Raw genomic sequence first — 72089 nt, forward strand, 5'->3', positions numbered from 1 at the left:
AGGCTGCAGAAGATTTGGACTCATGTGGTGGACAATTTGACTTTGTCTCAGGAAAGGGCTCAACGTTTTGCTAACCGCTGTCGGTGTGTTGGTCCCCGGCTTCGTGTAGGGGATTTGGTTTGGTTGTCTTCTCGTCATGTTCCTATGAAGGTTTCATCCCCTAAGTTTAAGTCTCGGTTTATTGGTCTTTATAAAATTTCTGAAATTATCAATCCGGTGTCTTTTCGTTTGGCTCTTCCAGCTACTTTTGCCATTCATAATGTTTTCCATAGATCTTTGTTGCGGAGATATGTGGTGCCCATTGTTCCCTTGGTTGACCCTCCTGCCCCGGTGTTGGTTGAGGGAGAGTTGGAATATGAGGTTGAGAAGATTTTGGATTCTCGGAGGCTTCAGTATCTTGTCAAGTCGAAGGGTTATGGCCAGGAGGATAATTCTTGGGTTGTTGCCTCCGATGTCCATGCCACCGATTTGGTTCGTGCTTTTCACTTGGCTCGTCCTGATCGGCCTGGGGGATCTGGTGAGGGTTTGGTGACCCCTCCTCAAGGGGGGGTACTGTTGTGAATTCCGTTCTTGGGCTCCCTCCGGTAGTTGTAAGTGGCACTTTTGTGAGTTCTGCTCTTGGGCTCCCTCCTGTGGTTTCAAGTGGTATGGCTGCTCCTTGGAGTTAGCTGTCAGCAGCTGCTTCCACTGATCGTCTTTTCTGCTCGGCTATTTATGCCTGGCTCTTTCTTCAGCCAGTGCCACTTGTAAATGGTTCCTGGTTGGATTCACGTCTCTTTGGATTTCCCTGTTTTCCTGACCAGTTCAGCAAAGCTAAGTCTTGCTTGCTTTTTTCTGTTCACTGATTGTGGACTTATCCGTTCTGTGCTTTCTATGTTTGTCAAGCGTTATCAGTATGAATTAATTATGTCTTGCTGGAAGCTCTGGGAAGCAGATTTACCCTCCACACCTTTAGTCAGGTGTGGAGATTTTTAGTAAACTCTGCGTGGATTTTTGTAGTGTTTTATACTGACCGCACAGTATTCCATCCTGTCCTATCTATCAAGCTAGACTGGCCTCCTGTGCTCATCCTGGTTTCATTCTGTGTATGTCTTTTCCCTCTCCACTCACAGTCATTATTTGTGGGGGGCTAATCTATCCTTTGGGGATTTTCTCTGAGGCAAGATAATTTTCCTGCTTCTATCTTTAGGGGTAGTTAGCTCTTAGGCGGTGACGAGGTGCCTAGGGAGGGTTAGGAGCATCCCACGGCTACTTCTAGTGTTGTGTTGAGCTTAGGGACTGCGGTCAGTACAGTTACCACTTCCTTCAGACCTCGCTCCATGTTGCTCCTAAACCACCGCATCATTACACTACAGTACACAAAACAGAACAGAGAAAAGCCTCAAAACATCTGGAACTAGGTAATTTGGAGTGATGAGACCAAAATTGAACTTTATGGCCAGAACCTTAAACGTTACATTTGGAGAGAGGTCAACAAGGCCTATGATGAAAGGAACACCATTCCTACTGTAAAGCACTGAGGTGAATCACTGATGTTTTTGGGATGTGTGAGCTACAAAGGCACAGGAAACTTGGTCAAAGTTGAAGAAAATATGAATACAGCACTTTATCAGCAAGTACTGGAGGCAAATTTGCACTCATCAGCCCGGAATCTGTGCATGAGACGTACTTGACCGTTACATCATGACAATGATACAAACCACAAGGCCAAGTCGACCTGTAATTGGCTACAGCAGAGCAAAATGAAGGTTCTGGAGTGGCCATCTCAGTCTCCTAACCTCAATATCATTGAGCCTCTCTGGAGAGATCTCAAACACGCAGTTGATGCTAAACAGCTCAGGAATTTACAGGAACTGGTGGCTTTTTGTCAAGAAGAGTGGGCAGCTTTGCCATATGAGAAGATAAAGAGCCGTATCCACATCTACCGCAAAAGACTTCAAGCTGTCATTGTTGTTAGAGGGGACAATACACGGTATTAAGAAATGTGGTATGTGAACTTTTGATTATTTGGATGTTTTGGGTTGTCGTTATGATTGAAGAAGAGAAAACACAGTAGTTTGACAATAAATGGCTTCACAAAACTACTAACCATGAGTGGAGAAAATGTTTAGGTGTTATGATTAATATTCTCTGAAAAAGGCCAAGAAAGCAAAAATTCTGCCTGGTATGTAAACATTTTAGCACATCTGTCCCTATCATCTTGTTTCATATAGTTGACAATGTTTGTAAATAACTTTGCAATTTTTTTATTATGAAAAATAATTCACAATTGGTTTTCAAAGATGGGACTGGGGATTCCTGTAAAGGGTAATGACAAAGATATTTTAGACAACTGTTGCTTACAACAAATTAGCAATTTGGGGATGACCCATCACTACTCCAGTATGATTATGTCCCGGTGCACAAAACAAGCTCCATAAATATGTGTTTTCCACAATTTGGAATTCTACTGTAGAAACATAAATTGTGATTTCAAGCCAAGGTCAAAATGGGATTTAAAGTCAGATTTGTAATTTGAGAGCAAATAGTCCACAAACACAGGGACAGGAAGAAGAAAGGATATAGAATGTGAATAAAATATATCTTTTACTATAGGTTTAACCACTTTACCCCCAAGGGTGGTTTCCACATTGATGACCGGAGCAAATTTTAAAATTTTGACCACTGTCCGTTTATGAGGGTATAACTCTGGAATACTTCAACAAATCCTGGTAATTCTGACAATATTATCTCACGACATATTGTACTTCATGATAGTAGTAAAAAAATTTTGGTATTACTTGCGTTTATTTGTGAAAAAATGGAAATTTGGAAAAAGTGTTGAAAATTTCGCAATTTTCCAACTTTGAATTTTTATGCAATTAAATCACAGAGATATGCTACAGAAAATACTTAACAATTACTACATGTCTACTTTATATCAGCACAATTTTGGAACAACTTTTTTTTATTTGTGAGTTATAGGGGTTAAAAGTTGACCAGCGATTTCTAATTTTTACAACACCATTTTTTTTAGGGACCACATCACATTTGAAGTCCCTTTGAGGGGTCTATATGATAGAAAATATCAAAATGTGACACCATTCTAAAGATTGCACCTCTCAAGATGCTAAAAACCACATGTAAGAAGTTTATTAACCCTTCAGGTGCTTCACAGGAATATTTGGAATGTTTAAAAAAAATGAACATTTAACTTTTCTTCACAAAAAATTACTTCAAATCCAATTTGTTTTATTTTACCAAGGGTAACAGGAGAAAATGGACCTCAAAAGTTGTTGTGCAATTTGTCCTGAGTACACCTACACCCCATATGTGGAGGAAAACCACTGTTTGGGCGCATGGGAGAGCTCGGAAGAGAAGGAGCGCCATTTGACTTTTCAATGCAAAATTGGCTGGAATTCAGATAGGACGCCATGTCGCGTTTAGAGAGCCCCTGATGTGCCTAAACAGTGGAAACCCCTACAAGTGACATCATTTTGGAAAGTAGACCCCATAAGGAACTCATCTAGGTGTGTGGTGAGCACTTTGAACCCCCAAGTGCTTCACAGAAGTTTATAATGTTGAGCCATAAAAATAAAAAATCATATTTTTTTATTACAATTATATTTTTGCCCCCAATTTTTTATATTCCCAAAGGTAATATTAGAAATTGGACCACAAATGTTGTTGTGCAATTTGTCCTGAGTACGCTGATACCCCATATATGGGGGTAAATCACTGTTTGGGCACATGGCAGAGGTCGGAAGGGAAGGAGCACCATTTGACTTTTCCAACGCAGAATTGTCTGGAATTGAGATCAGACGCCATGTCACGTTTCCAAAGCTCCTGATGTGCCTAAACAGTGGAAACCCCACAAGTGACTTCATTTTGGAATCTAGACCACCTAAAGAACTTATATACATGTGTGGTGTGCACTGTGAACCCCCAATTGTTTCACTAAAGTTTAGAATTTAGAGCTGTGAAAATTAAAAAAATCATTTTTTTTCCAAAAAAATGATATCTTAGCCCCCAATTTTTAATCTTCCCAAGGGTATAAAGAGAAACTGGACCCCAAAAGTTGTGCAATGTGTCCTGCATACACTGATACCCAATATGTGGGAGAAAACTATTGTTTGGGCGCATTGCAGAACTTGGAAGGGAAGAAGTGGCGTTTTGGAATGCAAACTTTGATGGAATGGTCTGTGGGGGCGTCATGTTGCGTTTGCAAAGTCCCTGATGTGCCTAAACAGTGGAAATCCCCCAATTTTATCTCCAAGCCTAACCCAAACACACCCCTAACCCTATTACCCAACCCCCACACACTCCTAACCCCAACACACCCCTAACCGTAATCCCAACCCCAACAATAACCCTTAAACACACCCCTAAACCTGACACTCCTAACCCATCCGTAAACATTATCCAAACCCTAGCCCCATATCTAGCCCCAACCCTAACTTTAGCCCCAACCCTAACCCTATCTTTAGCCCCAACCCTACCTTTAGCCCCAACCCTAACACTAATGGGAAAATAAAAATAAATTCATTAAATAAAATTTAAATAAATTATTATTTTTTTTATTTTATTATTTTTCCCTAACTAATGGGGTGATAAAGCGGGGTTTGATTTACTATTTATAGCGGGTTTTTATAGTGGGCTTTTGTTTGGCAGCTGTCACACACTAAAAGACGCTTTTTATTGCAAAAAATAGTTTTTGCGTCACCACATTTTGAGAGCTATAATTTTTCCATATTTTGGTCCACAGAGTCATGAGAGGTCTTGTTTTTTGCGGGATGAGTTGACGTTTTTATTGTTACTATTTTTGGGCACATGACGTTTTTTAATCGCTTTTTATTCTGATTTTTGTTAGGCAGAATGAACAAAAACCAGCAATTCATTAACTTCTTTTGAGGGGCATTTATACTGTTCCGTGTTTGGTAAAATGGATAAAGCGGTTTTATTCTTCGGATCAGTACGATTACAGTGATACCTCATTTATATTTTTTTTGTGTTTTTGCACTTTTATACAATAAGAACTATTTTATATAAAAATAATTATTTTTGCATCTCTTTATTCTGAGGGCTACACCTTTTTTATTTTTTGTTGATGACGCTGTGTGGTTGCTCGTTTTTTGCAGGACAAGATGACGTTTTCAGCTATACCATTTTTATTTACATCCATCTTTTTGATCGCGTGTTATTCCACTTTTTGTTTGGCAGTATGATGATAAAGCATTGTTTTTTGCCTCTTTTTTTTTACGGTGTTCACTGAAGGGGTTAACTATTGGTCCAGTTTAATAGGTTGGGCCGTTACGTACGTGGCGATACTACATATGTGTACTTTAATTTTTTTTTTTTTTATTTACATAAAGAAATGTATTTATTGGAACTATATATCTATTTTTTTTATTTCTTTAGGAATATTTTTAAAATATTATTACACAGTGTAATATATATATTTTTATACTTTTTTACATTGTCCAAGGTTGGACATCACTATATAGTGTCAGATCGCTGATCTGACACTTTGCAGAGCACTGTGTCAGATCAGCGATCTGACAGGCAGTGCAGGAGGCTAGCTGGAGCCTGCTCTCAGCAGACACTGACAAACCACCTCCCTGCAGGACCCTGTGGCCATCTTGGATCTGGGGGCCTGCAGGGAGGAGTTTTAATGAGACCCTTGGAACAACGCTATCACATTGCGTTGTTCTGAGGGTCTCAGGGAAGCATGCAGGGAGTCCGCTCCCTGCGCGATGTTTCCCTATGCCACCGGAATGCTGCAATCTTATTTCATGTGCTCACCAATGTCCAATATAAATAATACTGGCACTTCCAATACACTATAAACAACACATGGTTGCCCAAAGGGTAACCATAACGAAGAGATCCAGAATAGTATACAAAAAGGCTTTATTGGAAACAAAATAACATGCATAATAAATAGCCCAAGCACCATAACATAAGGTGGAGGCTATGTGCAGTACATCATATTAAAACTATCCTTAAGCATGGTAGTGGTATCACAGTAACATATTTGGTTCTGTAACTCTTAAGCTGCCTGAGCATGCCCAGAGTATAACATTAATAGTATATATATAAACCATATGTGTGGCCATATCTACCTGCAGACTGCAGCACAGCACAGCGTTCCTGGTGAGGTGGACGTATTATCCCTTCGATGGTCATACTGGCCCAGGTCACCTCAACGGGATCGTACGTCTGATGTCAGAAAGGGTTAAGAACATTTTAAAACTATGAAGTGTGCTTGTATTAATGGGTTTTTGTCATATCCAAGATAATAAATAATCTTTATTTTTATATAGCGATAACATATCCTGCAGCGCTTTACAGACATTATCATCACTGTCTCTAATGGGGCTCACAATCTAAGTTCCCTATTAGTATGTCTTTGGAATGTGGGCAGAAACCCGCGCAAACACGGGGAGAACATACAAACTCTTCGCAGATCTTGTTCTTGGTGGGATTTGAACCCCGGACTCCAGCGCTGCAATGCTAACAACTAAGCCACCGGGCTGCCCGATGTCAATATGTGGCCAATATGACCATGTAATATTTCAGTTTCTGCTTTTTATAAATTTGCTAAAATTTCTACATTTCTGTTTTCTTCAGTCAAGATGGGGCAGAGTGAACATTAATGAGAAAAAAATGAACTTCTTTGAATTTACCAAATGGCTGCAATGAAACAAAGAGTGAAAAATGTAAAGGGGTCTGAATACTTTCCGTACCCACTGTATATATGTGTGAGTCACTGACATCTATATACAGCTCTGGCAAAAATTAATAGACCAGTACAAAATGTTCAGTTTCTCAGATTTTTCTCTTTATAGGTATATTTTTGAGTAAAATGTAAATTGTTCTATTATTCTATAAACTTCTGACATCATGTCTCCGAATTTCCAAGCAAAAGATTTTGTATTTTCTTTCTGAAAATGAGAAATAGTCAAAATAAAATAACTGCTTTCAGACCTCAAATAATGCAAAGAAAACAAGTTCATAATCATTTAGAAACAACAATACTAATGTTTTAACTCAGGAAGAGTTCAGAAATCAATATTTTGTGGAATAACCATGATTGCTAATCACAGCTTTCATGCATCTTGGCAGCTTTCCATCAGTCTTTCACACGGCTTCTGGTACAATAATGTCAGCAGTTCTTTGGTTGATGGCTTGTGACTATACATCATCATCTTGATTACATTCCAGAGGTTTTCAATGGGGTTCAGGTCTGGAGACTGGGCTGCCCATGACAGAGTTTTTATGTGGTGGTCTCTACATTTTTATCAGAGCTGTATACATGTGTGTGTGCCACTGACATCTATATATCTATGTATTCTATGTGTATATATCTATTATATCCATTCTATTCTATCCTGTCAGTGTTATTTTACTCTATGTGTAAGGTGGAAGACTGGTCTCTGGATACCTGCTACAGGCCGAGTCCGGAACTGCTGAGGCTGCACCCCATGTTGTCTTAGGAAGGCAAAAAGACTCAAACAGGTGGGGGCGTGGATAAAATCACACGCAGCATCGGCCAGTTTCCCGCTGTCATTGACAGAGACAAGGTGTATGGGCAGAAGGGCTCCGAGGGGTGCGCGGCCTGGCCGCAAAGATAAGCGGCCGATCCGATGCCGAGATGCTTTCGCCAAGTGGCGAGACCACGGCCCTATGGGGGGAGTCAGCCCATTTAGGGAGGTGTAAACATGTCGTATGCTGGACATACAGCAGCTGCAAATGGAGAAATTGGGACATTCAGTAAGACCAGTTTAAAAGCAAGACCTTTTTATAGGAAAGCTAGATGTCAGCCGGGAAAGGTGGGGCAAAATAATTAGAAATCCATGAGTTGTTCATTTTAATGAAGGTTAGATCATCAAAATTTTGGGTAGCCAGACGAGTCCTTTTTTCGGTCAGTATTGAACCAGCAGCACTGAATACTCTTTCTGATAGCACACTAGCTGCTGGGCAAGCGAGCTCCTGCAATGCATATTCGGACAATTCAGGCCAGGTGTCTATTTTGGATGCCCAGTAATGAAATGGGAATGACGGGTGAGGGAGAACATCGATAGGGGAGGAAAAATAGTTAGTAACCATACTGGACAAATGTTGTCTCCTGTCACTTTGAATTGATGCTGCAGTACCTGTCCTGTCTGCGGTCATTGCGAAATCACTCCACAACCTGGTCAAAAAACCCCTCTGTCTAACGCCACTTCTGATTTGTGCACCCCTAACACCCCTGCCCTGTTTCTCCCTGCAGCTCATGTGAGAACCATCACCGCCGCTGTGTGCTGGGAATGCCTGAATCCAATGGTCTACAAGAGTTGCTTGTTTGGTTGCCAGTATTTGTTCAAAGTTCTCATGTGGCATGATGTTTTGCAGTTTCCCCTTATAGCATGGATCCAGGAGGCAGGCCAACCAGTAATCGTCATCGGTCATCATTTTTATAATGCGGGGGTCCCTTTTTAGGATATGCAAGGCATAATCCACCATGTGGGCCAATGTTCCAGTTGTCAATTCACTGCTTGTGCTGGGTTGAGGAGCACTTTCGGGCAAATCAACGTCACTTGCCTCCCTCAAAAACCCTGAACCTGGCCTTGCAACGCCACCAGTTTCTATTGCCCCCTGAGAAGCTTCCTCATCCAAAAAATACTCATCTCCATCATCCTCCTCATCCTCCTCCTCTTCGCCCGCCACCTCATCCAGTAAACTTCCCTGACCAGACAATGGCTGACTGTCATCATGGCTTCCCTCGTCCTCGGCTGCAGACGCCTGCTCCTTTATGTGCATCAAACTTTGCATCAGCAGACACATTAGGGGGATGCTCATGCTTATTATGGCGTTGTCTGCACTAACCCGCCGTGTGCATTCCTCAAAACACTGAAGGACTTGACACATGTCTTGTAGCTTCAACCACTGCACACCTGACAACTCCATTTCTGCCATCCAACTGCCTGCCCGTGTATGTGTATCCTCCCACAAATACATAACAGCACGCCTCTGTTCGCACAGTCTCTGAAGCATGTGCAGTGTGGAGTTCCACCTTGTTGCAACGTCGATGATTAGGCGATGCTGGGGAAGGTTCAAAGATCGTTGATGGTTCTGCATACGGCTGGAGTGTACGGGCGAACGGCGCAGGTCGGGTAACCCTGGATAACTTTTCAGGAAGCACTGCACCACCAGGTTTAAGGTGTGAGCCAGGCAAGGAATGTGTTTCAGTTGTGAAATTCCTTCCGTTATCACTCACTACCTTGCCTGCCTCAAGATGTACACTGCCCGGCCATGACTGAGTTTCTTGCTGCAAGAACTCGGACAGAACTTCCGCGGTGTGTCTGTTGTCTCCCAAACACTTCATTGCCAATACAGCCTGCTGACGCTTGCCACTAGCTGTTCCAGAATGGGACACTTCGTGTGCAACACTGCCAGCTGCGGATGGAGTGGTCGTGCGACTGCAGTCTGTGGACGAGCTCTTGCTTCTGCTGAAGGATGAGGAGGAGGAGGGGGGCGAACGCCTATAGCCAACTGTTTACTAGACAGTGGGCTAGGCAGAACTGTCCCAATATTGCTGTCCCCTGTGGACCCTGCATCCACCACATTAACCCAGTGTGCCATGATGGACACATAACACCAGTGGCCATGCCTACTGGTCCATGCATCTGTTGTCAGGTGCACCTTTCTACTCACAGATTGCCTGAGTGCATGGACAATGCGGTCTTTTACATGCTGGTGGAGGGCTGGGATGGCTTTTCTCAAAAAGAAGTGTCGACTGGGTAGCTCGTAGCGTGGTAGAGCTTCGCTTTCAAGTAACCGGTAGGGCATCATCTCTAACGAGATTAGTCTAGCAATGTGGGCATTCAAACCCTGTGTACGCGGATGAGAGGATGAGTACTTCCTTTTCCTAATGAGAGTCTCTTGTAGGGTGCGCTGGACTGGAGAGCTGCATATGGTGGAACTAGTGGGGGTGCCGGTGAACATGGCAGACTGAGAGAGGGTTGGTGATTGTATTCTTGCTGTTGGCCTACATACAGTGTTTCCTACCAAGAACCTGGTGATTCCCTGACTGCTTTGGCCTTGCGATGAAACCTCCACATTTGCTGCAGGTGGTGTGGTAAACGGTGCGCTTACAGTGAGGGAAGGGATGTAGCGTTGCTGACTAGCTTCATTGTGAGAGGGTGCAACAACGTTAAGGGACGTTTGGTAGTTAGTCCAGGCTTGCAAGTGCATGGTGGTTAAATGTCTACATATGCAACTTGCATTTAGATTTTTAACATTCTGACCTCTGCTGAAGGTCCTTGAGCATTTCTTACAGATGACTTTGCACTGATCATTTGGATCTTGGTTAAAAAAATGCCAGACTGCACTCTTCCTACTATTGGATACCTTTTCAGGCATTGCACACTGAGCTCCTTTAACCAGATGGCCACGCTCTCCTACAACTGGTTTTGGTTTTCCACACGTTTTTGGCCAGATACGGGCCTGCCAGATGGAACCTGTTGCGATGTTGACGCCTGCTGCGGCTCCTCCTCCGTTTGAGAGCTACTGCCGGCTGCACCCTGTTCCCCCCAATGGCTGCCAATTGGGGTCAACAACTGGGTCATCTATGACCTCTTCTTCTATGTCCTGTGCACCTTCCTCTGTGTCACCGTGTAAGCCGGTGCTATAGCGTTCGTGACGGGGCTCCATAGACTCATCTGGTTCAGATTCTGGATCAGTACACTGTGAGGGCAATGTTGTGATCTGAGTCAAAGGAACAGCATAATAATCTGGCTGTGGCTGTGCATCTGTGCACTCCATGTCCGATTCATCTTGTAATGGGCATGGCCTGTTAACAATTTCCCTTTCTAACCCAGGAACGATATGTGTAAAGAGTAGTGTTGAGCGATACCGTCTGATACTTGAAAGTATCGGTATCGGATAGTATCGGCCGATACCCGAAAAATATCGGATATCGCCGATACCGATATCCGATACCAATACAAGTCAATGGGACATCAAGTATCGGAATGTATCCTCATGGATCCCAGGGTCTGAAGGAGAGGAAACTCTCCTTCAGGCCCTGGGATCCATATTAAAGTGTAAAATAAAGAATTAAAATAAAAAATATTGTTATATTCACCTCTCCGGCGGCCCCTGGACATCAGCGGGAGGATCCAGCGTCCGGCACGGCTTCTTTCTTCAAAATGCGCGCCTTCAGGACCTGTGGAATGACGTCCCGGCTTCTGATTGGTCGCGTGCCGCCCATGTGACCGCCACGCGACCAATCAGAAGCCGCGACGTCATTCCTCAGGTCCTAAAAGGCGCTCATTCTAGGACTTTAGCTGAGGAATGACGTCGCGGCTTCTGATTGGTCGCGTGGCGGTCACATGGGCGGCACGCGACCAATCAGAAGCCGGGACGTCATACCACAGGTCCTGAAGGCGCGCATTTTGAAGAAAGAAGCCGTGCCGGACGCCGGATCCTCCCGCTGATGTCCAGGGGCCGCCGGAGAGGTGAATATAACAATATTTTTTATTTTAATTCTTTATTTTACACTTCCGATACCGATACCCGATATCACAAAAATATCGGATCTCGGTATCGGAATTCCGATACCGCAAGTATCGGCTGATACCCGATACTTGCGGTATCGGAATGCTCAACACTAGTAAAGAGCTCCATGGAGTAACCCGTTGTGTCGCCTGACGCATCCTTCTCTGTTGTTCTGGGTGAAGAACGCAAGGAAGCGACATGTTACTGACTGGGAACATCCACTGACGACGCACTGCATTTACATTTTGCACTTTCCGAAGAGGAGGCAAAAGAGCTAGAGGCTGAGTCAGCAAGGAAAGCCAAAACTTGTTCCTGCTGCTCCGGCTTTAAAAGCGGTTTTCCTACTTCCAGAAATGGGAGCGTTCGAGGCCTTGTGTAGCCAGACGATGACGGTGGCTGAACAACTTGAGACTTAGGTGCTATATTGCTTTTCCCACGACCACTTGATGCTCCACCACCACTACCATCATTACCAGCTGGCAATGACCAACCACGGCCACGACCTCTTCCACCAGACTTCCTCATTCTTGGAAATATGTAACCAAACTAACAAACGGTATTTGGTACTGTAAAACCAGTTACAAGGTGGACGCAAAATTGTTGTGAATTTAAATCTCCCTTTATAGGTGTGTGAGACTGCAGGGAAAATCAGGCCCACTGTATTACAGTACACAGTTTCAGTGGCAGACCGTGGCTGACAGATATGCCACTAACAGGACTGACGCAGATGCACACACTGGTAATAAAAATCTCCCCTTCTTTTTTTATATGGAAGACTAGTGAATAAATTTGGCCCACTGTATTACAGTATATTTTCTGTGGCAGAAAATGACAGACAGATATCACAGACTGGACTGGCAGAGATGCACAGATTTGCCAATATTAATCTCCCCTTCTTTTTTTATATGGAAGACTAGTGAATAAATCTGGCCAACTGTTTTACAGTATAGTTTCTGTGGCAGAAAATGACTGACAGATACAACAGACTGGACTGGCACAGATGCACTGATTGGCCAATATAAATCTCCCTTTTTAGGTGTGGGACAGTGCAGAAAAAATACAGGCCCACTGTTTCACACTACACAGTTTCAGGGGCAGAAAGTGGCTTGAAGATATATAAAAAAAAAGAAAAGAAAGGGACTGTACTACAATTACTATCTCCCTACAGTAATCTCAGAAAAGTATGGCAGGCAGCAATAAAAAGGAGTGGACTGCTGCACACAAAAGTGTGGACAAACAAACAAGATAGCTGTGCAGAAAGGAAGGAGCAACAGGATTTGTGCTTTGAAAAAAGCAGTTGGTTTGCACAGCGGCGTACACACAGCAATGCAGCTATCAGGGAGCCTAATAAGCTACAGATCTGATGCACAGAAATCTAGCCACTGTCCCTGCAAGGAAAAGTTGGTGTTGGACAGTGGAAATCGCTACAGCACAAGCGGTTTGGGGGTTAATTTTCCCTGCCTAACGCTATCCCTGCTTCTGACGAAGCGGCAGCAACCTCTCCCTATGCTTAGATCAGCGGCAGTAAGATGGCGGTCAGCGTGAACGCCCCTTTATAGACCCTGTGACGCCACAGAAAGCAAGCCAATCACTGTAATGCCCTTCTCTAAGATGGTGGGGACCGAGAACTATGTCATCACGCTGCCCACACTCTGCGTCCTCCTTCATTGGCTGAAAAATGGCGCTGAATGCATCATATGAAATGCTACTTTGGCGCGAAGGTCGCGTACCGCATGGCCGATCCCACACTGGGATCGGATCGGGTTTTATGAAACCTGACTTTGCCAAAAGTCGGCGACTTATGAAAATGACCGATCCGTTTCGCTCAACCCTAATAGCTAGGTACAGGGGTGGGTTCCTCTGCTGAGTAGCAGACAGTGGTAGTTGGCGCAAAGTATTAACTGGTCTAAATGGAGGCCAGGGCCCCTGTATATTTTTACTATCATCTATCATTTCAACAAATTTGTATTGGCAGTGCCATTGAAGGATTTAACAGCACAGACTACACAGTGGTGGAGCAGGGAGAGGTAAGTATTGCAAGTGGTAGAGCACTGTTCGAGCTGGGGGGAACACTCTCTCTTGGGCGGCGGCACAGGCACAGGGCCCCTCATATTATGATGGTGTGTCTGATGTTGGTTGTGCACCACCACCATCCGAGACACTTCATTGTACTATGAGGGACCCTGTGCCAGTGCCGTCACCCAAGAGTGGGCACACCCACCGGTCCAGGCAAACGGCGCTCGCATGGGTGCTTGCGCCAAGTGGTGACCACGGCCCTGTGGGGGGAGTCAGCCCAATTAGGGAGGTATAACAATGGCCTATGGTGGACATTCAGCAGCTGCAAATGGAGGAATTGGAGCAGTCAGTAAGAGGAGGCCAAAAGCAAGACATTTTTCAGGCAAGCTACATGTCAGCAGGGGAAGGTGGGGCAAAATAATTAGAAATCCATCATTGGTTTGTGACGGGGTCTACCAATCTGGGGTACCTCTTTCAGTACCACCCCGTGTTTCAGGAGGTCGACTTTACTTTGGCTGGAGTCTGAATGAAGGACGCCGGCTGGAACTGCTTGTTTACATGGGCGCATATAAAATCTCACTGCTGCTCCACATATTTCCAGTCTGACAACACTTTATTCACAGGACACAGAATATATCACACAGATACAGTGGGCAGACCAATAGAAATGCAGCAGGCCAGACATACATTACAATAGCTGCAGGTGACCGGAGCCTGCCAATATTTACTGTGGGAATTACAAAGGTGGAGGGAGCACAGAAGGGGGATATCTTTTCCCCTCTGCCCAGGGGCTCAGCCTGTGGGCTAATGTATCTCACATGGAACCTATTATACATACATATAACTCAACATATTCTGGGTGCTGTGGGGTTCCGTAACAAGTAACACGGCTCCCCTTTCAGCAACACGATTGGCATACACAGTCTGATCCTTAACGGATCGGTTTGGGGATGTCCGAAGTTTATTGGGTTGGTACAAGTTTCGTTTGTCGACTTAGTCCATCGGCGTTACCGTTTTGTTTGCCGGGTCTGTAGTGGATAGTGAAGTCCAGAGGTTGTAGGGCTAAACTCCACCGAAGTAATCTGGCGTTGTCTCTGGAGACCCGATTAAGCCAGACTAGGGGATTATGGTCCGTTAGGAGGGAAAACTGTCATCCATACAAATATGGTTGCAACTTTTTAAGTGCCCATACTACCGCCAGGCACTCCTTCTCGATGGCCGCAAAGCTTACTTCACGGGGCAGTAGTTTCCGACTCAGGTAAACTACCTGGTGTTCTTGGCCGTCCGGCCCAACTTGGCTCATTACTGCCCCCAATCCAAACATAGAAGCGTCGGTGTGAACAATGAAACGTTTAGTTGGATCGGGTGCGGCCAATACAGGGGTATTGACGAGGGCGTCCTTTAGCTGGCAGAAAGCTTCCTCACACTCTAGGGTCCAGGTTACCTGGCGGGGTTGGTTCTTAGGGGTCAGATCAGTGAGGGGCTTGGCTACGCTGCTGTAATTGGGAACGAATTTCCTGTAATACCCCGCTGTCCCTAGAAACGCCATGCCCTGGGTTTTAGTGCGTGGGGTGGGCCATTTGGCTATGGCCTCAATCTTGGCTGGTTCTGGTCTTTGTTTCCCACTTCCGACCCAATGCCCTAAATACTGAACCTCTGTTTTGCCCACGTGACACTTGTTTGGGTTCAGGGTTATTCAGGCCTTGTGGATCCTGTCCAATACTTTCTCTATGTGATTAAGATGCTCTTCCCATGTCGCACTGTAGATGGCGATGTCGTCCAGGTAGGCAAAGCATAGTCCTGGAGACCATCCACAAGCCGGTCAGCCAGCCTCTGGAAGGTCGCCGGGGCATTCTTCATCCCAAATGGCATAACTCAAAACTGGAAAAGCCGAACAGGGTGACAAATGCTGACTTGGGATTAGCGTCAGGACTAAGGTGAATCTGCCAGTAGCCTTTGCATAGATCGATGGTGGTCAAATACTATGCCCCCGCCAGCCGGTCTAACAACTCATCCACACGATGCATGGGATACGCATCCGTCACTGTTTTCTCATTGAGCCTACGATAGTCTACACAAAACCATGTAGTCCCATCCTTCTTGGGCACTAACACTACGGGGGATGCCCAGGGACTATCTGACCCTTCAATGACCCCTAAACGCAACATCTCTTGTATCTCTTGTCACATCCCCTCTCGTACAGACTAAGGGACGCGGAAGGGGTTTTGTCGCAGGGGGGTCTGATCCTGGGTCTCAACCATGTGTTGTGCCAGGCGAGTGTACCCTGGTCTCCCCGAAAACATCCTCTGTCGCTGCCTCAACAACTCCTCCACCTGCTTTCTCTCCCGGGGGCCTAGGTCTTCACCCAAGTGTACCTTGTCCCATGTTTTAGACTGAGTCCTTTCCCCTAAGACATCAGGCAAGGGAAGTCCGGCTAAATCCTCTGCTTCAGGTGCACATGGCCACTACCTCTTCAGGGTGCTCCCGGTATTGCTTCAGCATATTCACGTGGAACATGCGGATAAACCTGGGGTCGTCACAATTGGCGACATTATAGATGGTGTCAGCTATTTTCCCCACTACCTGGTAGGGCCCCTGCCTTGCAGTTTGGAACTTGTTCTGCCTAGTGGGCTCTAACACCAGGACCTTCTGTCCAATTTCCAAGGTGCGCTCTCTGGCCCTCCGATTGTACCATACGCGCTGGCGCTGCTTGGCCACCTGCATGTTCCCACATACAGCCTGGGTCAGCTCCTGTAGGTGGTCCTGAAAATCCAGCACATAGGGTACAATTGGTACCCCTTCTATGATGCCCTCCCCTTCCCAGTGTTCTAGCACTAAGTCTAGGGGTCCCCTTACCCGTCTCCCGTATACCAGTTCGAACGGGGAGAACCCCGTGGATTCTTGGGGCACCTCCCGATAGGCAAACAGGAGATGTGGCAAGAATTTCTCCCAGTCCCTGTAGGTCCTGGTAAAAGTCCCAATGAGTTGTTTTAACGTCCCATTAAAGCTTTCACACAACCCATTGGTTTGGGGGTGGTATGGGGCGCTTCTAATGGACTTTATGCCGCACAACTTCCACAGTTGGTTGGTCACCTCTGCTGTAAACTGTGTACCCTGGTCTGAGATAATCTCCCGGGGAAATCCAACCCATGAGAAAACCTGGAGCAGGGCAGCCGCCACCATCTCTGCCAGTATGTTAGGTAACGCAACCGCCTCTGGATACCCTGTGGCATAATGTACCACTGTCAATATATACCTTTTCCCTGATGGACTGGGTTTGGCTAACGGCCCTATCAGATCGACCGCTACTCGGCTAAATCGTTCCTCCACATTGGGGAGGGGGCGTAATTTGGCCTTCCATCTATCTCCATTCTTGACAATGCACTGACAACTGTCACAGGTCTGGCAGTACTGACGAACATCATAGGTTACCCCCGGCCAAAAGAAGTTTTGTGTCAGACGATGCCTGGTGCGACTGATGCCGAAGTGCCTGGCCAAGGGTATGTTATGAGAGATTCGCAGTAACTCCTGCCTATACTTCTTGGGAACTACCAGCTGTCATTTTATAGTGGGGCTCGTCCCTGTGTGGTGCTGCTTTGTGATCCGGTAGAGGAGTCCCTGCTTCCATATAAACTGTTCCCCTTCCAGTACCCCTCTCCCCTCCTGTGCCTTCCCACGATATCCCTCGAATGAAGGATCCTCAAGTAACTCCCTCTTAAATTCATCGAGGGTGTGTTAGGGCTCGCGGAACGCACCAAATAATAAGATAGGTAGAATAAGGTGTGTTCGCAGCCTGGGGTCCACCGTGTAGAGATGGAACCTGCTGCCAAGTAATGACAGACTATCTGGTGGTACAATGTGACTACACACACGGGTTAACTTCACCCTGTGTGAAGGAAGTGAACCATGTTAAGTCACAGGGCAGCGGTACCGCACACAAGAGCACAAGCAAGGAGTCTCTGAGCTCAGTCCTAAGACTTGGGATCTGAGTCTGTGTAGACTACTTGTGGTCGACACTGCAACTGGGGTGTCAGCGTAACCAAAATAATAACTAAAGAATGCACGAGAGTGTGTGCGGTGCCGCACTGGCGGACGCCACTAACCACCCAGGCTTGGGTCAGGAAAGCGCTGTGAAAGCACACGGCGCCGCACTAGCGGACACAGCAACTAGACGCTGTATTGGTGTAACATGCTGTTGGGTAAGTCGGGCGCTAGACAGCAATCATACACCTTCCGCGAACAGTCATCCAATAGGGAGGGTTTTTTAAAGAACGACTTTCACTCACAACACACACACGTTTACAAATGTACACTAGCGCATGGCCATGCGGCCATGCGAGCCTTAAATAGCTGCAGCACGTATAGGACCTTTCAAAGAAGGACCAATGGAATTGCTGCAGTACCTGAGCATGTGACCCTAGATCTCCACTGAGAGATCTTGCCCTGGGCATGCTAAGTGTGCAAAGCAGAACTTAGTCCTAGTACCTACAGGACCTTCCGTGAGAAGGACCAATGGAAGTCGCTGCAGTACCTGAGCATGTGACCCTAGATCTCCACTGAGAGATCTTGCCCTGGGCATGCTCAGTGTGTGCAAAGTAGGACATAGTCCCAGAAGCATCCACTTGCCGCTGCCCAACACTGGCTTCAATGGCAGAAGCTGGAAAAGTAGCAGTAACCCTATGCACAGTGTGAGACTGAGCAAGACGCTGGGACCGACGTCTCCGCTGAGCAGACTCCACTGCGGCTGGAGAAGAATGGGAGACCGCAGCAGAGATGGTTCGAGATTCCCCCTGTGCAGAAGCAGGAACTCGACACCTAACAGGGTGGCCCAAGAAATGTGTCTGGCTATGGGAATACATGTAGGGCTGGGATGTCTTACCTGGGCCTCCTCTGAGTGTGATTCTGCTTCTGCAGCTCGAGCTTGTCTCCGGGAGGTCACAAGATATGTCACAGCCAGAGGGGCAACGGAAAAGGCAGACAACAATGGCCCCAAGTCATTTCTCAGCAAGACGTCTGCAGGCAAATCCTCCATTAAGCCAACCTCAACAAGGCCATCCCCGACTCCCCAGTTCAGGTGAATCCTGGCAGTGGGCAGTCGATGTATGGCTCCCCCTACTACACGGACTGCCACTGTCCGGTCCATCTTCTCTTGGTCCCGGACGAGATTAGGCTTCTCAAGGGTCAAAGTTGCCCCTGAATCTCTTAGTCCTTGCATACGTTTCCCATTAACCCACACGACCTGTCGGTGCTGTTGTTGATTATCTACCCAGGCTGCCTGCATGGGGTCTACTTCATGCAGCACTTCCTCCATCTCTTCCACCCCTTGGTTAGTCGTAGCCCCCAATACTGGGTCAGCTTCGCCTTGGTAGCAGTGTACAGCGGCTCGGCTGAAGGTAGCTGTTCCCACCTTTGGCCACTGGGTATGCTGAGTCCAGTTGAAGGTACTTGGTCGGAGGCCAGAGCTCCCCCTGCTCGCTGATTCTCCTCTCTCCTCTCTGCCATCTCCATCTTGGCCAGCTCCACTTTGGTCCACTCTGCCATCTCCATCTTGGTTAGCTCTATCCTGGTCGGCTCGGCCATCTTTTCCTTCAGATCAGTACGCACATCAGCCATCACCTCTCGTATGATCTCTACTGCAGGGTTTGGGCCACAGAATGCCAGTCTGTTCTTTACATCCTTCTGGAATTCAGACTCCTCCACGTTCACATTGGGGCGCACTGCACTGTCGTGTTCCATGATAGCTGCTATCAAATTCGCTTTTGATTTGTTGCTGGAGATTAACCCTCGGGCTTCCACCAGATCTTTTAATGTAGTCCTCTTTAACTTCTGGTAGTTGTTTTCCATTCATTCCTTTCCTCCTGTAGAAGGGGTATCACATTCCGCTGTCTACCACCAGTGTGACGGGGTCCACAAATCTGGGGTACCTCTTTCAGTACCACCCCGTGTTTCAGGAGGTCCACTTTGCTTTGGCTGGAGTCTGAATGAAGGACGCTGGCTGGAACTGTTTGGTTACATGGGCGCATATAAAATCTCACTGCTTCTCCAGCTGTCACCTGGGCGGACGTGCAGGCCCAGGTGACAGCGGGTAGTCCATATCTCAGCTTTCTAAAGGTAATTATACCTTTCACTCACCGCTTGCCCAGTGATGTTTGGGTTGGCAGATAGAGAATAATAAAAAGGACTACTGCACACAAAAGTATGGACAAATAAACAAGAGAACTGTGCAGAAAGGAGCAACAGGATTTTTGCTTTTAAAAAAGCAGTTGGTTTGCACAGCGGCGTACAAACAGCAATGCAGCTATCAGGGACCCTTATAGGGCAGCCTAATAAGCTACAGCGCTGATGCACAAAAATTTAAACTCCACTGTCCCTGCAAAGAAAAGGTGGTGTTGGACAGTGGAAATCGCTACAGCACAAGCAGTTTCGGGGTTAATCTTCCCTCCCTAACTATATCCCTTCTTCTGATGCAGCTGCAGCAACCTCTCCCTATGCTAAGATCGGCAGAAGTAAGATGGTGGTCGGCGTGCACGCCGCTTTACAGCCCCTGTGATGCAATTCCAGATTCTCACTGCCCTACCAGTAAAGAATCCTCTTCTATGTTGGTGGAAAAACCTTCTCTCCTCCAGATGCAAAGAATGCCCCCTTGTGCCCGTCACCTTCCTTGGTATAAACAGATCCTCAGCGAGATATTTGTATTGTCCCCTTATATACTTATACATGGTTATTAGATCGCCCCTCAGTCGTCTTTTTTCTAGACTAAATAGTCCTATTTTCGCTAATCTATCTGGGTATTGTAGTTCTCCCATCCCCTTTATTAATTTTGTTGCCCTCCTTTGTACTCTCTCTAGTTCCATTATATCCTTCCTGAGCACCGGCGCCCAAAACTGGACACAGTACTCCATGTGCGGTCTAACTAGGGATTTGTACAGAGGCAGTATAATGCTCTCATCATGTGTATCCAGACCTCTTTTTATGCACCCCATGATCCTGTTTGCCTTGGCAGCTGCTGCCTGGCACTGGCTGCTCCAGGTAAGTTTATCATTAACTAGGATCCCCAAGTCCTTCTCCCTGTCAGATTTACCCAGTGGTTTCCCGTTCAGTGTGTAATGGTGATATTGATTCCTTCTTCCCATGTGTATAACCTTACATTTATCATTGTTAAACCTCATCTGCCACCTTTCAGCCCAAGTTTCCAACTTATCCAGATCCATCTGTAGCAGAATACTATTTTCTCTTGTATTAACTGCTTTACATAGTTTTGTATCATCTGCAATTATCAATATTTTACTGTGTAAACCTTCTACCAGATCATTAATGAATATATTGAAGAGAAGAGGTCCCAATACTGACCCCTGCGGTACCCCACTGGTCACAGCGACCCAGTTAGAGACTATACCATTTATAACCACCCTCTGCTTTCTATCACTAAGCCAGTTACTAACCCATTTACACACATTTTCCCCCAGACCAAGCATTCTCATTTTGTGTACCAAACTCTTGTGCGGCACGGTATCAAACGCTTTGGAAAAATCGAGATATACCACGTCCAATGACTCACCGTGGTCCAGCCTATAGCTTACCTCTTCATAAAAACTGATTAGATTGGTTTGACAGGAGCGATTTCTCATAAACCCATGCTGATATGGAGTTAAACAGTTATTCTCATTGAGATAATCCAGAATAACATCCCTCAGAAACCCTTCAAATATTTTACCAACAATAGAGGTTAGACTTACTGGCCTATAATTTCCAGGTTCACTTTTAGAGCCCTTTTTGAATATTGGCACCACATTTGCTATGTGCCAGTCCTGCGGAACAGACCCCATTGCTATTGAGTCCCTAAAAATAAGAAATAATGGTTTATCTATTACATTACTTAGTTCTCTTAGTACTCGTGGGTGTATGCCATCCGGACCCGGAGATTTATCTATTTTAATCTTATTTAGCCGGTTTTGCACCTCTTCTTGGGTTAGATTGGTGACCCTTAATATAGGGTTTTCATTGTTTCTTGGGATTTCACCTAGCATTTCATTTTCCACCGTGAATACCGTGGAGAAGAAGGTGTTTAATATGTTAGCTTTTTCCTCGTCATCTACAACCATTCTTTCCTCACTATTTTTTAAGGGGCCTACATTTTCAGTTTTTATTCTTTTACTATTGATATAGTTGAAGAACAGTTTGGGATTAGTTTTACTCTCCTTAGCAATGTGCTTCTCTGTTTCCTTTTTGGCAGCTTTAATTAGTTTTTTAGATAAAGTATTTTTCTCCCTATAGTTTTTTAGAGCTTCAATGGTGCCATCCTGCTTTAGTAGTACAAATGCTTTCTTTTTACTGTTAATTGCCTGTCTCACTTCTTTGTTTAGCCACATTGGGTTTTTCCTATTTCTAGTCATTTTATTCCCACAAGGTATAAACCGCTTACACTGCCTATTTAGGATGTTCTTAAACATTTCCCATTTATTATCTGTATTCTTATTTCTGAGGATATTGTCCCAGTCTACCAGATTAAGGGCATCTCTAAGCTGGTCAAACTTTGCCTTCCTAAAGTTCAGTGTTTTTGTGACTCCCTGACAAGTCCCCCTAGTGAAAGACAGGTGAAACTGTACAATATTGTGGTCGCTATTTCCTAGATGCCCAACCACCTGCAGATTTGTTATTCTGTCAGGTCTATTAGATAGTATTAGGTCTAAAAGTGCTGCTCCTCTGGTTGGATTCTGCACCAATTGTGAAAGATAATTTTTCTTGGTTATTAGCAGAAACCTGTTGCCTTTATGGGTTTCACAGGTTTCTGTTTCCCAGTTAATATCCGGGTAGTTAAAGTCCCCCATAACCAGGACCTCATTATGGGTTGCAGCTTCATCTATCTGCTTTAGAAGTAGACTTTCCATGGTTTCTGTTATATTTGGGGTTTGTAACAGACCCCAATGAGAATTTTGTTACCATTTTTCCCTCCATGAATTTCGACCCATATGGACTCGACATCCTCATTCCCTTCGCTAATATCCTCCCTTAAAGTGGACTTTAGACAAGACTTTACATAGAGACAAACCCCTCCTCCTTTCCGATTTTTATGATCCTTTCTAAACAGACTGTAACCCTGTAAGTTAACTGCCCAGTCATAGCTTTCATCTAACCATGTCTCGGTTATTCCCACTATGTCAAAGTTACCTGTAGATATTTCTGCTTCTAGTTCTTCCATCTTGTTTGTCAGGCTTCTGGCGTTTGCGAGCATGCAGTTTAGAGGATTTTGTTTTGTTCCAATCTCCTCACTGTGGATTGTTTTAGAAATGTTCTTACCTCCCTTCTGAGTATGTTTTCCTGGGTCTTCTTTGTTCAAGTCTAATGCTTTTCTTCCCGTCCCCTCTTCTTCTAGTTTAACGCCCTCCTGATGAGTGTAGCGAGTCTTCTGGCGAATGTGTGTTTCCCAGGTTTGTTGAGGTGTAGTCCGTCTCTGGCGAGGAGTCCATCGTACCAGTAATTCACACCGTGGTCCAGGAATCCGAATCCTTGTTGTCTGCACCATCGTCTTAGCCAGTTGTTTGCATCAAGGATCCTGTTCCATCTCCTGGTGCCATGCCCGTGTACTGGAAGGATAGAAGAAAAAACTACCTGTGCATCCAGTTCCTTTACTTTCTTCCCCAACTCTTCAAAGTCCTTGCAGATTGTCGGTAGGTCCTTCCTTGCCGTGTCATTGATTGAGGACATCGATCGCACCAATCAGAGCTGGCCCTAGTGAAGCTGGAATTGCCAGGCATCGGCCTAGGATTGATGCTCTCACAGCTCTGATCGTAGGCAGGTGACAGCCAGAGCACAGCATGGTCACACCATGGCTGTGCCCTGTGTTTGGCACGGTCGATATAATTATTATTATTATACATTTTTATAGCGCCATTTATTCCATGGCGCTTTACATGTGAATACGGGCAAATATAGACAAATACATTAAACATGAGCAGATAACAAGGCACACGAGTACATAAGGAGGGAGGACCCTGCCCGCGAGGGCTCACAGTCTGCAGGGGGTGGGTGAGGATACACTAGGAGAGGGAAGAGCTGGCTGTGCGGCTGTTCAGTAGGTTGAGGATCACTGCAGGCTGTAGGCTTGTCGGAAGAGATGAGTCTTCAGGTTCTTTTTGAAGGTTTCTATGGTAGGCGCAAGTCTGATGTGTTGGGGTAGAGAGTTCCAGAGTATGGGGGAAGCACGGGAGAAGTCTTGGATGCGGTTATGGGAAGAAGAGATGAGAGGGGAGTAGAGAAGGAGGTCTTGGGAGGACCGGAGGTCGCGTGTAGGTAGGTACCGGGAGACCATGTCACAGATGTATGGAGGAGACAGGTTGTGGATGGCTTTGTATGTCAGTGTGAGGGTTTTGAACTGGAGTCTCTGGGCGATAGGAAGCCAGTGAAGGGCTTGACACAGGGGAGAGGCTGGGGAATAGCGGGGGGACAGGTGGATTAGTCGGGCAGCAGAGTGTAGGATGGATTGGAGTGGTGCCAGAGTGCTAGAGGGGAGTCCAGAGAGTAGGAGGTTGCAGTAGTCGAGGCGGGAGATGATAAGGGCATGCACTAGCGTTTTTGCAGTGTTGCGGTCAAGGAAAGCACGGATCCGGGAAATATTTTTGAGTTTGAGACGACAGGAGGAGGCAAGGGCTTGGATATGTGGCTTGAAAGAGAGGGCAGAGTCGAGGATCACCCCGAGGCACCGGGCGTGTGGGACTGGGGATAGTGAGCAGCCATTGACATTGATGGATAGGTCTGGTGGAGGGGTAGAGTGAGATGGGGGAAAGATGATGAATTCTGTTTTGTCCATGTTCAGTTGTAGAAAGCGAGCAGAAAAGAAGGCTGAAATGGCAGACAGACAGTGCGGGATTTTGGTAAGCAAGGAGGAGAGGTCAGGTCCGGAGAGGTAGATCTGCGTGTCGTCAGCGTAGAGATGGTACTGCATACCGTGGGATTCTATGAGCTGTCCCAGGCCGAAAGTGTAGATGGAGAAGAGTAGGGGTCCTAGAACAGAGCCTTGAGGAACACCGACTGACAAGGGGCGAAGTGAGGAGGTGGTGTGGGGGAGGGAGACACTGAATGTTCGGTCTGTCAGATATGACGAGATCCAGGAAAGGGCCAAGTCTGTGATGCCAAGGGATGAGAGGATTTGTAGCAAAAGGGAGTGGTCTACAGTGTCAAAGGCAGAAGACAAGTCCAGGAGAAGGAGGACAGAGTAGTGTCGCTTGCTCCTGGCAGTTAGTAGGTCATTGGTGACTTTAGTTAGGGCAGTTTCAGTTGAGTGATGGGAGCGGAAGCCTGATTGTAACCGATCAAAGAGGGAGCAGGAGGAGAAGTGGGAGGACAGTTCAAGATGGACGTGTTGCTCCAGCAATTTGGAGGCATAAGGGAGAAGAGATATCGGGCGATAGCTAGACACAGAGGATGGGTCGAGGGAGGGCTTTGGGATATAATTGTCAATCACGTCAATGTAATTGTTGATCTCGCCAATCAGTGCGTCCAAGCCATGCCTGGCATTGCCAGGCTCAAGCTTAGGATCTGTGCTCTTACAGCTCTGAGCCTAGGTAGATCACAAGCAGGACACAGTGCAGTCATACCACTGCTGTTCCCTGTGATTGGCGCGATCAATGTATTTGCTGAATGCATTAATCAGAGTCAGATTAGTGATGCCTGACATTGCCAGGCACCAGCCTAGGATCGATTCTCTTGGAGCACCGATCGTAGGTTGGAACATCAGTGTTTCAGGCAATCTGATTGTCTAAAACACTGAGAAATGCTGCGATTGGCTGTTCAGAATTGAACAGCCAATCACAGCGATCGTGGTTTTGGAAGGTCGGCGACACCCCCCAGGATGATGTCACCATCTAAACAGAGGTAAGGTGGCACCGGAATTTTAATGCAATCACCGCAATTTTAGTCGCAGTGTCACATTAAAAAAAGATGTAATATTCCGTCTGTGGTCAAATAGGTCAAGGTCACATGGACAGAGTATTACGTCCAATGTCAGAAAGGGGTTAATTAAATCTGAATGTCTCCAGTCAGTTGCTTCAATTTAAATACAAAATAGTGATATCTCAACTGAGAAGTCCCCATTCCAGGCAGATGGAAGAAAATACAAAGGCGGGCACCACCTCAATCACAAAGGTCAAACTAATGCATAAAAAAATGAATGAAAAAAAAGAGAAAAGAATATGGAAAAAACAGGGACCCAGTGGCGTAGGAAGGGGAGTGCGGGGGGGGGGCCATAACGGTAAGACACAGCTGCCGATACTAATGCGCATCATGCGCTTCTGGGGGGGCCCCGAAGCCGGACTTCATCCCTCCCTGCAGGGTCGCCCTTACTGGGCTGGGCCATATGGTGCCCACCCGGTGAGCAGAGAGGGGCCCCGAGCGGCCCCTAACTTCTGCTCTCCACTCCTGGTACAGCCGGTGTGCTGGAACACCGGTTATCAGCACAGCAGGGTGCACTCATTCTCTGCTCCTTCCTCTCTGCATAGTGAGGACCAGAGAAGAGCGCTGGCAGTGCGTACGGCCATGCAGAAAGTTGCTGGCTGCAGTGTAGCAGGGGCACACAGTCACACACGCTGTGACACTACTCACCGCACCTGCAGTCAGCAGCAGAAGCATCGGATCCCTCCCTTCCAGCAGCGTCACAGCTCTCACACTGTGGAGAGCCCTGGAGGGGCGGGGCTAAATGTCGGGGGTGGAGCCAGAGACAAGCAGGAAGAAGAGGCAGAAGGAAATATAAAAATCAGAGCGGGAGAGAGAAAAGATGTAGACAGAAAACACAACAGAGAGGCAAGACACAGGTGGGAAGTTTATATATATATATATATATATATATATACTATATAATTGTCTAAGGGTCACACTTCCGTCTTTCCGTCTGTCCTTCTGTTTTTCTTTCTGTCACGGATATTCATTGGTCGCGGCCTCTGTCTGTCGTAGCTGATTGGTCTCGGCAGCTGCCTGTCATGGCTGCCGCGACCAATCAGCGATGGGCACAGTCCGATTGGTCCCTCCCCTGCAGTAAGTGCCCGGCGCCCGCTCCTTCCTCCCCACAATCAGTGCCTGCTCCATAATCCCCTCCAGTCACTACTCACACAGGGTTAATCGCAGCAGTAACGGGCCGCGGTGTAACGCACTCCATTATTGCTGCTATTAACCCTGTGTGTCCCCAACTATTTACTATTGATGCTGCCCATGCAGCATCAATAGTAAAAATATGTCATGTTAAAAATAATTTAAAAAACTGCTATACTCACCATCCGTCGCCTTTCCCGCTCCTTGCAACGCTCCGGTGACCGCTCCATGCAACTGGCAGCTTCCGGTGCCAAGGATGGTATGCGACAAGGACCTGCCATGATGTCATGGTCATGTGACCACAACGTCATCACAGGTCCTGCGCTCATACCAGCCCTGGGACCGGAAGCTGCCGCGTGCGGTACAGGGCCAGAACTTCAATGGAGGCTGAGGATATGTTTATTTTTTTATTTTAAGTCTGTATACTATGTGACTCTGTGCTGTATACTCCATCACTGGGCAATATACTACGTGGCTGGGCAATATACTACGTAGCTCAGCAATATACTATGTGCCTGGGCAATATACTACGTGGCTGGGCAATATACTACGTGGCTGGGGAATATACTACGTGGCTGGGCAATATACTATGTGGCTGGGCAATATACTACGTGGCTGGGCAATATACTACGTGAGTGGACAATATACTACGTGGCTGGGCAATATACTAAGTGGCTGGGCAATATACTACGTGGCTGGGCAATATACTACGTGACTGGACAATATACTACATGACTGGTCAATATACTACGTGGCTGGCCAATATACTACGTGACTGGCCAATATACTACGTGGCTGGCCAATATACTATGTGCCTGGGCAATATACTACGTGGCTGGGCAATATACTATGTGGCTGTGCAATATACAATGTTGCTGGCCCATATACTACGTGACTGGGCAATATACTACGTGGCTGGCCAATATACTACGTGACTGGCCAATATACTACGTGGCTGGCCAATATACTACGTGACTGGGCAATATGCTACGTGGGCTGTTCAATATACTACGTGGCTGTGTTATATGCTATGTGGGCTGTGCAATATACTACGTGGCTTTGTTATATACTATGTGGCTGTGTTATATACTACATGGCTGTGCTATACGCTACGTGGGCTTTGTTACATACTGCATGGGCTGTGTTATACACTACGTGGCTGTGCTATATGCTACGTGGGCTGTATTATATGCTATGTGGGCTGTGTTATATGCTATGTGGCTATGCTATATTTCTCTGCTGTATCTGTGCATCATGAATCGTGCTGTGTTAAAGGGGGGGCCCACTGAGACTCTTTCGCCCGGGGCCCTCTAAAACCTGATGCCGGCCCTGGGTGGGTAACCGGGCCGCGGCCGGCACTGCAGCTGTTTAACGCTATTGACGTGCGTGCCCACGCCCGCACGTCAATAGTTAACAACAGCCACCAGCCAATTGGAGGCTGGCAGCTCAAGTCAGCCACAGAGCACACATCACCGGCGTCTGACGTCATTGTCAGTCGCCGGCGAGTGTGCGCTGCTGGCAGGGGTGGATTAAGGGTAGCCAGGGCCCCGGGCTGTTCACACACTGTGGGCCCCCCCGGTCATGTGACGGGGGTCATGTGACGGGGGTCATGTGACGGGGGTCATGTGACGGGGGTCATGATATACCCGAACCAGATTATTCCAGAAAAATGGCCGGGCCCTACTCTACTGTAACCTATTAAATATTTGTTAAAATCTGCAATACAATTTAGGTATATCTTGACCAATAATATCACATACAAGGAACAAATACCACCGCACTATGTCAAGACCACATATTACCACTTGGTGACCAAATAGCACATACAAGGGACAAATACCACAACACCATTTCCAGACCACATATTACCACCACATAGTGACTGAGTACCACAATACTGATCAGTAACAAAAAACACAATACTATCACCATAAGTGCCAGTATTCACAGGAGATCTGTACTTAGTATGCAGTGTCTGTGTAGAGGTAATACAGTGATCACTGGTGACATTGTACACAGGACCTTTGTATATAGTATACAGTGTATAGTGTCAGTGTATAGGTAACACTGACTCACCAGTGATGTCTCTAGGTGAACTCCATCTTTCATCCAGCACAGACCGCCATCATTTCTTCCAGCCAGGACTCGTTTCTGCAGGAAATAACACAGTTATCTCGAGCTCCACTTGCAGAACACATTACTTAATTTTTCACAACTTCTACATTACACCACATGAAGAAGAAAAGGCGATATAGTGTCACTCTGCATAATAACAGGACCGCCCCCCCATTTAAAACAGTATACTCAAAAAATAAAATAAATACATCACTGCAGTAATAATATCCCTTAATTAGCCCCTATGGTAATAATATTCCCCACCCTGGCTCCGTTTATCTCATTCCTGGCTCCAGCCATATGTTCTCCCATCCTGCACTCATGAGTATCCATTCTACACCATATGATCTCCCCATCCTGCCCCATCTGTCTCCATCGTATCCATCCTGCCCCATGTCTCCAATCATGCCCCGTGTCTACATTCTGCCCATGCCTCCAGTCCTGCCTCCAGTCCTGCCCCCAATGTGTCCAGCATATTACCCCCAGTGTGTCCAGCATATTACCCCCAGTGTGTCCAGCAATCTGCCCCAGTATGTCCAGCATATTGCCCCCAGACAGTGTGTCCAGCAATCTGCCCCAGTGTGTCCAGCATATTACCACCAGTGTGTCCAGCAATCTGGCCCAGTGTCTCCAGCATTGCCCCAGTGTATCCAGCATTGCCCCAGTGTGTCCAGCAATCATCTGCCCCAGTGTCTCCAGCAATCTGCCCCAGTGTCTCCAGCAATCTGCCCCAGTGTCTCCAGCAATCTGCCCCAGTGTCTCCAGCAATCTGCCCCCAGTGTCTCCAGCAATCTGCCCCCAGTGTGTCCTCCAGCAATCTGCCCCCAGTGTCTCCAGCAATCTGCCCCCAGTGTGTCCTCCAGCAATCTGCCCCCAGTGTGTCCTCCAATCTGCCCCACTGTCTCCAGCATTGCCCCCAGTGTGTCCTCCAATCTGCCCCAGTGTCTCCAGCATTGCCCCCCCCAGTGTGTCCTCCAATCTGCCTCACTGTCTCCAGCATTCTGCCCCACTGTCTCCAGCAATCTGCCCCACTGTCTCCAGCAATCTGCCCCACTGTCTCCAGCAATCTGCCTCACTGTCTCCAGCAATCTGCCCCACTGTCTCCAGCATTCTGCCCCACTGTCTCCAGCAATCTGCCCCACTGTCTCCAGCAATCTGCCCCACTGTCTCCAGCAATCTGCCCCACTGTCTCCAGCATTGCCCCCAGTGTGTCCCCCAGCATTGCCCCCCAGTGTGTCCTCCAATCTGCCCCAGTGTTTCCAGCTTTGCCCCCCAGTGTGTCCTCCAGTCTGCCCCACTGTCTCCAGCACTGCCCCCAGTGTGTCCTCCAATCTGCCCCAGTGTCTCCAGCATTGCCCTTAGTGTGTCCTCCAATCTGCCCCAGTGTCTCCAGCATTGCCACCCCCAGTGTGTCCTCCAATCTGCCTCACTGTCTCCAGCATTCTGCCCCACTGTCTCCAGCAATCTGCCCCACTGTCTCCAGCAATCTGCCTCACTGTCTCCAGCAATCTGCCCCACTGTCTCCAGCAATCTGCCCCACTGTCTCCAGCAATCTGCCCCACTGTCTCCAGCAATCTGCCCCACTGTCTCCAGCAATCTGCCCCACTGTCTCCAGCATTGCCCCCAGTGTGTCCCCCAGCATTGCCCCCCAGTGTGTCCTCCAGCAATCTGCCCCACTGTCTCCAGCATTGCCCCCAGTGTGTCCTCCAATCTGCCCCAGTGTCTCCAGCATTGCCCCCCAGTGTGTCCTCCAGTCTGCCCCACTGTCTCCAGCATTGCCCCCAGTGTGTCCTCCAATCTGCCCCAGTGTTTCCAGCTTTGCCCCCCAGTGTGTCCTCCAGTCTGCCCCACTGTCTCCAGCACTGCCCCCAGTGTGTCCTCCAATCTGCCCCAGTGTCTCCAGCATTGCCCCCCCCCAGTGTGTCCTCCAATCTGCCTCACTGTCTCCAGCATTCTGCCCCACTGTCTCCAGCAATCTGCCCCACTGTCTCCAGCAATCTGCCCCACTGTCTCCAGCAATCTGCCCCACTGTGTCCTCCAGCATTGCCCCCCCCAGTGTGTCCTCCAATCTGCCTCACTGTCTCCATCATTGCCCCCAGTGTGTCCTCCAATCTGCCCCAGTGTCTCCAGCATTGCCCTTAGTGTGTCCTCCAATCTGCCCCAGTGTCTCCAGCATTGCCCCCCCCCAGTGTGTCCTCCAATCTGCCTCACTGTCTCCAGCATTCTGCCCCACTGTCTCCAGCAATCTGCCCCACTGTCTCCAGCAATCTGCCTCACTGTCTCCAGCATTCTGCCCCACTGTCTCCAGCATTCTGCCCCACTGTCTCCAGCAATCTGCCCCACTGTCTCCAGCAATCTGCCCCACTGTCTCCAGCAATCTGCCCCACTGTCTCCAGCAATCTGCCCCACTGTCTCCAGCATTGCCCACAGTGTGTCCCCCAGCATTGCCCCCCAGTGTGTCCTCCAGCAATCTGCCCCACTGTCTCCCGCATTGCCCCCAGTGTGTCCTCCAATCTGCCCCAGTGTTTCCAGCTTTGCCCCCCAGTGTGTCCTCCAGTCTGCCCCACTGTCTCCAGCACTGCCCCCAGTGTGTCCTCCAATCTGCCCCAGTGTCTCCAGCATTGCCCCCCCCCCAGTGTGTCCTCCAATCTGCCTCACTGTCTCCAGCATTCTGCCCCACTGTCTCCAGCAATCTGCCCCACTGTCTCCAGCAATCTGCCCCACTGTCTCCAGCAATCTGCCCCAGCATGCCCCACTGTCTCCAGCAATCTGCCCCACTGTCTCCAGCAATCTGCCCCACTGTCTCCAGCAATCTGCCCCACTGTCTCCAGCAATCTGCCCCACTGTGTCCTCCAGCATTGCCCCCCCAGTGTGTCCTCCAATCTGCCTCACTGTCTCCATCATTGCCCCCAGTGTGTCCTCCAATCTGCCCCAGTGTCTCCAGCTTTGCCCTTAGTGTGTCCTCCAATCTGCCCCAGTGTCTCCAGCTTTGCCCTTAGTGTGTCCTCCAATCTGCCCCAGTGTCTCCAGCTTTGCCCCCCAGTGTGTCGTCCAATCTGCCCTACTGTCTCCAGCTTTGCCCTTAGTGTGTCCTCCAATCTGCCCCAGTGTCTCCAGCATTGCCCCCAGTGTGTCCTCCAATCTGCCCCAGTGTCTCCAGCATTGCCCCCCAGTGTGTCCTCCAGCATTGCCCCCCACTCCCCCAGTGTGTCCACCGATAACTGATCCAAAAAAAAAAAAACAAGCAGTCTCCTCACCTGTCCGCGCTCCAGGCGGCGAGCTCCCTGCAGCAGCGCACACTCGCCGGCGACTGACAATGACGTCAGACGCCGGCGACGTGTGCGCTGCGGCCGACATCAGCCACCAGCCTCCAATTGGCTGGCGGCTGTTGTTGTTAACTATTGATGTGCGGGCGCGCGCCCGCACATCAATAGGAAACCGCCGCGGCGCTGCAAGGGGCCCGATGCGGCCCCCTCTCTCCGCCCACCAGGTCTGGGGGCACATAAACGGCGGCGGCCGGCACGGCATTCACAAATGATTATCAGAGGGTTAATCTGCGGTAGCCCAGGGCCCCCCCAGACCACTGGGCCCTGGGCTACCGCCCATATTGACCCTCTGATAATCCGCCCCTGGAAATAAACTATTAACACTTCTAATTTTTCTAATTATTTTTAACTACATAATTCTTGACCCTCCTGCTTAAAACTATCACACTGCATTTCATATATAGTAAAATGCTTTATATTTTTGTAAGCTTACACATTGTGGGTGTTTAGCATACAAAACAGGAAAGCTTTTTTTACAAAAATTCTCTGATGGCAAGATAACTATCAATTAATTTAAACATCCAGTCTCTTTTGTCTAGAAGATTCACTTGAGGGTGATTACTGGGATCCAGTGGGCATTTCCTATGTTCTTCTGAGACTATAAAAACATGAACATCTGGAAGATTTCGCCTTTACATCAGAAGAGCCGTTGGCGAAGATTTCATTTAACAGATGAAAATATCCCATAATTCTATTGAGCCTCCTCTAATATTGAAAATCATCGCTAAGTATAATATATAACTTGTTTTTAGTGGGCAACATTCCGCAACTTTATACCTGAACTTGAATAAATACTCATAATTTTTAGGAGAAAATAATTCTTGGATTTTTATTGATATATAAATGATGTGTGATGTGAATCAGACACAAGTCACTCAGATACGTCTTCTTGGATTCCAAAGTCTTTCCGAATACAAACCTCTTCTATTCCTTCTTCTTACCCTGAGTTACATATGTATACTGGGAGGGAATCTTCTCATTATCCTTCTAGTGACCATCATTGACCAACTCAAAACTCCAATGTTTTTCTTTCTGAAGCATTTATCCATAGCAGATGTCTTACTGGCCACCAGCGTTATCCCCATGATGTTAGGCTTTATGTTTGTTGAGGAAGGAGTTTTGTCCCTTTGGGGTTGTATGGCACAGCTTTATTTCTTTGGTATATTTTGCGCTGTTCCAAGTTTCCTCATTGCCATCATGTCTTATGATCGGTATTTGGCCATTTGTCATCCGTTACGATATTCCTCACTAATAAGTCCAGATCTATGCCTTCGATTTGTTATGGGAGCCTGGTTTTTGGTCATTGTGCTCAGTTCAAGTGAGTTCCTTGTTATTATTCAGTCTAACTTATGTGGCTTGAATTACATGGACCATTTCTTTTGTGACCTTGGTCCCTTAATGGAATTGGCCACTTCTGATATTTCGATTGTAATGTTGCAAGACTTTGTTTATGAAATCTTTATGATTTTTTTTCCATTTGTTTTTATTATTGTTACCTACTTTTGCATTTTCTTTACGATCCTTAACATTTCTTATGGTAGAAGAAAATCTTTCTCCACTTGTAGCTCCCACCTGACCACAGTATGTGCCTATTACGGCACCCTAATCGCAGTCTACATGGCTCCATCTGATGAGAGCTCATACAATATCAACAAATACAGATCCCTGTTGTATATAGTAGTTACACCATTGATGAATCCCATTATCTACAGTCTGAGGAACAATGAGATTAGGAGAGCTATGCAAAAGATGAGATTTTTTAAACACATTGAGTTTAAATGTTCAGCTCATTGGTAATATGTGAAGGGTTTATTCAACTATGAATAAAATCGTTAACCAAAGCATTGCTTTCAATCTATTAGAAGTTGTATTGCAACTAAAGATAAGTAAATCAATTAAAGGCAAATTAAATTTTTAGGAAATTTCACAGAAAAATGGATAGGTCAGAATCCACTATTTTTCTGATTTTGATTCCTTCTAATTCAGCAAAATGGCTTCTGGCTGATCAACATTTTAGTGTTTTGAAGATGTAAAAATAATAAAATATGCAAACTTCACCAACCACATAACTACTGATTCTGCACTAGGATGTGGACAGTTAACAAAACTTAGGTAATGAATATTAATGGCCTTCAGGCACCTTTACTTCACACATAATAAAGTTTGGAATCTTATTTCCAGGCCAAATTCGATTGAATCTCCTAAATTTGAAATGTGAATAGTTCACAAACAATCTATCTGCCTTAATTCTATCCTACTGTGTCCTCCTGGAGCTCAGCATATTTATGGAAGATTATCCTATGTTATGCTTTTGTAGCATGACTGTTCTACTTGTTCGGAGCCATCCACCTGATCATTCATGCCAGCCTGCACCACCGGCCTGTAGATGACTTTATGGCCCTAACTTATGGTTCCCTGAGAAAATTCAATAAATAATTAAGTTTGGAGATCTGGTAAATGGAGTAGCTCTGTCCATGGTAGCCATTTTAGAGAATGCATATTTTTGTAATATTTGCGAATTTAATTCTGTTCTAATTTTTTTGCTTACCAATGTCAAGGATCCATGAAAACATTTCAGCTTTTCTGTAATCTTGAGTTGCATTCTTATCTTAGTTCCATTTTGACCATTGTGATAGATACTACAGAAATTGAAAAGTCTGTGGATAAATTAAATTGTATCTGGTTTAGAGTAAGATAAACTTGAAGAAGATGCAGGGTAGCCTGGCCTCAGCTGCTAACAAGAGACATTCTAAGGACTTAAGCTTTGAAGTTGGTCACAGAAAGAGTCATTGTCCATGGGAAATATGCAACTTAAAGTTCCTTCTCTCCAGCTGCTTCCTAAATGTATCTGCCCTTTTCAAAATATCAGTGTAACTAACCTTGAAGTTTTCTGACTGAATCTTTTTGAATACTTCAAAATACCAAATGTGTTTCACAAGTTACTGCTCAGGTGATATCATGCTCGGTTTCATCCAGTTAGAGACACATCTCCCAGGACACTCAAAGATAACTTGCAGTATGAGGTGCTGAGAATCCTGGATTCTCATGTGATGAGTAGTGTTGAGCATTCCGATACCGAGTTCCGATATTTTTGTGATATCGGGAATCGGTATCGGGATTTAGATTAATGTGTAAAATAAAGAATAAAAATAAAAAATATTGATATACTTACCTCTCCGGAGGCCCCTGGGCATCACCGCTGGTAACCGGCAGCCTTCTTTGTTTAAAATGAGTTCCATGACGTCACGGCTTCTGATTGGTCGCGTGGCGGTCACATGAGCGGCACGCGACCAATCAGAAGCCGCGACGTCATTCTCAGGTCCTAAACGTGCTCATTTTAAGCAAAGAAGGTTGCCGGTTACCAGCGGTGATGTCCAGGGGCCGCCGGAGAGATAATTATATCAATATTTTTTATTTTAATTCTTTATTTTACACATTAATATGGATCCCAGGGTCTGAAGGAGAGTTTCCTCTCCTTCAGACCCTGTGAACCATCAGGATACCTTCCGATACTTGGTGTCCCATTGACTTGCATTGGTATCGGGTATTGGTAACGGCGATATCCGATACTTTTCGGGTATCGGCCGATACTATCCGATACCGATACTTTCAAGTATCGGACGGTATCGCTCAACACTAGTGATGAGATATTCCTTACAATATGAAAATATGAATACATTGAAAAGGTAATGACCCAGAGGAGAGACCCTAGATTTTAGCAAGTAACATCAAAGCCAATTAAAAAATTGATATACTGTTTCAGGACAAATATTATTCCAAAGGTAAATGTAGCGCTCTGGCCAGCGTGTCCCAGTTCTAAGGTACAGGGGGTCTGGGCCCCGCCTGTCCACAGGCATCCCCTAGTCTTCGAAGTCCTGCTCCCCACTCCACGCTCTCATGACAACACTTTCCTAGGCTGCAGCGTCTGTACGGCGTGCCTCCTCTGCTCCCTCACTTACTGGTTGCAGGGGAGCGAGCATAGGGTCCATGCTGCTGTCAAAGCATTTAAAGGACCAGCGCACCCTTTTTCCTGAAATGTCCTCTCAGCCAATTGTGCTGAGATCTGGGTGCATTTAAGGTCGTCACCTAATTTTGTAGGTGCCTGGCCAATTTTGTGTTGTATTCCCTGTTGCAGTCCTGAGGTCTTAGACCAGTGTTTGTTTGGGCAGTCTTTATCTTGCTTAACTTTAAAACTCCATGTTTTCTTCTAGTGCCATGTCCCATCCATCCGTCATCTGGCTGCGGACTCTGTCGTTACTCTCGGGATCATCTGGTATTCCTCCTCTGGTTCACAAGACTGTTGTGAATTCTGTTGTCGGGCTCCCTCCTGTGGTCATGAATGGTACTTCGGTTGATTCTGTCCATGGACATTCTCTGGTGACTGTGGGTGTTTCTGAGTTTCCTTCCACAGGTGACGAGCTTAGTTCGTTAGCTGGCCAATCTATTTAACTCCACTTGGATCTTTGTTAGATGCCAGCTGTCAATGTAGTACTATGGTCTAGTTCGCTCCGGATCGTCTGCTTGCCTGTTTGCTACTGCAAAAGCTAAGTTCTTCCTGCTTTTTTCTGGTTTTTGTATTTTTTCTGTCCAGCTTGTTTTTGTGAATATTCTTTGCTTGCTGGAAGCTATGGGACGCAGAGAGGTGCCTCCGCCCGTTAGTCGGTGCGGCAGGTTTATTTTTCCCTGCTCTCTCTGCGTGGCTTTTTGTAGGGTTTTGTGCTGACCGCAAAGTTATCTTTCCTATACTCGGTCTGTTTAGTAAGTCGGGCCTCTCTTTGCTAAATCTATTTCATCTCTGTGTTTGTGATTTCATCTTTTCTCACAGTCAATATATGTGGGGGGCTGCCTTTTCCTTTGGGGAATTTCTCTGAGGCAAGGTAGGCTGTATTTTCTTCCTCTAGGGCTAGTTAGCGCTTAGGCTGTGCAGAGGCATCTAGGGAGAGTCAGGAACGCTCCACGGCTATTTTTAGTGTGTGTGATAGGAGTAGGGATTGCGGTCAGCAGAGTTCCCATTTCCCAGAGCTTGTCCTATGTTTTGTAGCGATCAAGTTTTTTCCGTGTGCTCTTGATCATCTGGTCCACTCTTGTCCTAACCACCAGGTCATAACACAAGACCTCCCGTTCCCTTCTCCAAGTGTGCCTCTTTCCCTCTCGGGTCTGACCGTTTCACTTGAGTCTCGATAGTTGGATCTGGACAGTCCCTATAAAGTGGTTCAGTGCTCTCTTGGAGGAATTCTGTGTCTCGGTCGAGAGTGTTTTTCCCGTGGGTCGACTTGCTTAAAGTCACCGATAAAGTCTTACAATTTATATTATGTCCTTGTCTGGCTGGTTCCTGGAGTTCAGTTTCCACAGTATACTCTGTGGTCCAGTGGTGAACTATCCCCATTCCGAATACCTCGGCATGACAGTAAAGATTCCCTTCATATAAAAGGGGGCACCATCACATCTCTTCAGCTACCTGCTCTTTTGATGTTTTCTCTTGTTATAAAGTGTTGTTATCATTTTGTTAGTGATGCTCATGATAGGGGAGTTATCACGACCAGAAACCAGTTGTATATAAAGACAGAATTCTTAGTAGTTCTGAATTACTGTTGGGAGCTGATAGAGAAAGTTTTTCTAGGCCAGATTCACATTGGTTTGGTTTCTTGACTGCACTTTTGGTTCTGACCAAAATTTCGCCTGCCAGCCTGCACCAACAGTCAGCACCTAACTTCTCAGCCTCTACACAGGTAAAGGCCAAGGCAACCATTGGAATCTGGTAACTGGAGAGGCTTTCACTAACCCTTTCTGATGGAGCCATTGCAGAGTTGTAACATGACCACTGACAGAGCCCTGATCAAAAATGTACATACCCCAGCAGAATTTTTGCTTTGGCCTTTTTTTCTGAGAATATAAACGATAACATCAAAACTTTTTCTCCACTCACGGTTAGTGGTTGAGTGAAACCATTAACTGTCAAACTGCTTGTCACGGCCTCGGATACTTACCTTCCTTCTCTCATCCCACGATGCCTTCTTGACTTAGTCCCTCGCCGCTACTCGTCTGTCTTCTCTGGTTCACGGCGCGTCAGCACTTCGCGCATGTGCGGTCGTGCTTTCTCCGCTGCTGGGTTCCCTGGTCGCGACCTGATGGCTCCGCCCCAACATGGCGGTGCCCATTGAGTATTTCTTCCCGGCGTCTTCTGAGGTAAGGCGCCTGTGCTTCTATGGTGTTATGCTGGATTCATTGCCAGTGCTCCCTTCAGTTCTCAGGCTGCCCTGTATCTCTGCTGTGCCTGCCCTGTGTCTCTGCCATGCCAGCCCTGTGTCTCTGCTGTGCCTGCAGTGTGTCTCAGCCGTGCCTGCTCGGTGTATAGTCTAGACTTCCAGTTCCGCCATTATCTTCCAGTCTCTACTATTAGTCTCTTCTGTCCACTCTTGTTCAGTCCTCAGTCTCTTCTCTTGATCTGCATATAGCCACCCCTTCTGCTCTAGCTGTTGTGTCTCCATCCCCCTTGGGCCTGCCCCTAATGCTCCCTGTATAGGCAGTGGTTCCATTTGGCCCACTCGCCCTCAGGGGCTCTAGAGCCACAACCCAGAGGGTCCACTCTTGGGTTCCTATTTAGAATCCAAATACTACTGTGTTTTCTCTTTTCAAATCATTATGACAACCTAAAAAATCCAAATGACCATGATCAAAAGTTCACATACCCTGGTGATTTTTGGCCTTATAACATGCACAGAAGTTGACACAAATACGCTTCAATGGCTACTAAAGGTAACATCCTCACCTGTGACCTGCTTACTTGTAATCAATATGTAAGCATTAAAGCAGAGTGAGATTCTGGGATCCAGACAGACTCCTGCATCTGTCATCCAGCCACTGACATTTGTGGATTATGAGCCATGGGGAAAGAAATAGAATTGTCAATGCATCTAAGGGAAATGTTAGTTGAACTGTATAAAATAGGAAAGGGATACAAAAAGATATCCAAGGAATTGATAATGCCAGTCAGCAGCATTCAAACTGTGATTAACAAATGGAAAATCAGGAGCTCTGTAAAAAGAAAACCACAGTAAGGTAGACCAACAAAAATGTCATCTAAAACTGCCAGGAAAATTGTTTGAGATGCAAAGGAAAGCTCACAAATAACATCAGCTGATATCCAGGACTCTCTGAAAACTAGCCTTGTGGCTGTATCAAGATGCACAATAAGGAGGTACTTGAAGGTGGAGGGATGGTCAAGTCACCAGAAGAAAGCCATTACTGTGCAAATGCCATAAGGTATGTCACCTACATACACAAAACAGCACAGAGAAAAGCCTCAAAACATCTGGAACTATGTAATTTGGAGTGATGAGCCCAAAAATGAACTTTATGGCCAGAATCATAAACGTTACATTTGGAGAGAGGTCAACAAGGCCTATGATGAAAGGAACACCATTCCTACTGTAAAGTACTGAGGTGGATCACTGATATTTTTGGGATGTGTGAGCTACAAAGGCACAGGAAACTTGGTTAAAGTTGAAGGAAAGATGAATGCAGCGCTTATCAGCAAGTACTGGAGGCAAATTTGCACTCATCAGCCCGGAATATGTGCATGAGACGTACTTGACCATTACATCACGATAATGATACAAACCACAGGGCCAAGTCGACCTGTAATTGGCTACAGCAGAGCAAAATGAAGGTTCTGGAGTGGCCATCTCAGTCTCCTAACCTCAATATCATTGAGCCTCTCTGGAGAGATCTCAAGCACACAGGTCATGCTAAATAGCTCAGGAATTTACAGGAACTAGAGGCTTTTTGCCAAGAAGAGTGGGCAGCTTTACCATCTGAGAAGATAAAGAGCCCTATCCACAACTACCGCAAAAGACTTCAAGCTGTCATTGATGTTAGAGGGGACAATACACAATATTAAGAAATGTGTTGTTAGGGCTAGCGGAACGCACCGAGTAAATAGAGATGTTTATTGATATTGGTGCGTTCGCAGCCCGGGGTCCACCGTGCAGGAGTACCTGCTGCTAGCAAACGGCGGAGCTATATGGCGGTATAGACTAACTCAGTTAATTCACTGAGTAGCCGTGAAAGGAAAGCACTGTGCCCTGTTAGACTCCACAGAGGCACAGGCTAACTGCCCAAAACAGAGAGCAGTCAGTGGTCACACAAACACACAAAACTCCTCGCTGGAGGAGCCAGCATTCTAGGGGCTTATTTCAGCCGGGTCCCTGAATACACTCAGACTAAATCTCCTTGCCGGAGGAGCCAGCATTCTAGGGGCTTATTTCAGCCGGGTCCCTGAACACACATACATGTGACCACACTGGCGCAAAGCACATAACATAAGACAATACTAGCGCATGGCCGTGCGGTCATGGGCAGTTTATATAGTTGCAGCACAGGAAGCTGCTACTGAAGTTTTTGCCCTTTCAGGACCTTCCAGAAGGACCAATGGAAAGTGCTGCAGTACCTGAGCATGTTTTGCCCTTTCAGAACCTTCCAGAAGGACCAATGGAATGTACTGCAGCACCTGAGCATGTGACCGAACATGTGGCCCTCGACCTCCAATGGGAGACCCTGCCCTGGGCATGCTCAGTGTGAGTAAACAAGGACTTAGTCCCAGAGAGGCTCGCTCGCCGCAGATCAGTGCAGGGTACCATAGGAAAGCCAGAAAAGGCAGTAGTGACCCTATGCACCGAATCAGCCCCAGCGAGACGCTGGGAGCGACGTCTCCGCTGAGCAGAGCCCACTGCGGCCGATACCGAATGGGAGACCGCAGCAGACATGGATCGAGATTCCCCCTGTGCAGCAGAGGAAACTCGACTTCTAACATTACCCTCCCTCCTAGGGCCCCCCTCCTTGAGCCTCACTACGCTCAAAAGCTGCGATAAGCAGCGGAGCCCGAATGTGCTCCACAGGCTCCCAGGTTCTATCCTCTGGGCCGTGACCCTTCCAGTCCACCAGATAAAATTTCTTGCCACGTACCACCTTGCACCCCACAATAGCATTCACCTCAAATTCATCCGTGGATGAACCCGATGTCCCAGCAGATGACTCGGAAAACCGGGACAAATGAACGGGCTTTAAGAGGGAAACGTGGAAAGTATCGGTGATACCAAGGCGTGGAGGAATAGCCAAACGGTAGACCACAGGGTTGACCTGTTCCAGAACCTTAAACGGGCCAATGTAGCGAGGAGCAAACTTAGTGGACTCAACTCGCAGCCTGATGTTACGGGCGGAGAGCCACACTAAGTCGCCAGGAGCAAAGACCGGAGCGGGGCGCCGGTGTGTATCAGCCGAAACCCTCATTCTCTCCTTGGAGGCCCGGATGGCATCCTGTGTGCGGTCCCAGATGTCACGTGCCTCCACCGCCCAGTCTGCCACCCTAGAATCGGTGGATGACACGGGCATGGGCACAGGGACACGCGGATGCTGGCCGTAATTAAGGAGAAAAGGAGTTTGACCAGTGGAATCGGCTACGGCGTTGTTCAGGGCAAATTCCACCCAAGGTAGCAAAGATGCCCAGTCATCCTGCCTAGCAGAGACAAAATGTCGCAAATATGTCACCAGAGTCTGGTTGGTTCTCAACACCAACCCATTCGTCTCAGGATGGTATGCAGAGGAGAGGTTTAACTCTATGCTGAGTAAACGGCAGAGCTCTCTCCAAAACCGAGATGCAAACTGGGGACCCCGATCGCTGACAATCTTATCAGGCATACCATGCAAACGGAAAACGTGTTCAATGAACAACACGGCCAAGGCCCGTGCTGAGGGTAACCGAGGAAGCGGCACCAAATGCACCATCTTGGAGAAATGGTCGGTGACAACCCAAATAATGGAGCAGCCACGCGACTTGGGTAGACCCACCACAAAGTCCATCCCGACCATCTCCCAGGGCCTGTCTGCCACCGGTAGAGGGTAAAGCAACCCAGCAGGCCGTTGCCGAGGAGATTGATTCTGGGCGCAAGAGACGCACGCCTGAATATAGTCCTTGACATCTCGGGCCATATGCGGCCACCAGTATGTTCTCGCCAGAAGCTCAGATGTCCTCTTGGTCCCAAAATGCCCACCCACTCTGGAGGAGTGAGCCCAAGAGAGAACCTCCGGTCGCAAGTTAGCTGGTACGAAAGTCTTGCCCGGGGGCACAGACTCTAGCGAAACCGGAGCTACAGTTCTCAGGCTCTCAGGAGGGACAATAAGCCGAGGCTCCTCCTCCTCCGATGACACCACGGAGCGGGAGAGAGCGTCACTGGAGCAGCCAGTGCCAGGCAGCAGCTGCCAAGGCAAACAGGATCATGGGGTGCATTAAAAGAGGTCTGGATACACATGATGAGAGCATTATACTGCCTCTGTACAAATCCCTAGTTAGACCGCACATGGAGTACTGTGTCCAGTTTTGGGCACCGGTGCTCAGGAAGGATATAATGGAACTAGAGAGAATACAAAGGAGGGCAACAAAATTAATAAAGGGGATGGGAGAACTACAATACCCAGATAGATTAGCGAAATTAGGATTATTTAGTATAGAAAAAAGATGACTGAGGGGCGATCTAATAACCATGTATAAGTATATAAGGGGACAATACAAGTATCTCGCTGAGGATCTGTTTATACCAAGGAAGGTGACGGGCACAAGGGGGCATTCTTTGCATCTGGAGGAGAGAAGGTTTTTCCACCAACATAGAAGAGGATTCTTTACTGTTAGGGCAGTGAGAATCTGGAATTGCTTGCCTGAGGAGGTGGTGATGGCAAACTCAGTCGAGGGGTTCAAGAGAGGCCTGGATGTCTTCCTGGAGCAGAACAATATTGTATCATACAATTATTAGGTTCTGTAGAAGGACGTAGATCTGGGGATTTATTATGATGGAATATAGGCTGAACTGGATGGACAAATGTCTTTTTTCGGCCTTACTATGTTACTATGTTACTATGTTACTATGTTCTTCTCCTCGGAGAGGAAATGGAGAGTAAAATGGAACCGGGAGAAGAACAGGGACCATCTAGCCTGGCGAGAATTCAGCCGCTGGGCCGTTTGCAGATACACCAAGTTCTTGTGGTCAGTGAAGACTTGGAAGGGAAAGCGAGCTCCCTCCAAGAGATGTCTCCACTCCGAAAAAGCCAACTTCATGGCCAGCAACTCCCTGTCCCCGATGGAATAATTCCTCTCCGCTGGTGTGAAGGTCTTGGAGAAGAAGAAGCAAGAATGCTTCCGACCTTGAGCATCCTTTTGGAAAAGGGCTGCTCCAGCACCAACGGATGAGGCATCCACCTCCAAAATAAATGGCTTATCAACATCGGGGCGATGTAGGATGGGAGCGCTAGCGAAGTGTGACTTGATCGAGAGAAAGGCTTTGGAGACCTCCTCTGACCACAACTTGGGATTTGCTCCCTTCTTGGTGAGGGCAACCAAGGGAGCTACCAAAGTTGAGAAGTGTGGAATGAACTGGCGATAGTAATTAATGAACCCCATAAAGCACTGCACCGCTTTAAGAGAATGGGGTTCCTGCCAGTCCATTACAGCCTGTAGCTTGGCAGGATCCATAGCCAAACCCTGGGCAGAGATGATATAACCAAGGAAAGGCAAGGACTCCTGCTCAAACACACACTTCTCCAACTTGGCGTAGAGGGAGTTTGCCCGTAAGAGGTCGAAGACTTTGCGAACATCTCTCCGATGGGAGTCAATATCTGGAGAGAAGATGAGAATATCATCCAGATAGACTACGACTGAGGTGGTGAGCATATCCCGGAAGATGTCGTTCGCAAAGTCTTGGAAAACAGCTGGGGCATTACAGAGCCCGAAGGGCATCACCAAATATTCATAGTGCCCATCCCTGGTGTTAAAAGCAGTCTTCCATTCATCCCCCTCACGGATGCGAATCAGGTTGTAAGCACCCCGCAGATCTAACTTTGTAAATACCCTCGCTCCCCGTAGCCTATCAAACAGCTCAGATATCAGGGGTAGTGGGTACTTGTTCTTAACGGTGATGGCGTTAAGACCCCTGTAGTCTATGCATGGACGTAAGTCTCCAGTCTTCTTCTGTACGAAGAAGAACCCTGCCCCTGCCGGTGACACTGACTTCCTAATGAATCCTCTTGCCAGATTCTCCTGGATGTACTGGGACATTGCCTCCGTCTCCGGGAGAGATAACAGATAGACTCGACCCCGGGGAGGCTCAGCACCAGGCAAGAGGTCAATAGGACAGTCATAGGGGCGGTGAGGCGGAAGGGTCTCCGCAGCTCTTTTGGAGAACACGTCTGCATAGGGCCAATAGTGCTTGGGGAGAGAGGAAAGATCTGCGGGTACCTGTGTAGTAGCAACCTGAACGCACGCCCTCTGACATCTACCCTCGCAGGATTTACTCCATCCCAAAATTCTCCCAGAGGACCACTCAATATGAGGAGAATGGTAGCGAAGCCATGGTATCCCCAACAGGACCTCATCAATTCCCTCAGGAATGACTAATAGGGAGATTATCTCCTGATGTGATGGAGACACAGAAAGCGTGAAAGGAATGGTTTGGTGGGTAATCTGTGAGGGTAGTGTTGACCCATTTACCACTCGAATGGTTACAGGCTTGGCGAGCATCACCAAGGGTATTGCGTGACGCTGGGCAAAAGAGGAAGACATAAAGTTACCCTCTGCCCCAGAATCCACGCATAGCTCGACCATAAGAGTGGATGGGCCTATGGTAATTGTCCCCTTGAAGGACAACTTTGAGGCAAACGTCACCGTGTCTAGTGTACCTCCTCCAACTGCCACTAGACGCTGACGTTTCCTCGACCGCTGAGGACCCTTGGAGGTAAGGTGTCCTGACTGCTGGCAAACATGACGGACCTTATGTGCACGGGCAGACTGAGACTTGGATCCCGCTCGTGTCACCTCTAAGGCCTCATGTGACTCAGATGCCTGGACTGGAGATTCCAAAGGTTTGGCGAAGGTGGGAGCCAGCCGAAACCTCTGCCTACACTGGGCTCGCTCCAACCTCCGCTCGTTAAAACGGAGGTCAATACGAGTAGAGACAGTTATTAACTCCTCCAGTGTGGCAGGAATCTCCCTAGTGGCCAGAGCGTCCTTAATGTGGTCAGCCAGGCCCCTCCAAAATATGGGGATAAGGGCTTTATCCGACCACTCCAGCTCGGAAGCTAAAGTACGGAAGCGGATGGAAAAATGGCTGACCAAGGACTCACCCTGAGTTAATGCCAGTAGTTGGAGCGCTGTGTCATGGGTGACTTGAGGTCCTAAAAAGACCTTTTTCAGAGTGCTAAGGAACAACGGAGCACTCTGCACCACATGATCACCACGCTCCCACAGCGGCTTAGCCCACTCCAACGCCCTGTCCGACAAAAGAGACACAATAAATCCCACCTTAGCCCGCTCTGTAGGAAAATGTGCAGCCAGGAGCTCGAGGTGAATAGAGCACTGACTCACGAATCCCCTACAAGTTTTGCTATTTCCAGAAAATTTTTCTGGCAGCAGGAGGCGAGATAACGTCGGAACAGGGGTGGCAGTGGACAAGGTTGCTGCAGCCACGCTAGCAGCCTGTACAGCAACTGCGGTAACATCCACAGCTGAGGTTGAGCTCTCGAGAGCCGCCAACCTACCCTCCAGCTGCTGGATATACCGCAAAGATTGCTGAATGTCCGCCATTTACTAGCTAGACCCTGGCGCTAGTATTCTGTTAGGGCTAGCGGAACGCACCGAGTAAATAGAGATGTTTATTGATATTGGTGCGTTCGCAGCCCGGGGTCCACCGTGCAGGAGTACCTGCTGCTAGCAAACGGCGGAGCTATATGGCGGTATAGACTAACTCAGTTAATTCACTGAGTAGCCGTGAAAGGAAAGCACTGTGCCCTGTTAGACTCCACAGAGGCACAGGCTAACTGCCCAAACAGAGAGCAGTCAGTGGTCACACAAACACACAAAACTCCTCGCCGGAGGAGCCAGCATTCTAGGGGCTTATTTCAGCCGGGTCCCTGAATACACTCAGACTCAATCTCCTCGCCGGAGGAGCCAGCATTCTAGGGGCTTATTTCAGCCGGGTCCCTGAACACACATACATGTGACCACACTGGCGCAAAGCACATAACATAAGACAATACTAGCGCATGGCCGTGCGGTCATGCGCAGTTTATATAGTTGCAGCACAGGAAGCTGCTACTGAAGTTTTTGCCCTTTCAGGACCTTCCAGAAGGACCAATGGAAAGTGCTGCAGTACCTGAGCATGTTTTGCCCTTTCAGGACCTTCTAGAAGGACCAATGGAATGTACTGCAGCACCTGAGCATGTGACCGAACATGTGGCCCTCGACCTCCAATGGGAGACCCTGCCCTGGGCATGCTCAGTGTGAGTAAACAAGGACTTAGTCCCAGAGAGGCCCGCTCGCCGCAGATCAGTGCAGGGTACCATAGGAAAGCCAGAAAAGGCAGTAGTGACCCTATGTACCGAATCAGCCCCAGCGAGACGCTGGGTGCGACATCTCCGCTGAGCAGAGCCCACTGCGGCCGATACCGAATGAGAGACCGCAGCAGACATGGATCGAGATTCCCCCTGTGCAGCAGAGGAAACTCGACTCCTAACATGTGTTATGTGAACTTTTGATCATTTGGATGTTTTGGGTTGTCGTTATGATTGAAGAAGAGAAAACACAGTGGTTTGACAATAAATGGCTTCACAAAACTACTAACCATGAGTGGAGAAAATGTTTAGGTATTATCAATAATATTCTCTGAAAAAGGCCAAGAAAGCAAAAATTCTGCCTGGTATGTAAACTTTCTAGCACATCTGTCCCTATCATCTTGTTTCATATAGTTGACAATGTTTGTAAATAACTTTGCAATTTTTTTATTAAGAAAAATAAATCACAAGTGGTTTTCAAAGATGGGACTGGGGATTCCTGTAAAGGGTAATGACAGAGATATTTTAGACAATTGTTGCTTACAACAAATTAGCAATTTTGGGATGACCCATCACTACTCCAGTATGACTATGTCCCGGTGCACAAAACAAGCTCCATAAATATGTGTTTTCCACAATTTGGAATTCTACTGTAGAAACATAAATTGTGATTTCAAGCCAAGGTCAAAATGGGATTTAAAGTCAGATTTGTAATTTGAGAGCAAATAGTCCACAAACACAGGGACAGGAAGAAGAAAGGATATAGAATGTGAATAAAATATATCTTTTACTATAGGTTTAACCCCTTTACCCCCAAGGGTGGTTTCCACATTGATGACCGGAGCAAATTTTACAATTCTGACTACTGTCCGTTTATGAGTGTATAACTCTGGAATACTTCAACGGATCCTGGTAATTCTGATATTATTATCTCACGACATATTGTACTTCATGATAGTAGTAAAAAAAATTTTGATATTACTTGCGTTTATTTGTAAAAAAAATTGAAATTTGGAAAAAATGCTGAAAATTTCACATTTTTCCAACTTTGAATTTCCATGCCCTTACATCACAGAGATATGCTACAGAAAATACTTAAGTAACATTTACCACATGTCTACATTATATCAGCACAATTTTGGAACCACATTTGAAGTCACTTTGAGGGGTCTATATGATAGAAAATATCAAAATGTGACACCATTCCAAAAACTGCACCTCTCAAGATGCTCAAAACCACATGTAAGAAGTTTATTAACCCTTTAGGTGCTTCACAGGAATATTTGGAATGTTTAAAAAAAATGAACATTTAACTTTTTTTCACAAAAAAATTATTTCAAATCCAATTTGTTTTATTTTACCAAGGGTAACAGGAGAAATTCGACCTCAAAAGTTGTTGTACAATTTGTCCTGAGTACACCTATACCCCATATTTGGAGGAAAACCACTGTTTGGGCGCATGGCAGAGCTCAGAAGGGAAGGAGCGCCATTTGACTTTTCAATGCAAAATTGGCTGGAATTGAGATAGGACGCCATGTCGCGTTTGGAGAGCCCCTGATGTGCCTAAACAGTGGAAACCCCCACAAGTGACATCATTTTGGAAAGGAAACCCTCTAAGGAACTTATCTAGGTGTGTGGTGAGTACTTTGAACCTCCAAGGGCTTCACAGAAGCTTATAATGTAGAGCCGTAAAAATAAAAAATCATATTTTTTTCACTACAATTATATTTTCGCCCCCAATTCTTTATATTCCCAAAGGTAATATTAGAAATTGGACCACAAATGTTATTGTGCAATTTGTCCTGAGTACGCTGATACCCCATGTATGGGGGTAAACCACTATTTGGGCACATGGCAGAGGTCGGAAGGGAACGAGCGCCATTTGACATTTTCCAGCGCAGAATTGGCTGGAATTGAGATCAGACGCCATGTCACGTTTCAAAGCTCCTGATGTGCCTAAACAGTGGAAACACCCCACAAGTGACTTCATTTTGGAAACTAGACCACCTAAGGAACTTACGTACATGTGTGGTGTGCACTGTGAACCCCCAATTGTTTCATTAAAGTTTAGAAAATAGAGCTGTGAAAATTAAAAATCAATTTTTTTCCACAAAAATGATATCTTAGCCCCCAATTTTGTATCTTCCCAAGGGTATCCAGAGAAACTGGACCCCAAAAGTTGTTGTGCAATTTGTCTTGCATACACTGATACCCAATATGTGGGAGAAAACTATTGTTCGGGCGCATTGCAGAACTCGGAAGGGAAGAAGTGGCATTTTGGAATGCAGACTTTGATGGAATGGTCTGCGGGGGCGTCACATTGCGTTTGCAGAGTCCCTCATGTGCCTAAACAGTGGAAATCCCCCAATTCTATCTCCAACCCTAATCCCAACACACCCCTAACCCTAATCCCAACCCTAACCACACTCCTAACCCCAACACACCCGTAACCCCAACAAACCCTTAACTCTAATCCCAACCCCAACAATAACCCTTAAACACACCCCTAAACCTGACACTCCTAACCCATCCGTAAATGTTATCCAAACCCTAACCCCAAATCTAGCCCCAACCCTAACTTTAGCCCCAACCCTAACTCTAATGAGAAAATAGAAATAAATTAATTAAATAAAATTTAAATAAATTAATTTTTTTTTTATTTTATTATTTTTCCCTAACTAATGGGGTGATAAAGCGGGGTTTGATTTACTATTTATAGCTGGTTTTTATAGTGGGCTTTTGTTTGGCAGCTGTCACACACTAAAAGACCCTTTTTATTACAAAAAATAGTTTTTGCGTCACCACATTTTTTGAGCTATAATTTTTCCATATTTTGGTCCACAGAGTCATGAGAGGTCTTGTTTTTTTGCGGGATGAGTTGACGTTTTTATTGTTACTATTTTTGGGCACATGACGTTTTTTAATCGCTTTTTATTCCGATTTTTGTTAGGCAGAATGAACAAAAACCAGCAATTCATTAGCTTCTTTTGAGGGGCATTTATACTGTTCCGTGTTTGGTAAAATGGATAAAGCGGTTTTATTCTTTGGATCAGTACGATTACAGCGACACCTCATTTATATTTTTTTTGTGTGTTTTTGCACTTTTATACAATAAGAACTATTTTATATAAAAAATAGTTATTTTTGCATCACTTTATTCTGAGGGCTACACCTTTTTTGCTCATTTTTTGCGGGACAAGATGACGTTTTCAGCGATACCATTTTTATTTACATCCATCTTTTTGATCGCGTGTTATTCCACTTTTTGTTTGGCAGTATGATGATAAAGCATTGTTTTTTGCCTCTTTTTTTTACTGTGTTCACTGAAGGGGTTAACTATTGGGCCAATTTAATACGTTGGATCGTTATGTACATGGCGATACTACATATGTGTACTTTAATTGTTTTTTTTTATTTACATATAGAAATGCATTTATTGGAACAGTATATATACAGTATATATTTTTTATTTCTTTAGGAATATTTTTAAAATATTATTACACAGTGTAATGTATATTTTTTTTACTTTTTTACATTGTCCAAGGTGGGACATCACTATATAGTGTCAGATCGCTGATCTGACACTTCGCAGAGCACTGTGTCAGATCAGCGATCTGACAGGCAGTGCAGGAGGCTTGCTGGAGCCTGCTCTCAGCAAACACTGACAAACCTCCTCCCTGCAGGACCCTGCGGCCATCTTGGATCTAGGGGCCTGCAGGGAGGAGTTTCAAGGAGACCCTTGGAATAACGCTATAACATTGCGTTGTTCTGAGGGTCTCAGGGAAGCATGCAGGGAGTCCGCTCCCTGCTCGATGGTTCCGTATGCCACTTGAATGCTGCAATCTTGTTTCATGGCAGTGTCTCGGGGGTTAATGTGCCAGGAGAGGTCCGTGATCTCTCCTGGCACATATGTCTGGATGTCAGCTGCGATAATCAGCTGACAATTGGCCACAATCGGCCGTGCTCACCCCGTCAGCACGGCTGATCGCATATGACGTACCATCCCTTCGATGGTCATACTGGCCCAGGTCACCTCAATGGGATCGTACATCTGTTAGGGGTCGAGTTCCCGCCGCTGCACAGGGGGAATCTCGTGCCATCTCTGCTGCGGTCTACCATTCTTCTCCTGCCGAAGTGGAGCCTGCTCAGCGGAGACGTCGGTCCCAGCCTCTTGTTCAGTCCCACTCTGTACAAAGAGTTACTGCTGCTTTTCCTGCTTCTGCCATTGAAGTCAGTGCTGGGCAGCAGCGAGCAGACACTTCTGGGATTAAGCCCTGCTTTTCTCGTTCTGAGCATGCCCTGAGTAAGATCTCTCAGTGGAGATCGAGGGTCACATGGTCAGATACGGCACCTAAGTCCATTGGTCCTTTCAGGAAGGTCCTGTAGGTGCTAGGACTAAGTCCTGCTTTGCACACACTGAGCATGCCCAGGGCAAGATCTCTCAGTGGAGATTTAGGGTCACATGCTCAGGTATGGCAGTCACTCATTGGTCCTTCTTGGAAGGTCTTTTACTTGCTGCAGCTATATAAGGCTCGCAAGGCCGCACGGCCATGCGCTAATATCAAATGTGTTTTGGCTTATGCCAGTGGATACGATACCACTCTTTTCTTATGTGGTCTGAAGCTGTTAGCATTGGGACTGTAAACTCAGGCAGGCAGCTAGCGTCAGTGGGGGCAATTAGCCTTGGCTTAGCATCTGGTTCCTTCATGTGTGCGATTAGCACAGAAGAGTTCCAGAGCAAGCACAACCCTAGTTAGGGTATTAGTTTTGTGTACAGCGCGACTCTGTGAGGCAAGAGAGTTCGCTACCAGTTCACACGGGGTGAAGCTTTACCCACGTGTGAGCTCAGAGTCCATCCGCTATTACTTAGCAGCAGATATCTCTGCACGGTGGACCCCGGGCTGCGAACGCACCTTGTAGCTACCTACCTATTACTCGGTGCATTCCGCTAGCCCTAACAACGTCTGATGTCAGAAAGGGGTTAGGAACATTTTAAAAATATGAAGTGCTTGTATTAATGGGTTTTTGTCATATCCAAGATAATAAATAATCATTATTTTTATATAGCGATAACATATTCTGCAGTTCTTTACAGACATTATCATCACTGTCCCCAATGGGGCTCACAATCTAAGTTCCCTATCAGTATGTCTTTGGAATGTGGGCGGAAACCCACGCAAACACGGGGAGAACATACAAACTCTTCGCAGATCTTGTTCTTGGTGGGATTTTAACCCCGGACTCCAGCGCTGCAATGCTAACAACTAAGCCACTGTGCTGCCCGATGCCAATATGTGACCAATATGACCATGTAATATTTCAGTTTCTGCTTTAATATTTCAGTTTCTGCTTTTTATAAATTTGCTAAAATTTCTACATTTCTGTTTTCTTCAGTCAAGATGGGGTGCAGAGTGAACATTAATGAGAAAAAATGAACTTCTTTGAATTTACCAAATGGCTGCAATGAACCAGAGTGACAAATGTAAAGGGGTCTGAATACTTTCTGTACCCACTGTATATATGTGTGAGTCACTGACATCTATATACAGCTCTGGCAAAAATTAATAGACCAGTACAACATTTTCAGTTTCTCAGATTTTTCTCTTTATAGGTATATTTTTGAGTAAAATGCAAATTGTTCTATTATTCTATAAACTTCTGACAACATGTCTCCGAATTTCCAAGAAAAAGATTTTGTATTTTTTTTCTGAAAATGAGAAATGGTCAAAATAAAATAACTGCTTTCAGACCTCAAATAATGCAAAGAAAACAAGTTCATAATCATTTAGAAACACAAATACTAATGTTTTAACTCAGGAAGAGTTCAGAAATCAATATTTTGTGTAATAACCATGATTTGTAATCGCAGCTTTCATGCGTCTTGGCAGCTTACCACCCGTCTTTCACACGGCTCCTGGTACAATAATATAAGCAGTAGGGTTGAGCGAAACAAATCAGTCATTTTCATAAGTCGCTGAATTTTGGCAAAGTCGGGTTTCATGAAACCCGACCCGATCCCTGTGTGGGGTCAGCCATGCGGTACGCGACTTTCACGCCAAAGTCGCGTTTCAACTACGCGAAAAGTGCCATTTCTCAGCCAATTAAGGTGGACGCAGAGTGTGGGCAGCGTGATGACATGGGTCTCAGTCCCCACCATCTTAGAGAAGGGCATTGCAGTGATTGGCTTGCTGTCTGCGGCATCACAGGGGCTATAAAGGGGCGTTCCCACCGACCTCCATCTTACTGCTGCTGATCTGAGTATAGGGAGAGGTTGCTGCCGCTTCGTCAGAAGCAGGGATAGCGTTAGGCAGGGTCCATTAACCCCCAAACCACTTGTGCTGTAGCGATTTCCACTGTCCAACACCACCTTTTGTTTGCAGGGACAGTGGAGGCTATTTTTTTTTCCTCAGTGCTGTAGCTCCTTGGGCTGCCCTAGAAGGCTCCCTGATAGCTGCATTGCTGTGTGTACGCCGCTGTGCAAACCAACTGCTTTTTTCAAAGCACAAATCCTGTTGCTCCTTCGGCACAGCTATCTTGTTTGTTTGTCCACACTGTTGACTTTTTTGTGCAGCAGTCCACTCCTTGTTATTGTTGCCTGACATACTTTGCTGAGATTACTGCAGGGAGATAATAATTGTAGGACAGTCCCTTTTTTTTTTTTTTTTGTTATATCTCTTCAAGCCACTTTCTGCCACAGAAATTATACTCTAAAACAGTGGCCCAGATTTATTCACTAGTCTCCCTGAAGAAAAAATAAATAAAGGGTGCAGATTAAAATTGACAAATCTGCATCAGTGGCTGTCCTGTGTGTGGCCTCTGTGTCTCATTTTCTGGCACAGAAAACATACAGTCTAACAGAGGGCCTGATTTCTTGCCAATTCTCACATAAATAAAATAAAAAATAGTGGGAGATTAAGATTGACATTTCTGCTTCGGTGTCAGTGCTGTGTGTGGCATCTGTCTCTAATTTTGTGCCACAGAAACCCTAGAGTGTAATACTGGGCCAGATTTTTTTTTAATTCTCCCTAAAAAAAAATAGTGGGAGATTAAGATTGGCATTTCTGCTTCGGTGCCAGTCCTGTGTGTGCCACCTGTCTCTAATTTTGAGCCACAGAAACCCTAGTGTGTAATACTGGCCCAGATTTTTTTAAAATTCTCCCTGAAAAAAAAATAGTGGGAGATTAAGATTGGCATTTCTGCTTTGGTGCCAGTCCTGTGTGTGCCACCTGTCTCTAATTTTGTGCTACATTAAACCTAGTGTGTAACACTGTGCCAGATTTCTTTTAAATTCTCCCTGGAAAAAAAAATAGTGGGAGATTAAGATTGGCATTACTGCTTCGGCGCCATTCCTGTGTGTGCCACCTGTCTCTAATTTTGTGCCACATTAAACCTAGTGTGTAACACTGGGCCAGATTTCTGTTAAATTCTCCCGAAAAAAAAACAAATAGTGTGAGATTAAGATTGGCATTTCTGCTTCGGTGCCAGTCCTGTGTGTGCCACCTGTCTCTAATTTTGTGCCACATTAAACCTAGTGTGTAACACTGGGCCAGATTTCTTTCTAATTCTCCCTGGAAAAAAAAATAGTGGGAAATTAAGATTGGCATTACTGCTTCGGTGCCATTCCTTTGTATGCCACTTGTCTCTAATTTTGTGCCACATTAAACCTAGTGTGTAACACTGGGCCATATTTCTTTTATATTCTCCCTGAAAAAAAAAATAGTGGGAAATTAAGATTGGCATTTCTGTTTTGGTGCCAGTCCTGTGTGTGCCACCTGTCTCTAATTTTGTGCCACATTAAACCTAGTGTGTAACACTGGGCCAGATTTCTTTTAAATTCTCCCGGAAAAAAAAGAAATAGTGGGAGATTAAGATTGGCATTTCTGCTTCGGTGCCAGTCCTGTGTGTGCCACCTGTCTCAAATTTTGTGCCACATTATACCTAGTGCGTAACATTGGGCCAGATTTCTTTTAAATTCTACCTGAAAAAAAAATAGTGGGAGATTAAGATTGGCATTTCTGCTTCAGTGCCAGTCCTGTGTGTGCCACCTGTCTCTAATTTTGTGCCACATTAAACCTAGTGTGTAACACTGGGCCATATTTCTTTTATATTCTCCCTGAAAAAAAAAATAGTGGGAAATTAAGATTGGCATTTCTGTTTTGGTGCCAGTCCTGTGTGTGCCACCTGTCTCTAATTTTGTGCCACATTAAACCTAGTGTGTAACACTGGGCCAGATTTCTTTTAAATTCTCCCGGAAAAAAAAGAAATAGTGGGAGATTAAGATTGGCATTTCTGCTTCGGTGCCAGTCCTGTGTGTGCCACCTGTCTCAAATTTTGTGCCACATTATACCTAGTGCGTAACATTGGGCCAGATTTCTTTTAAATTCTACCTGAAAAAAAAATAGTGGGAGATTAAGATTGGCATTTCTGCTTCAGTGCCAGTCCTGTGTGTGCCACCTGTCTCTAATTTTGTGCCACATTAAACCTAGTGTGTAACACTGGGCCATATTTCTTTTATATTCTCCCTGAAAAAAAAAATAGTGGGAAATTAAGATTGGCATTTCTGTTTCGGTGCCAGTCCTGTGTGTGCCACCTGTCTCTATTTTTGTGCCACATTAAACCTAGTGTGTAACACTGGGCCAGATTTCTTTTAAATTCTCCCGGAAAAAAAAGAAATAGTGGGAGATTAAGATTGGCATTTCTGCTTCAGTGCCAGTCCTGTGTGTGCCACCTGTCTCTAATTTTGTGCCACATTAAACCTAGTGTGTAACACTGGGCCAGATTTCTTTCTAAATCTCCCTGGAAAAAAAAATAGTGGGAGATTAAGATTGGCATTACTGCTTCGGTGCCGTTCCTGTGTATGCCATTTGTCTCTAATTTTGTGCCACATTAAATCTAGTGTGTAATACTGGGCCAGATTATTTTCAAACTCTTCCTGGAAAAAAAAATTGTGGGAGATTAAGATTGCCATTACTGCTTCGGTGCCATTCCTGTGTGTGCCACCTGTCTCTAATTTTGTGCCACATTAAACCTAGTGTGTAATGCTGGGCCAGATTTTTTTCAAATTCTCCCTGGAAAAAAAAATAGTGGGAGATTAAGATTGGCATCTCTGCTTCAGTGCCACTCCTGTGTGTGTCACCTGTCTCTAATTTTGTGCCACATTAAACATAGTGTGTAACACTGGGCCAGATTTCTTTCTAATTCTCCCTGGAAAAAAAAAATAGTGGGAGATTAAGATTGGCATTACTGCTTCGGTGCCATTCCTTTGTATGCCACTTGTCTCTAATTTTGTGCCACATTAAACCTAGTGTGTAACACTGGGCCATATTTCTTTTATATTCTCCCTGAAAAAAAAAATAGTGGGAAATTAAGATTGGCATTTCTGTTTCGGTGCCAGTCCTGTGTGTGCCACCTGTCTCTAATTTTGTGCCACATTAAACCTAGTGTGTAACACTGGGCCAGATTTCTTTTAAATTCTCCCGGAAAAAAAAGAAATAGTGGGAGATTAAGATTGGCATTTCTGCTTCGGTGCCAGTCCTGTGTGTGCCACCTGTCTCAAATTTTGTGCCACATTATACCTAGTGCGTAACATTGGGCCAGATTTCTTTTAAATTCTACCTGAAAAAAAAATAGTGGGAGATTAAGATTGGCATTTCTGCTTCAGTGCCAGTCCTGTGTGTGCCACCTGTCTCTAATTTTGTGCCACATTAAACCTAGTGTGTAACACTGGGCCATATTTCTTTTATATTCTCCCTGAAAAAAAAAATAGTGGGAAATTAAGATTGGCATTTCTGTTTCGGTGCCAGTCCTGTGTGTGCCACCTGTCTCTATTTTTGTGCCACATTAAACCTAGTGTGTAACACTGGGCCAGATTTCTTTTAAATTCTCCCGGAAAAAAAAGAAATAGTGGGAGATTAAGATTGGCATTTCTGCTTCGGTGCCAGTCCTGTGTGTGCCACCTGTCTCTAATTTTGTGCCACATTAAACCTAGTGTGTAACACTGGGCCAGATTTCTTTCTAAATCTCCCTGGAAAAAAAAATAGTGGGAGATTAAGATTGGCATTACTGCTTCGGTGCCGTTCCTGTGTATGCCATTTGTCTCTAATTTTGTGCCACATTAAATCTAGTGTGTAATACTGGGCCAGATTATTTTCAAACTCTTCCTGGAAAAAAAAATTGTGGGAGATTAAGATTGCCATTACTGCTTCGGTGCCATTCCTGTGTGTGCCACCTGTCTCTAATTTTGTGCCACATTAAACCTAGTGTGTAATGCTGGGCCAGATTTTTTTCAAATTCTCCCTGGAAAAAAAAATAGTGGGAGATTAAGATTGGCATCTCTGCTTCAGTGCCACTCCTGTGTGTGTCACCTGTCTCTAATTTTGTGCCACATTAAACATAGTGTGTAACACTGGGCCAGATTTCTTTTAAATTCTCCCTGGAAAAAAAATAGTGGGAGATTAAGATTGGCATTTCTGTTTGGTGCCAGTCCTGTGTGTGCCACGTGTCTCTAATTTTGTGCCACATTAAACCTAGTGTGTAACACTGGGCCAGATTTCTTTCTAATTCTCCCTGGAAAAAAAAATAGTGGGAGATTAAGATTGGCATTACTGCTTCGGTGCTATTCCTTTGTATGCCACTTGTCTCTAATTTTGTGCCACATTAAACCTAGTGTGTAACACTGGGCCATATTTCTTTTATATTCTCCCTGAAAAAAAAAATAGTGGGAAATTAAGATTGGCATTTCTGTTTCAGTGCCAGTCCTGTGTGTGCCACCTGTCTCTAATTTTGTGCTACATTAAACCTAGTGTGTAACACTGGGCCAGATTTCTTTTAAATTCTCCCTGGAAAAAAAAATAGTGGGAGATTAAGATTGGCATTACTGCTTTGGTGCCATTCCTGTGTGTGCCACCTGTCTCTAATTTTGTGCCACATTAAACCTAGTGTGTAACACTGGGCCAGATTTCTGTTAAATTCTCCCGAAAAAAAAACAAATAGTGTGAGATTAAGATTGGCATTTCTGCTTCGGTGCCAGTCCTGTGTGTGCCACCTGTCTCTAATTTTGTGCCACAGAAACCCAAGTGTGTAATACTGGGCCAGATTTTTTTTTAAATTCTCCCTGGAAAAAAAAATAGTGGGAGATTAAGATTGGCAATTCTGCTTTGGTGCCAGTCCTGTGTGTGCCACCTGTCTCTAATTTTGTGCCACATTAAACCTAGTGTGTAACACTGTGCCAGATTTCTTTTAAATTCTCCCTGGAAAAAAAAATAGTGGGAGATTAAGATTGGCATTTCTGCTTCGGTGCCAGTCCTGTGTGTGCCACCTGTCTCTAATTTTGTGCCACATTAAACCTAGTGTGTAACAGTGGGTCAGATTTCTTTTAAATTCTCCCTGAAAAAAAAAAAATAGTGGGAGATTAAGATTGGCATTTCTGTTTCGGTGCCAGTCCTGTGTGTGCCACCTGTCTCTAATTTTGTGCCACATTATACCTAGTGCGTAACATTGGGCCAGATTTCTTTTAAATTCTCCTTGAAAAAAAATAGTGGGAGATTAAGATTTGCATTTCTGCTTCAGTGCCAGTCCTGTGTATGCCACGTGTCTCTAATTTTGTGCCACATTAAACCTAGTGTGTAACACTGGGCCAGATTTCTTTCTAATTCTCCCTGGAAAAAAAAATAGTGGGAGATTAAGATTGGCATTACTGCTTCGGTGCCATTCCTTTGTATGCCACTTGTCTCTAATTTTGTGCCACATTAAACCTAGTGTGTAACACTGGGCCATATTTCTTTTATATTCTCCGTGAAAAAAAAAATAGTGGGAAATTAAGATTGGCATTTCTGTTTCGGTGCCAGTCCTGTGTGTGCCACCTGTCTCTAATTTTGTGCCACATTAAACCTAGTGTGTAACACTGGGCCAGATTTCTTTCTAAATCTCCCTGGAAAAAAAAATAGTGGGAGATTAAGATTGGCATTACTGCTTCGGTGCCGTTCCTGTGTATGCCATTTGTCTCTAATTTTGTGCCACATTAAATCTAGTGTGTAATACTGGGCCAGATTATTTTCAAACTCTTCCTGGAAAAAAAAATTGTGGGAGATTAAGATTGCCATTACTGTTGTGAATTCTGTGGCTGAGTTCACTCCTGTGGTCACAAGTGGTATTGCAGTCTCTGGGCTTCCTCCCTCAGGTGTTTTGGTGAGCTCGTTGGCTGCCTTGCTATTTAGCTCCACCTGAGTCTGTCTTCCTTGCTCCTTGTCAATGTTCCAGTGTTGGATCTGAGCTACTGCATCTTTCCTTGGGCCTGCTGCTCTGCTAGATAAGTGCTTCTAGTTTGTTTTCTGTTTTTTTCTGTCCAGCTTGCTATTAACTTTTGCTGGAAGCTCTGAGAAGCAAAGGGGTGCACCGCCGTGCTGTTAGTTCGGCACGGTGGGTCTTTTTGCCCCTTTGCGTGGTTTTCGTTTTAGGGTTTTTTGTAGACTGCATAGTTCTCTTTGCTATCCTCGCTCTGTCTAGAATATCGGGCCTCACTTTGCTGAATCTATTTCATTCCTACGTTTGTCTTTTCATCTTGCTAACAGTCATTATATGTGGGGGGCTGCCTATTCCTTTGGGGTATTTCTCTGAGGTAAGTCAGGCTTGTATTTCTATCTTCAGGCTAGTCAGCTCCTCAGGCAGTGCCGAGTTGCATAGGTAGTGATAGGCGCAATCCACTGCTGCTTATAGTTGTGTGAGGATAGATCAGGTACTGCAGTCTACAGAGATTCCACGTCTCAGAGCTCGTCCTATTGTTTTTGGTTTTTGCCAGATCTCTGTATGTGCGCTGATTACTGCACGCTGTGTTGCCTGATTGCCAGCCATAACAGTACAAGGAGCCACACCAATGATTCCCAATAGAGGGAAAAAAGAAATCCTGACATCATTTTTTTTTCTTAGCTCTGTCTTCAGTCTTTTTTTTCCCCTAGACATTAGAGTGCTTCAGGACACAGCTGTGGACATGGATATTCAGGCTCTGTGCTCCTCAATGGATAATCTCGTTGTAAATGTACAAAAGATTCAAGATACTATTGATCAGAAATCGATGCTAGAACCAAGAATTCCGATTCCTGATTTGTTTTTTGGTGACAGAACTAAGTTCCTGAGCTTCAGAAATAATTGTAAGCTATTTTTGGCCTTGAAACCTCATTCTTCTGGTAATCCTATTCAACAGGTTTTGATTATTATTTCTTTTTTGCGCGGCGACCCACAGGACTGGGCGTTTTCTCTTGCACCAGGAGATTCTGCATTGAGTAATGTTGATGCATTTTTCCAGGCGCTGGGATTGCTTTACGATGAGCCTAATTCAGTGGATCAGGCTGAGAAAAATCTGCTGGCTTTATGCCAGGGTCAGGATGATGTAGAAGTATATTGTCAGAAATTTAGGAAGTGGTCAGTACTCACTCTGTGGAATGAATCTGCACTAGCGGCTTTGTTCAGAAAGGGTCTCTCTGAAGCTCTTAAGGATGTAATGGTGGGATTTCCTATGCCTGCTGGTTTGAATGAGTCTATGTCCTTGGCCATTCAGATCGGTCGTCGCTTGCGCGAGCGTAAATCTGTGCACCATCTGGCGGTATTGTCTGAGAGTAAACTTGAGCCTATGCAGTGCGACAGGACTATGACTAAAGTAGAACGGCAAGAACACAGACGTCTGAACAGACTGTGTTTCTATTGTGGTGATTCTACTCATGCTATTTCTAATTGTCCTAAACGCACTAGGCGGTTCGATAGCTCTGCCGTTATTGGTACTGTACAGTCCAAATTCCTTTTGTCCATTACCTTAATGTGCTCTTTGTCATCGTATTCTGTCATGGCGTTTGTGGATTCAGGCGCTGCCCTGAATCTGATGGATTTGGATTATGCTAATCGTTGTGGATTTTTCTTGGAGCCTTTGCGGTGTCCTATTCCGTTGAGAGGAATTGATGCTACACCTTTGGCCAAGAATAAGCCTCAGTACTGGGCCCAGCTGACCATGTGCATGGCTCCTGCACATCAGGAAGTTATTCGCTTTCTGGTACTGCATAATTTGCATGATGTGGTCGTGTTGGGGTTGCCATGGCTGCAAACCCATAATCCAGCATTGGATTGGAACTCTATGTCGGTAACCAGCTGGGGTTGTCAGGGAGTACATGGTGATGTTCCATTTTTGTCTATTTCGTCATCCATTCCTTCTGACATCCCAGAGTTCTTGTCGGACTTTCAGGATGTATTTGAAGAGTCCAAGTCTGATGCCCTTCCTCCGCATAGGAATTGTGATTGTGCTATCGATTTGATTCCTGGTAGTAAATTCCCTAAGGGTCGTTTATTTAATTTGTCCGTACCTGAACACACCGCTATGCGCAGTTATGTGAAGGAGTCCCTGGAGAAGGGACATATTCGCCCGTCGTCGTCACCATTGGGAGCAGGGTTCTTTTTTGTAGCCAAGAAGGATGGTTCGCTAAGACCGTGTATTGATTACCGCCTTCTTAATAAGATCACTGTTAAGTTTCAGTATCCCTTGCCATTGATTTCTGACTTGTTTGCTCGGATTAAGGGGGCTAGTTGGTTTACTAAGATTGATCTTCGTGGTGCGTATAATCTGGTGAGAATCAGGCAGGGAGATGAATGGAAAACGGCATTTAATACGCCCGAGGGTCATTTTGAGTATCTGGTGATGCCGTTCGGACTTGCCAATGCTCCATCTGTTTTTCAGTCTTTTATGCATGACATTTTCCGTGAGTATCTGGATAAATTCTTGATTGTTTACTTGGATGACATTTTGATCTTCTCAGATGATTGGGAGTCTCATGTGAAGCAAGTCAGAATGGTTTTCCAGGTACTGCGTGCTAATTCCTTGTTCGTGAAGGGATCAAAGTGTCTCTTCGGTGTGCAGAAAGTTTCATTTTTGGGGTTCATCTTTTCCCCTTCTACTATCGAGATGGATCCGGTTAAGGTTCAGGCCATCCAGGATTGGACTCAGCCGACATCTCTAAAGAGTCTGCAGAAATTCCTGGGCTTTGCTAATTTTTATCGTCGCTTCATCTGTAATTTTTCTAGCATTGCCAGACCATTGACCGATTTGACCAAGAAGGGTGCTGATTTGGTTAATTGGTCTTCTGCTGCCGTGGAAGCTTTTCAGGAGTTGAAGCGTCGTTTTTGCTGTGCCCCTGTGTTGTGTCAACCTGATGTTTCTCTTCCGTTCCAGGTCGAGGTTGATGCTTCTGAGATTGGTGCAGGGGCGGTTTTGTCACAGAGAGGTTCTGGTTGCTCAGTGTTCAAACCATGTGCTTTCTTTTCCAGGAAATTTTCTGCTGCTGAGCGTAATTATGATGTGGGCAACCGAGAGTTGCTGGCCATGAAGTGGGCATTCGAGGAGTGGCGTCATTGGCTTGAGGGTGCTAAGCATCGCGTGGTGGTTTTGACTGATCATAAGAACCTTACTTATCTTGATTCTGCCAAGCGCTTGAATCCTAGACAGGCCCGTTGGTCGTTATTTTTTGCTCGTTTTGATTTTGTGATTTCATACCTTCCGGGCTCTAAAAATGTGAAGGCAGATGCTCTGTCTAGGAGTTTTGTGCCCGACTCTCCGGGGTTATCTGAGCCGGCGAGTATCCTCAAGGAAGGAGTCATTGTGTCTGCCATCTCCCCTGATTTGCGGAGAGTGTTGCAGAAATTTCAGGCTAATAAACCTGATCGTTGTCCGGCCGAGAAACTGTTCGTCCCTGATAGGTGGACTAGTAAAGTTATCTCTGAACTTCATTGTTCGGTGCTGGCCGGTCATCCAGGAATCTTTGGTACCAGGGAGTTGGTTGCTAGATCCTTCTGGTGGCCATCTCTGTCACGGGATGTGCGTGCTTTTGTGCAGTCCTGTGGAATTTGTGCTAGGGCTAAGCCCTGCTGTTCACGTGCCAGTGGGTTGCTTTTGCCCTTGCCGGTCCCGAAGAGGCCTTGGACACATATTTCGATGGATTTCATTTCTGACCTTCCCGTTTCTCAAAAAATGTCGGTCATTTGGGTGGTCTGTGATCGCTTTTCTAAAATGGTCCATCTGGTGCCCTTGGTTAAATTGCCTTCCTCCTCTGATTTGGTGCCTTTGTTCTTCCAGCATGTGGTTCGTTTACATGGCATTCCTGAGAATATTGTTTCTGACAGAGGTTCCCAGTTTGTCTCGAGGTTCTGGCGAGCCTTTTGTGGTAGGATGGGCATTGACCTATCTTTCTCCTCGGCCTTCCATCCTCAGACTAATGGCCAGACCGAACGAACCAATCAGACCTTGGAAACATATCTGAGATGTTTTGTTTCCGCTGACCAGGATGATTGGGTGTCATTTTTGCCGTTGGCTGAGTTCGCCCTTAATAATCGGGCCAGCTCGGCTACCTTGGTCTCTCCATTTTTCTGCAATTCTGGGTTCCATCCTCGTTTCTCTTCAGGACACGTTGAGTCTTCGGACTGTCCTGGTGTAGATTCTGTGGTGGACAGGTTGCAGCAGATCTGGACTCAGGTAGTGGACAATTTGACCTTGTCCCAGGAGAAGGCTCAGCTTTTCGCTAATCGCAGACGCCGTGTGGGACCCCGACTTCGTGTTGGGGATCTGGTTTGGTTATCTTCTCGTCATATTCCTATGAAGGTTTCCTCTCCTAAATTTAAACCTCGTTTTATTGGTCCGTATAGGATTTCTGAGATTCTCAATCTGGTGTCTTTTCGTCTGACCCTCCCAGACTCCTTTTCCATACATAATGTATTCCATAGGTCGTTGTTGAGGAGATACGTGGCACCTATGGTTCCATTTGTGGAGCCTCCTGCCCCTGTTTTGGTGGAGGGGGAATTGGAGTATATTGTGGAGAAGATTTTGGATTCTCGTGTCTCTAGACGGAAACTCCAGTATCTGGTCAAATGGAAGGGTTATGCTCAGGAAGATAATTCCTGGGTTTTTGCCTCTGATGTCCATGCCCCAGATCTTGTTCGTGCCTTTCATGTGGCTCATCCTGGTCGGCCTGGGGGTTCTGGTGAGGGTTCGGTGACCCCTCCTCAAGGGGGGGGTACTGTTGTGAATTCTGTGGCTGAGTTCACTCCTGTGGTCACAAGTGGTATTGCAGTCTCTGGGCTTCCTCCCTCAGGTGTTTTGGTGAGCTCGTTGGCTGCCTTGCTATTTAGCTCCACCTGAGTCTGTCTTCCTTGCTCCTTGTCAATGTTCCAGTGTTGGATCTGAGCTACTGCTTCTTTCCTTGGGCCTGCTGCTCTGCTAGATAAGTGCTTCTAGTTTGTTTTCTGTTTTTTCTGTCCAGCTTGCTATTAACTTTTGCTGGAAGCTCTGAGAAGCAAAGGGGTGCACCGCCGTGCTGTTAGTTCGGCACGGTGGGTCTTTTTGCCCCTTTGCGTGGTTTTCGTTTTAGGGTTTTTTGTAGACTGCATAGTTCTCTTTGCTATCCTCGCTCTGTCTAGAATATCGGGCCTCACTTTGCTGAATCTATTTCATTCCTACGTTTGTCTTTTCATCTTGCTAACAGTCATTATATGTGGGGGGCTGCCTATTCCTTTGGGGTATTTCTCTGAGGTAAGTCAGGCTTGTATTTCTATCTTCAGGCTAGTCAGCTCCTCAGGCAGTGCCGAGTTGCATAGGTAGTGATAGGCGCAATCCACTGCTGCTTATAGTTGTGTGAGGATAGATCAGGTACTGCAGTCTACAGAGATTCCACGTCTCAGAGCTCGTCCTATTGTTTTTGGTTTTTGCCAGATCTCTGTATGTGCGCTGATTACTGCACGCTGTGTTGCCTGATTGCCAGCCATAACACATTACTGCTTCGGTGCCATTCCTGTGTGTGCCACCTGTCTCTAATTTTGTGCCACATTAAACCTAGTGTGTAATGCTGGGCCAGATTTTTTTCAAATTCTCCCTGGAAAAAAAAATAGTGGGAGATTAAGATTGGCATCTCTGCTTCAGTGCCACTCCTGTGTGTGTCACCTGTCTCTAATTTTGTGCCACATTAAACATAGTGTGTAACACTGGGCCAGATTTCTTTTAAATTCTCCCTGGAAAAAAAATAGTGGGAGATTAAGATTGGCATTTCTGTTTGGTGCCAGTCCTGTGTGTGCCACCTGTCTCTAATTTTGTGCCACATTAAACCTAGTGTGTAACACTGGGCCAGATTTCTTTCTAATTCTCCCTGGAAAAAAAAATAGTGGGAGATTAAGATTGGCATTACTGCTTCGGTGCTATTCCTTTGTATGCCACTTGTCTCTAATTTTGTGCCACATTAAACCTAGTGTGTAACACTGGGCCATATTTCTTTTATATTCTCCCTGAAAAAAAAAATAGTGGGAAATTAAGATTGGCATTTCTGTTTCGGTGCCAGTCCTGTGTGTGCCACCTGTCTCTAATTTTGTGCTACATTAAACCTAGTGTGTAACACTGGGACAGATTTCTTTTAAATTCTCCCTGGAAAAAAAAATAGTGGGAGATTAAGATTGGCATTACTGCTTCGGTGCCATTCCTGTGTGTGCCACCTGTCTCTAATTTTGTGCCACATTAAACCTAGTGTGTAACACTGGGCCAGATTTCTGTTAAACTCTCCCGAAAAAAAAACAAATAGTGTGAGATTAAGATTGGCATTTCTGCTTCGGTGCCAGTCCTGTGTGTGCCACCTGTCTCAAATTTTGTGCCACATTATACCTAGTGCGTAACATTGGGCCAGATTTCTTTTAAATTCTACCTGAAAAAAAAATAGTGGGAGATTAAGATTGGCATTTCTGCTTCAGTGCCAGTCCTGTGTGTGCCACCTGTCTCTAATTTTGTGCCACATTAAACCTAGTGTGTAACACTGGGCCATATTTCTTTTATATTCTCCCTGAAAAAAAAAAATAGTGGGAAATTAAGATTGGCATTTCTGTTTCGGTGCCAGTCCTGTGTGTGCCACCTGTCTCTATTTTTGTGCCACATTAAACCTAGTGTGTAACACTGGGCCAGATTTCTTTTAAATTCTCCCGGAAAAAAAAGAAATAGTGGGAGATTAAGATTGGCATTTCTGCTTCAGTGCCAGTCCTGTGTGTGCCACCTGTCTCTAATTTTGTGCCACATTAAACCTAGTGTGTAACACTGGGCCAGATTTCTTTCTAAATCTCCCTGGAAAAAAAATAGTGGGAGATTAAGATTGGCATTACTGCTTCGGTGCCATTCCTGTGTATGCCATTTGTCTCTAATTTTGTGCCACATTAAATCTAGTGTGTAATACTGGGCCAGATTATTTTCAAACTCTTCCTGGAAAAAAAAAATTGTGGGAGATTAAGATTGCCATTACTGCTTCGGTGCCATTCCTGTGTGTGCCACCTGTCTCTAATTTTGTGCCACATTAAACCTAGTGTGTAATGCTGGGCCAGATTTTTTTTCAAATTCTCCCTGGAAAAAAAAATAGTGGGAGATTAAGATTGGCATCTCTGCTTCAGTGCCACTCCTGTGTGTGTCACCTGTCTCTAATTTTGTGCCACATTAAACATAGTGTGTAACACTGGGCCAGATTTCTTTTAAATTCTCCCTGGAAAAAAAATAGTGGGAGATTAAGATTGGCATTTCTGTTTGGTGCCAGTCCTGTGTGTGCCACCTGTCTCTAATTTTGTGCCACATTAAACCTAGTGTGTAACACTGGGCCAGATTTCTTTCTAATTCTCCCTGGAAAAAAAAATAGTGGGAGATTAAGATTGGCATTACTGCTTCGGTGCTATTCCTTTGTATGCCACTTGTCTCTAATTTTGTGCCACATTAAACCTAGTGTGTAACACTGGGCCATATTTCTTTTATATTCTCCCTGAAAAAAAAAATAGTGGGAAATTAAGATTGGCATTTCTGTTTCGGTGCCAGTCCTGTGTGTGCCACCTGTCTCTAATTTTGTGCTACATTAAACCTAGTGTGTAACACTGGGCCAGATTTCTTTTAAATTCTCCCTGGAAAAAAAAATAGTGGGAGATTAAGATTGGCATTACTGCTTCGGTGCCATTCCTGTGTGTGCCACCTGTCTCTAATTTTGTGCCACATTAAACCTAGTGTGTAACACTGGGCCAGATTTCTGTTAAATTCTCCCGAAAAAAAAAAAAATAGTGTGAGATTAAGATTGGCATTTCTGCTTCGGTGCCAGTCCTGTGTGTGCCACCTGTCTCTAATTTTGTGCCACAGAAACCCAAGTGTGTAATACTGGGCCAGATTTTTTTTTAAATTCTCCCTGGAAAAAAAAATAGTGGGAGATTAAGATTGGCAATTCTGCTTTGGTGCCAGTCCTGTGTGTGCCACCTGTCTCTAATTTTGTGCCACATTAAACCTAGTGTGTAACACTGTGCCAGATTTCTTTTAAATTCTCCCTGGAAAAAAAAATAGTGGGAGATTAAGATTGGCATTTCTGCTTCGGTGCCAGTCCTGTGTGTGCCACCTGTCTCTAATTTTGTGCCACATTAAACCTAGTGTGTAACACTGGGTCAGATTTCTTTTAAATTCTCCCTGAAAAAAAAAAATAGTGGGAGATTAAGATTGGCATTTCTGTTTCGGTGCCAGTCCTGTGTGTGCCACCTGTCTCTAATTTTGTGCCACATTAAACCTAGTGTGTAACACTGGGCCAGATTTCTTTTAAATTCTCCCGGAAAAAAAAGAAATAGTGGGAGATTAAGATTGGCATTTCTGCTTCGGTGCCAGTCCTGTGTGTGCCACCTGTCTCAAATTTTGTGCCACATTATACCTAGTGCGTAACATTGGGCCAGATTTCTTTTAAATTCTCCTTGAAAAAAAATAGTGGGAGATTAAGATTGGCATTTCTGCTTCAGTGCCAGTCCTGTGTATGCCACGTGTCTCTAATTTTGTGCCACATTAAACCTAGTGTGTAACACTGGGCCAGATTTCTTTCTAATTCTCCCTGGAAAAAAAAATAGTGGGAGATTAAGATTGGCATTACTGCTTCGGTGCCATTCCTTTGTATGCCACTTGTCTCTAATTTTGTGCCACATTAAACCTAGTGTGTAACACTGGGCCATATTTCTTTTATATTCTCCCTGAAAAAAAAATAGTGGGAAATTAAGATTGGCATTTCTGTTTCGGTGCCAGTCCTGTGTGTGCCACCTGTCTCTAATTTTGTGCCACATTAAACCTAGTGTGTAACACTGGGCCAGATTTCTTTTAAATTCTCTCGGAAAAAAAAGAAATAGTGGGAGATTAAGATTGGCATTTCTGCTTCGGTGCCAGTCCTGTGTGTGCCACCTGTCTCAAATTTTGTGCCACATTATACCTAGTGCGTAACATTGGGCCAGATTTCTTTTAAATTCTACCTGAAAAAAAAATAGTGGGAGATTAAGATTGGCATTTCTGCTTCAGTGCCAGTCCTGTGTGTGCCACCTGTCTCTAATTTTGTGCCACATTAAACCTAGTGTGTAACACTGGGCCATATTTCTTTTATATTCTCCCTGAAAAAAAAAATAGTGGGAAATTAAGATTGGCATTTCTGTTTCGGTGCCAGTCCTGTGTGTGCCACCTGTCTCTATTTTTGTGCCACATTAAACCTAGTGTGTAACACTGGGCCAGATTTCTTTTAAATTCTCCCGGAAAAAAAAGAAATAGTGGGAGATTAAGATTGGCATTTCTGCTTCAGTGCCAGTCCTGTGTGTGCCACCTGTCTCTAATTTTGTGCCACATTAAACCTAGTGTGTAACACTGGGCCAGATTTCTTTCTAAATCTCCCTGGAAAAAAAAATAGTGGGAGATTAAGATTGGCATTACTGCTTCGGTGCCATTCCTGTGTGTGCCACCTGTCTCTAATTTTGTGCCACATTAAACCTAGTGTGTAATGCTGGGCCAGATTTTTTTTCAAATTCTCCCTGGAAAAAAAAATAGTGGGAGATTAAGATTGGCATCTCTGCTTCAGTGCCACTCCTGTGTGTGTCACCTGTCTCTAATTTTGTGCCACATTAAACATAGTGTGTAACACTGGGCCAGATTTCTTTTAAATTCTCCCTGGAAAAAAAATAGTGGGAGATTAAGATTGGCATTTCTGTTTGGTGCCAGTCCTGTGTGTGCCACCTGTCTCTAATTTTGTGCCACATTAAACCTAGTGTGTAACACTGGGCCAGATTTCTTTCTAATTCTCCCTGGAAAAAAAAATAGTGGGAGATTAAGATTGGCATTACTGCTTCGGTGCTATTCCTTTGTATGCCACTTGTCTCTAATTTTGTGCCACATTAAACCTAGTGTGTAACACTGGGCCATATTTCTTTTATATTCTCCCTGAAAAAAAAAATAGTGGGAAATTAAGATTGGCATTTCTGTTTCGGTGCCAGTCCTGTGTGTGCCACCTGTCTCTAATTTTGTGCTACATTAAACCTAGTGTGTAACACTGGGCCAGATTTCTTTTAAATTCTCCCTGGAAAAAAAAATAGTGGGAGATTAAGATTGGCATTACTGCTTCGGTGCCATTCCTGTGTGTGCCACCTGTCTCTAATTTTGTGCCACATTAAACCTAGTGTGTAACACTGGGCCAGATTTCTGTTAAATTCTCCCGAAAAAAAAAAAAATAGTGTGAGATTAAGATTGGCATTTCTGCTTCGGTGCCAGTCCTGTGTGTGCCACCTGTCTCTAATTTTGTGCCACAGAAACCCAAGTGTGTAATACTGGGCCAGATTTTTTTTTAAATTCTCCCTGGAAAAAAAAATAGTGGGAGATTAAGATTGGCAATTCTGCTTTGGTGCCAGTCCTGTGTGTGCCACCTGTCTCTAATTTTGTGCCACATTAAATCTAGTGTGTAATACTGGGCCAGATTATTTTCAAACTCTTCCTGGAAAAAAAAATTGTGGGAGATTAAGATTGCCATTACTGCTTCGGTGCCATTCCTGTGTGTGCCACCTGTCTCTAATTTTGTGCCACATTAAACCTAGTGTGTAATGCTGGGCCAGATTTTTTTTCAAATTCTCCCTGGAAAAAAAAATAGTGGGAGATTAAGATTGGCATCTCTGCTTCAGTGCCACTCCTGTGTGTGTCACCTGTCTCTAATTTTGTGCCACATTAAACCTAGTGTGTAACACTGGGCCAGATTTCTTTTAAATTCTCCCTGGAAAAAAAATAGTGGGAGATTAAGATTGGCATTTCTGTTTGGTGCCAGTCCTGTGTGTGCCACCTGTCTCTAATTTTGTGCCACATTAAACCTAGTGTGTAACACTGGGCCAGATTTCTTTCTAATTCTCCCTGGAAAAAAAAATAGTGGGAGATTAAGATTGGCATTACTGCTTCGGTGCTATTCCTTTGTATGCCACTTGTCTCTAATTTTGTGCCACATTAAACCTAGTGTGTAACACTGGGCCATATTTCTTTTATATTCTCCCTGAAAAAAAAAATAGTGGGAAATTAAGATTGGCATTTCTGTTTCGGTGCCAGTCCTGTGTGTGCCACCTGTCTCTAATTTTGTGCTACATTAAACCTAGTGTGTAACACTGGGCCAGATTTCTTTTAAATTCTCCCTGGAAAAAAAAATAGTGGGAGATTAAGATTGGCATTACTGCTTCGGTGCCATTCCTGTGTGTGCCACCTGTCTCTAATTTTGTGCCACATTAAACCTAGTGTGTAACACTGGGCCAGATTTCTGTTAAATTCTCCCGAAAAAAAAAAAAATAGTGTGAGATTAAGATTGGCATTTCTGCTTCGGTGCCAGTCCTGTGTGTGCCACCTGTCTCTAATTTTGTGCCACAGAAACCCAAGTGTGTAATACTGGGCCAGATTTTTTTTTAAATTCTCCCTGGAAAAAAAAATAGTGGGAGATTAAGATTGGCAATTCTGCTTTGGTGCCAGTCCTGTGTGTGCCACCTGTCTCTAATTTTGTGCCACATTAAACCTAGTGTGTAACACTGTGCCAGATTTCTTTTAAATTCTCCCTGGAAAAAAAAATAGTGGGAGATTAAGATTGGCATTTCTGCTTCGGTGCCAGTCCTGTGTGTGCCACCTGTCTCTAATTTTGTGCCACATTAAACCTAGTGTGTAACACTGGGTCAGATTTCTTTTAAATTCTCCCTGAAAAAAAAAAATAGTGGGAGATTAAGATTGGCATTTCTGTTTCGGTGCCAGTCCTGTGTGTGCCACCTGTCTCTAATTTTGTGCCACATTAAACCTAGTGTGTAACACTGGGCCAGATTTCTTTTAAATTCTCACGGAAAAAAAAGAAATAGTGGGAGATTAAGATTGGCATTTCTGCTTCGGTGCCAGTCCTGTGTGTGCCACCTGTCTCAAATTTTGTGCCACATTATACCTAGTGCGTAACATTGGGCCAGATTTCTTTTAAATTCTCCTTGAAAAAAAATAGTGGGAGATTAAGATTGGCATTTCTGCTTCAGTGCCAGTCCTGTGTATGCCACGTGTCTCTAATTTTGTGCCACATTAAACCTAGTGTGTAACACTGGGCCAGATTTCTTTCTAATTCTCCCTGGAAAAAAAAATAGTGGGAGATTAAGATTGGCATTACTGCTTCGGTGCTATTCCTTTGTATGCCACTTGTCTCTAATTTTGTGCCACATTAAACCTAGTGTGTAACACTGGGCCATATTTCTTTTATATTCTCCCTGAAAAAAAAAATAGTGGGAAATTAAGATTGGCATTTCTGTTTCGGTGCCAGTCCTGTGTGTGCCACCTGTCTCTAATTTTGTGCTACATTAAACCTAGTGTGTAACACTGGGCCAGATTTCTTTTAAATTCTCCCTGGAAAAAAAAATAGTGGGAGATTAAGATTGGCATTACTGCTTCGGTGCCATTCCTGTGTGTGCCACCTGTCTCTAATTTTGTGCCACATTAAACCTAGTGTGTAACACTGGGCCAGATTTCTGTTAAATTCTCCCGAAAAAAAAAAAAATAGTGTGAGATTAAGATTGGCATTTCTGCTTCGGTGCCAGTCCTGTGTGTGCCACCTGTCTCTAATTTTGTGCCACAGAAACCCAAGTGTGTAATACTGGGCCAGATTTTTTTTTAAATTCTCCCTGGAAAAAAAAATAGTGGGAGATTAAGATTGGCAATTCTGCTTTGGTGCCAGTCCTGTGTGTGCCACCTGTCTCTAATTTTGTGCCACATTAAACCTAGTGTGTAACACTGTGCCAGATTTCTTTTAAATTCTCCCTGGAAAAAAAAATAGTGGGAGATTAAGATTGGCATTTCTGCTTCGGTGCCAGTCCTGTGTGTGCCACCTGTCTCTAATTTTGTGCCACATTAAACCTAGTGTGTAACACTGGGTCAGATTTCTTTTAAATTCTCCCTGAAAAAAAAAAATAGTGGGAGATTAAGATTGGCATTTCTGTTTCGGTGCCAGTCCTGTGTGTGCCACCTGTCTCTAATTTTGTGCCACATTAAACCTAGTGTGTAACACTGGGCCAGATTTCTTTTAAATTCTCCCGGAAAAAAAAGAAATAGTGGGAGATTAAGATTGGCATTTCTGCTTCGGTGCCAGTCCTGTGTGTGCCACCTGTCTCAAATTTTGTGCCACATTATACCTAGTGCGTAACATTGGGCCAGATTTCTTTTAAATTCTCCTTGAAAAAAAATAGTGGGAGATTAAGATTGGCATTTCTGCTTCAGTGCCAGTCCTGTGTATGCCACGTGTCTCTAATTTTGTGCCACATTAAACCTAGTGTGTAACACTGGGCCAGATTTCTTTCTAA

The 72089-nt window shown here is 45.4% G+C and overlaps 1 protein-coding gene across 1 annotated transcript; it reads left to right on the forward strand.

The window, feature by feature from the left end:
* The first annotated feature begins 32903 nt into the window (after nucleotides 1–32903).
* Nucleotides 32904–36716, forward strand: LOC138674760 (olfactory receptor 5G9-like). Its single transcript, XM_069762577.1, has 3 exons — nucleotides 32904–33850; nucleotides 36269–36468; nucleotides 36649–36716. The coding sequence occupies exons 1-3, from the start codon at nucleotides 32904–32906 to the stop codon at nucleotides 36714–36716; spliced, it is 1215 nt and encodes a 404-aa protein (XP_069618678.1).
* Nucleotides 36717–72089: the final 35373 nt, after the last annotated feature.

The sequence above is a fragment of the Ranitomeya imitator genome, chromosome 4, assembly GCF_032444005.1.
Source record: "Ranitomeya imitator isolate aRanImi1 chromosome 4, aRanImi1.pri, whole genome shotgun sequence".
In the NCBI taxonomy this organism is placed as follows: domain Eukaryota; kingdom Metazoa; phylum Chordata; class Amphibia; order Anura; family Dendrobatidae; genus Ranitomeya; species Ranitomeya imitator.

What these genes read in the sequence shown, in the direction of transcription:
- LOC138674760 (XM_069762577.1), top strand. Translation starts at nt 32,904, where the DNA reads ATGTGTGATGTGAATCAGACACAAGTCACTCAGATACGTCTTCTTGGA. An exon ending in TTTAAATGTTCAGCTCATTG is followed by an intron (nt 33,851 to 36,268) that starts GTAATATGTGAA and finishes GTTTTCTTCTAG; the next exon opens with TGCCATGTCCCATCCATCCG. An exon ending in TTCTGAGTTTCCTTCCACAG is followed by an intron (nt 36,469 to 36,648) that starts GTGACGAGCTTA and finishes TTTTCTGTCCAG; the next exon opens with CTTGTTTTTGTGAATATTCT.